At 42.1% G+C, this 72,089-nt stretch overlaps 1 protein-coding gene and 1 long non-coding RNA gene across 4 annotated transcripts; one reads left to right on the top strand and one right to left on the bottom strand.

The window, feature by feature from the left end:
* Positions 1–44,023: 44,023 nt before the first annotated feature.
* LOC311520061 lies at positions 44,024–52,012 on the bottom strand. The gene is made up of 2 exons (XR_014711467.1): positions 48,850–52,012; positions 44,024–45,483 (listed from the first exon to the last, which is right to left on the bottom strand). It is a non-coding gene; the product is annotated as an uncharacterized lncRNA (long non-coding RNA).
* Positions 52,013–59,641: 7,629 nt separating this feature from the next.
* ARGLU1 (arginine and glutamate rich 1) lies at positions 59,642–71,056 on the top strand. 3 transcript variants are annotated; one of them, XR_014711456.1, is made up of 4 exons: positions 59,642–60,184; positions 65,141–65,366; positions 67,192–67,757; positions 69,076–69,141. XR_014711456.1 is itself a non-coding variant. In XM_084627279.1 (4 exons), the coding sequence occupies exons 1-4, from the start codon at positions 59,835–59,837 to the stop codon at positions 69,238–69,240; spliced, it is 825 nt and encodes a 274-aa protein (XP_084483405.1). In that variant the 5' UTR covers positions 59,652–59,834; the 3' UTR covers positions 69,241–71,056. The 3 variants fall into 3 exon arrangements, 1 of the variants encoding a protein (XP_084483405.1); XM_084627279.1 differs by having other exon boundaries at positions 59,652–60,184; positions 67,674–67,757; positions 69,076–71,056; XR_014711457.1 differs by lacking the exon at positions 69,076–69,141 and having other exon boundaries at positions 59,643–60,184; positions 65,141–67,249; positions 67,674–67,758.
* Positions 71,057–72,089: the final 1,033 nt, after the last annotated feature.

The raw sequence follows: 72,089 nt of genomic DNA, 5'->3' as shown, positions 1-72,089 counted from the left end.
TCAAGTCATTCTCTTTAGTCCTGCAGTCAGTCCTATTGAACCATCTTATGGTGAGCAGGCAGGCAATACAGATGCTAACAGTCCTATTGCATCATCTTCTGCTGGGCAGGCAAGAGATGAGGATGGCTAGCAGTCCTATTGTACCATCTTCTGCCGAGCAGCCATGAGATGTGGATGGCATGCAGTCCTTCTGCACCCTCTGCTGCCAGCCAAAGATGTAAAAGATAGATGGAGTGGATCAAAACAAGAAATTGACCAGATTTGTTTTATACTCATTTGCAAATCCCTTCCCCCCCGCCCCCCCCCATCTAGGGGACTCATTTCTCTAGGTCACACTGCAGTCACTCACAGAGAAGGTGCAGTGTGGTAAATCTAGCCATGTATCAATCAAAGGCCAGACTAACCTCCTTGTTCCAATAAGAACAATAACTTAGGTGCACCATTTCTTATTGGAACCCTCCGTGAAGTCCTGCCTGAAATACTCCTTGATGTAAAGCCACCCCGTTTGTTGATTTTAGCTCCCTGTAAGCCAACCCTGTAAGCCGTGTCGTCAGTCGCCCCTCCCTGTGTCAGAGCAACAGCAAACAATCGTCCGTCTGAGTTGAGAGTGCTGTCCAGAGTGGTCACAATGGAGCACTCTGGGATAGCTCCCAGAGGCCAATACCATCGAATTGTGTCCACAGTACCCCAAATTCGACCCGGCAAGGCCGATTTAAGAGCTAATCCACTTGTCAGGGGTGGAGTAAGGAAATCGATTTTAAGAGCCCTTTAAGTCTAAATAAAGGGCTTCATCGTGTGGACAGGTGCAGGTTTACATCGATTTAAAGCTGCTAAATTCGACCTAAAGTCCTAGTGTAGACCAGGGCTTTGTCCAGTCTTCAATCTCTCCTCATATGGAAATCCTTCCATACTCTTAATCATTTTTGTTGCCCTTCTCAGTACCTTTTCCAAATCTAATATATCTTTTTTGAGATGAGGTGACCAGAACTGCACTCAGTATTCAAGGTGTGGGCATATCATGAATTTATATAGTGGCATTGTGATATTTTCTGTCTTATTACCTAGCCATTTTCTCATGGTTCTTAATATTCTGTTAGGTTTTTTGACTGCTGCTGTACATTGAGTAGGATGTTTTCATGCACATTGAGCAGATATTATCATATTCAGATATGACAGTGATATCTAAATATTTATCATTTGTATTTCTGTAGAACTCAGATGTTCCAGTCAGTCCCATTGTGCTGGGCATTGTAAAAACACAGAGTAGTAAAAGACAGTCCTTGTCCTAAAAAGCTTACAGTCTAACTTGATGCAACAAGTGGTGTAACAAACAAATAGAGGAATTGGGGAAGGAAGATGAGCGCAACAGTGACAGGAATGCACAGTTATATAGCCTAGCTTTATGCACAGCTAGGAGATTTCAAATATTTCTAGGGGGAATTAATATATAAACAAATGAGAGATATCATTCGAATCAGTCATGCCTACTGGCCTTTGCCTTATCCATTAGCAATTTATAAGTGGATGTTGCAGAAGAATCAAAAGGAAGATATGTCAGATAGGTGATAGAAGGGTAAACAGGTGAAATTAAATTTCTTCACTCAGCCCATAAGTCTTACAGTATCATGACTTCATTATTTACTAGGATAATTACTTTTTATTTTATTTATAATTACATTTAAGGCTTAGTGACCTATAAAAGGAAATCTTTAAATGGTCTAAAATTGCCTAATCCTATTTATCTGCAAGTTCTCTCTGTACTGTACCTTTTCCTGAAAGAAATAAAGCCTCATTTTCTACCACAAACCATTGTCCTGATTATGAATCTGATCCAAAGTCCACTGCAGTCAATAGAAAGATGATAGGTTTGAACTAATCAGGGAACAGAATCAATAGCATGTAACTTAGGCCCAATTAGAAATAACCAATACTTCTTGAAGTTTAAATGCTGAGTACTAAATATTTCAAATGGTTATCAACCCATTGAGTTAAAAAAAATCAGCTGAGTGAATTAAAAAGATAAATAAGTTTGAAAGATCTGTCATTGATATTCCACAAGCAGGAAAGTTTAATTTATAAAGTACATTTTTCAAGTAAAATTAGTCACTGCAAATTATTCTTTCAGATTTATTATTCTATCATTCATATGGTGAATGGGCTTCAGATAATATTAATGAATCATCCTAGTAAGGCAAAATTAGGTTCAGTGCTTAAATGTGATCAGTCAAGTTTTCCAAGAGATTTGCTACCATTTACTGTTTGGTGTAAAGATTTCACCTCTTTTTTTAGGGGACACGCCCATTGTGAGGTGATGAATCAACCCTGAACTAGAACCTGATTAAGCCATATGCTGTGATAAGTCATGCCTGTGTTAGGCTCCAGCCAATCATGTGCCAGGAGATGTTCAGGGCAGGTATATAAGCCTGACTGGAGAAACAGCAGCTCAAGCTGCCCGATGTCACTTTATGGCTTGGAATTCTCCCTTGCCTCATTGTGGTAACAGACTCCACAGGCCTTAGCCTGCTCCAGCCCTGCCCTTGCTCCAGCCTAGCTTCCAGCCCTAACTTCGCCTTGTGCCAACCCTGCTCTTGACTTCTGACTCTGGCTTTGACCTCTGGCTCTGGCTACCACTGCACCAACCACAAGGCCTGACCTGCCACATCTTGGTTTCTGACACCCTTGCCATCAAGCAGCAACACATAAAAGCCATAACCAAATTAGTATATCAAGATGGTTTTTAGAGCTAAGCTATGCCCAAAACCAGGACACTCAATGGCACATACTCTCAAGGTATTCCATGAACAAGGCAGCAATCCCTCAGTTGGATGCCCTGTTACAAAACATTAATGATAAAGTCACAGGGAAATATCAAAAATGTGATCCAGTAAATCTGAATGCAAACAATTTAAGAAATTAATATTTAACAATGGATGCTGAGCGGAAAAAATGGAATCAAAATCTGACAGCCTGGAAAACACTAAATCATGCAACAATAATAACTATCACACTAAAAGGGAAATGAACTATTTTGGAATTGCTTGGAGATAGCACATAAACAAACAAGGAGCCATAAACTACATATTATTGCTCAGCCCAAAGAGAAGATACAATTGTTTTAATTGAAAAATGGCTCTTGAAAACACTAGCAAAGGATGTCCCAATGTATGTAATATGGAAACAGCATGTAGTCTGCTGAGAGACTGGACCAAAGGCAACTAGTGTACAAAGCAGTCTGTGATTGTGAAAAATTAAATTGAGGAGGTAGGGAGAGAGAGAGAAGAATTTTATTAATGATATCTAGAAGGAAAGGAAAGTTCACTTCTAAAGGGGATGGAATCTACATATTCTCAAATTTGGGACACAGACTAAGAAATGTTCACTTCTTCCTGTAAAAAAGCATCACAAAAGCAGAGTCTAGAAGCAGCTTTGTTGTTTGCAGCTAAATTTTGGGTCAAGTGCAAATGAAAAATGTACTTATTTTCAGACTATGAATCTGAAGCATTGTTCTTGTACGGGATCAATAATACAATGGAAGAGAATAAATGGGGATCAGAGGATCACATTGGAACTTCACTAAGGGACTATTTGTCATCATGCCTTTTTCTCCCTATGGATTCGATAAATAGAACAATAGAACTGCACTGAGGCTTGATAGAGTTGAACGTTTAGCTATGTTTTAATTGCTGTAAGAGCCTTTTGAAGGAAAGTTTTATTTCCATTTTTTCTCTATATTTTCTTCTTTCTTAGAAGTTCATCTTTTCTTAACTATTTTGAGGGAGTCCTGGGAAGAAATTGACTAAACACAGCTGTGAAGAAATCATCATTTTTCCTATTTTGCCCATTTTGATGATACCCAAATTTTACACTTCATTTGCCTCTAGCACGCCATCTCCCGACTATTCCAAAATCCACCACTTATATGCAGGACAGTTGGCTGAAGTGGATACTGGACAAAATGATGGTGGTGTAAATGGGAAGAGAGAAAGTTTTAGGACCAAATTCCCACCATTATGTCACCTTCTATTGAGAGGGTCTGCTGTCAGATCTTCAAATCAATCAGCAGCCTTGAGGTTCATTTGGACTCCTTGTTGCTGCTGGAATCCCAAGTGGCTCCAGCCAAGAAAAACATTTTCCACTTGAAGATGTCTAGAAAACAGTTCCCTGTTCTTATTAAGTAATAGCTTGGCTACAGTAATTTGAAGCCTTCATGACCTCCAAGCCAAATTATTGCAAATCACTCTATCCAAGTATGAGCATATGGTCCTTTTAAAATGCTATTTTAGTCCATAAAATGTTATTTTAGTCCAGAATACAGCAGTTTATCTCTTCACTATCATCAGCCACTGAGTGCACATCACCCCAATGTTTTCCATAAACTATAGGGTCAAGGTCAAAATAAGGCCTTCCATGAAATTAGCCCTCAAATATAACTACCTCCTTTAGCAGCTATGTTCCTTCATGAACTATAAAGTTATCAACGTCAAGTGAAAAGCTCCGGAGAGGAGAAGATAGTGCTTTCTTGCGAAAGTCATTGCCTGAAAAGTAGGAGGACCACTAACATCATGGTCTTCAGAATGAAGGGAAACACACACTTCTTCGGCTTCGTTTAATACAACTAAAAACAGCGAAGGAAAAGAAATTGAAGAGGAGAAAGAAGATGTGGAGACATGAAGGCAAAGCAAGGAGATGGGGGAAGAGAGAAGGAAATTAAAACTAAATAACAAAATAATTCTTCTCACTGCCTGGGAAAGTAGGGAGAAAAATTAGGCCATGGATCATTTGTAGAATTGGTTTTTAACTCCTTGGGAGGTGTTCAGATATTACAATAATTGATGCCCTTATAAAAACCTCAATAGATTAGTAAGTTATAGAGTGGTAGCTAGTGTAGCTCTTAGAACAACTAACAATTTGGTTTGAATTTGTGAGAGTTCTGACTGTAACATTTGTAAATGCTTCCACATAACGATTAGATATTCATACAGCCTCTGTTCAAAAAGATAGCCATGTTGGTTTCTAGGAGATGGCAGAATTCTCTTGGAGAAAAATCAGTCCCAACTAAAAAAAAAATGATTCTACGTAAAGACCTTCTTAAATATAAATATATTTGACAGCAGCTTTTGTTATTCACTGAGTTCCTTCACATCTGAATCAATGGCAGAAAAATAGTTTTATTCAAATATCACTATATCCTAAAATGTTAAATAGATGTTCTTGCCTTTTCTTTTAATCTTTTTTGTATACAGAAGTGATATTTGCTTCGAACTGAAACTGCTGTCTTCCCTTTTCTATAGGCCACTTAGTGAAAGAAGCATTCAGAAAACGGAGATCAAAAATTGAACTCACTTTTTTTTCCACTTTTACTGTGAAATATCCTTTGTGGACATTCTTAAAACAAATTGAACAACTGGGTAAATACTTTCCTGGGGAAGCAACTTGGACCTAGCAAGAATGAAAGAAAAGTGCACCAAGACCTTCACAAATGAGCGGCTGGGAGAAGGCAGGTGGGAGACTGTGCTTCATGAAAGCAACCCACAGTCCAATTTCATTTCAATAATGTTTGTAATTTTCTTCCTATTGGGATGGCTGGAGGTACAGCTGCCCTATATTTGTGTCCATGTGCCCAGCTTTTGCTAAAAGTGACCTTGACAAATAAAACGTGAAGCAAATAATATACTTGCTGTTTTAAAATTGTATAGTCAATAAATGAAACAATAATCTTTCCTAATTTAGTGTGTGCTGGCTTGCTATTGTGGACCTGAGAATTCCACAGCTGCACAACACAAAGGCATGCTGCCTACACAATGTGTGTCTCCAGCAGCTGTGCCTTCCATGGACTGGAGCTAACAGAAATGTAGATCAAGTGCTAACAATGAGAGATCAGTGCTGTAACATTACCATGAGAATGAGCACGCCAGACTCTGAGTATATCTTTTTTATTGTTATAAAGTTTCTCAAGAATTTTTTTTTTTTTAAAGTATCTTAGAATCAGGCAGCAGCATGTTTCCTAATACAAATATTGACAGGACTCCTTCAGCTTATTTGGAATTTTCCTGTGAAAGCCTCGGCAATATGGTAATACCCCTTCACCACTTCTCACACCTTTGTTCTGACTGTTGGCACCAGGAAGTCCTTATTGTTTTAATCAATACCATTGAAGTGATGACATTTTTTTCTTGTGGTGACAGACATGGTGCATTTCCTTGCTTTAAGTTCTCATGAAAGATTTCTGTGCTGTGTTCTGTATATACAAAAGAAAATATGTTGCTCCCCCCTCACCCTGTTTTCATTTTAGTTTTTAATTGTGTTACTTTAGGGCCTAATCTTTTTACTTCTTCACACACAAATAGCGCCAAAGAAGGCAATGGAGCTACTGGCATGAGTTACAATTACTCACATGAGTAAGGTTTTCAAGATTGGGATTTACTCTTTTGGAGCAAAATTTCCCCCACCAAAATACACACACACACACACTTTAACTGTATTCTTATTCACTAGCTCACATTTTAAATAGAGAGAAAAGATGGGTGAGGTAATATCTTAAGTTAATATCTCAATAAAAGATATTACCTCACCCACCTTGTCTCTCTCATTCTGGTACCAACACAGCTACAACATCACTGCATTATAATACTTTACAGTCATTTTAATGAGCTGGTACCAAATTCATACAGTATGATTAATGTTATTACAAGCCCAGATTATGTCTGGGCCTCAAGTGGATGCACTGACCTAACTTTCAAGCTTTCTTAAGAAGCAAAAAAGGGCACATGATCAGTGCCTAAAAAATACTGTGCAGGTCACTTTAAACAGAGGTACACCCCTCTAAAGAGGCTTTAGAGTGCCTTGCAGGGAAGCAGAGGGTGTAGGACATCTTCTCCCACCTTTTGTGGCCCATGTAAGGGCTGTTCCGAACTTCAACCCCCTGTGCTATGGGGAGAGCAGGGCCTGTTCCCTCCATACTACCCAGGAGGGAGCAAGTGAGGCCACGGGTCAAGTCTACACACTCCCGTGGAATGGAGCTGGTCAGCCAGCCGTGCAGGGGGAGTAAGCTTCAATCCTTAAAGAGATGTAGGAGATTGTACACACTTCTGTGCACCTGGAAACTCTGACATATGAGTTTCATGAAGGCTGTTGTCAGTAGAGTGAGGACTCCACTTTTCTCTCTGACCTGCTTGGAATCCCATCTGTCCCAGATTTCCCCTTTTCCTCTTCAGTCTGTTCTGGGTCTCCCTAGCATGCCCACTTTCTCCCAATCTCCAGTTGCCTTCTCCCAGCATCACTACACAACACTTCCCCCTGCAGTGCTGCCCTTTATCCTGGAAGTGGTAGGCCATACTGCAAAGGGAAGATTTTCCTAGCAGTTCTGGTGGGAATAGATGGAGACAGAGTATACACAGAGTAGTTCCAGTGGACCTGGTATCAGGAGAATGATTGGCCTAGCAGCCCTCCTTTGAGAAACTGGGACAAACAGGGAAGCCCCCCAAGACAAATAGAGAAAACTCAATTTGTTTACATAGGGCAGTAGATATTCACAGCCCAGTACAATGAGTAAAGTGTGCAGGACAAACAAAGTTTCTAACTTCAAATGTTTACAATTTAAAGGCACACAAGTTTACAGAGCCTGATTATAGCAGCTGCACACACAATAGTTGATCCTCATATACATTTTAAAATCCTCTCCACCTTTGTTTCCCCCCTGCCTTGATCAAGTAAATACGTGATTTCTCATCTCCTTTGATAAGTGTCTCAAAGACAGACTTTGTAATTCCCTTGGGTTTTTCCAGCTTTTCTCCCCCTCCATGGCTCAGACTTCCCATTTGTCTATGAACTTGGCATCATTCTGTCCTCATCAAACTGTCCTTTCAACCCCATCCCCGACCCCTACGGACCATAATTGAGGTCAATAAGAGTTTTTCCATTAACTTCAATGGGAATAGGATCAGGGCATATATATGCCAGTATACCTACTACCAGAGTCTCACCAGTCTTAGCATACGTCATTGCTTAAATTATACTTTTGTTGAAATGCTCATCTCTGTTATCCTCTTCTTTGATGGTTTCCTCATTATGCCAGCACTCCAGATTTCAGCATGTGCAAAATGCTGCTACCTACCTTCTCACAAATCGCATGCTCATTGTCAAACAACTCCACTAGTTCCCCAGCTATTTTAGGATCCAGTTCCAGTTGCCCACTGTGTTTTAAAAACCCTCCATGGACTAACTCCAGCCTACTCAAAAGAACACAGACGTAAAGTATATAAGATTTTAAGAAACCAAATTTTGATTCATTAAGAAATCTAGGTCTCAGGCCTGTGAGTTGCTTAGTACCCTTGCCTCCAACTGAAATTGTTTGTCAATGTGTCTTTCAGTGAGCTTGCCCAGGTGTAATTGCCTGGAACTTGGTAAATAATTCTGTTGATAATGCACAAAAAGAGAGCTCACGCCCAGTCTTGCAAAACCAACACAGCAATAACACATATGACTAAGTACACATGAGGAGAAGATCTTCTAATACGTGCCATTTTCACTGAGTAATTTTTCCAAGACGAAACATACAAGTGAGCATCCCAAGGAGGCAACTGAACATAGGCAGGATGAAAATAGTAACTGTTGCCGTTTGGAACTTGCAAAGGCAAATGTATTAGATACATATACCTTTGGAGCATTTTAGATTTCCCTCAGAAGATTTCACAAGCAACTGGGTCATTGAACCAGGTGTTAACGGTTTTTGTTGTTGTTTTTTAAATTCATCTGCACATGATTTCCTATCGACACTACAGCAAAAACCTCAAAGATTTGGGGGGAGGGGGTACAGCCCCCAAATTAATAGTCTATCTAGGTATAAAAATATAATTAGAAATGCCATGCTTTGTGTTTCTGAACAACATTTCTATATGATATGGTTCAAATCTGTTACTTATCAACATATCTCTCCAACAGAAAGAAATATAAACATGAAGACAAAAGTTACAGGTACTTTACCAGCTAGGAGACAGAAAAATACAACCAGCAGCTACTAGGGGCAAGATGGTCACTTTAGAAATACAACTGTTTAGCTGTGCCAAATTTAAAGGGTCAGACACAAAAATGAAGTCTTATAAGAGGGCAAAGCTGCCTTGTGGAAGGTTAAAAGGGATCATTCCCTTTTTGTGGTAAGTAGTCTGAGAGTCAGGACTATTTTGGGGGTGGGCTTATTATTTTTATGTTACAGTAACAGAATTTTTTTAAGATAGATAAGATTAAAACATTTAAACATTTTTATAGCATACGGAACTTACTATAATGCTTAGATGCAACGGTAGCAAGTATATTACAAAGGCTGAGGGGAAAATAAATGTGCTAAACTTGTTTAGAGTATGTGGAGGTTTGTGGGGGAGAGAGGTTTGTTTGTTTAAACATGTGTGCTGATTGTTGTCTCACATTTGGTGGCAACTGTAGAAAATAAAACTTGCTGTAAAATGCTTTTGGAAGAGAACTTAAGGTGTCCACTTTAGGCTTGAACATAGACACCTAACACTGCTCTCTCGTCAACTATGAAGATTTCTCAAAACAAAAAAAGGCATGTAGGAAATGTCTGGTTGTTCCATGTAACTGATTGAGTAAACCTGTACAGTGAGAGACTCAGAACTTCATGTGTGTTTCAGATGGGGAAATACCATTGAGCCGCTACCCCTATGCCTAGCAAAAATTGACTGGGTTTAAATAAGAATCAGACAGTGATAGCTTAAAGTGGTCATTACAGGAGTCTTGTGTATGTGGTACTTAATGCAAGTTTTGCCAACTAATGTAACTGTCTCAGGTACTACAGCTGTTTCAGGTGTGCACTTGCTAAATGTGCAGGGTGACATTTTCCAGAGTGCTCAACATGGTAAAGGAGGACTTGTGGCACCTTAGAGACTAACCAATTCATTTGAGCTTAAGCTTTCATGAGCTACAGCTCACTTCATTGGATGCATGCAGTGGAAAATACAGTGGGGAGATTTTATATGCACAGAGAACATGAAACAATGGGTGTTACCATACACACTGTAATGAGAGTGATCAAGTAAGGTGAGCTATTACCAGCAGGAGAGAAAAAAAACTTTTTGTAGTGATAATCAAGGTGGGCCATTTCCAGCAGTTGACAAGAATGTGTGAGGAACAGTAGGGGAGGGGGGAAATAAACATGGGGAAATAGTTTTACTTTGTGTAATGACACATCCACTCCCTGTCTTTATCAAGCCTAATATAATGGTGTCCAGTTTGCAAATTAATTCCAATTCAGCAGTCTCTCATTGGAGTCTGTTTTTGAAGTTTTTTTGTTGAAGAATTGCAACTTTTAGGTCTGTAATCGAGTGACCAGAGAGATTGAAGTGTTCTCCGACTGGTTTTTGAAGGTTATAATTCTTGACATCTGATTTGTGTCCATTTATTCTTTTACGTAGGGACTGTCCAGTTTGGCCAATGTACATGGCAGAGGGGCATTGCTGGCACATGATGGCATATATCACATTGGTAGATGTGCAGGTGAACGAGCCTCTGATGATGTGGCTGATGTGATTAGGCCCTATGATGTTGTCTCCTTTATAGATATGTGGACACAGTTGGCAACGGGCTTTGTTGCAAGGATAGGTTCCTGGGTTAGTGTTTTTGTTGTGTGATGTGTGGTTGCTGGTGAGTATTTGCTTCAGGTTGGGGGGCTGCCTGTAAGCAAGGACTGGCCTGTCTCCCAAGATCTGTGAGAGTGATGGGTTGTCCTTCAGGATAGGTTGTAGATCCTTGATGATGGTCTGGAGAGGTTTTAGTTGGGGGCAGAAGGTAATGGCTAGTGGCGTTCTGTTATTTTCTTTGTTGGGCCTGTCCTGCAGTAGGTAACTTCTGGGTACTCTTCTGGATCTGTCAATCTGTTTCTTCACTTCAGCAGATGGGCATTGTAGTTGTGGAAATGCTTGATAGAGATCTTGTAGGTGTTTGTCTCTGTCTGAGGGGTTGGAGCAAATGTGGTTGTATCGTAGAGCTTGGCTGTAGACAATAGATCCTCCTTTTCTTTTTGCGGATACAGACTAACACTGCTGCTACTCTGCAACATGGTAAAAGTACCCTTGAAGTTAGTGGTAGTAGAAGTAAAAAAAACCTCATTAAAGTAATCAACTCACAATTTATTTATTTTTTAACATCCAGGCCTCTGGGTTTTTTTTAAAACTTACATTAAACTGAGTTTGCATCTAATCAGCTCTCATTTATAAAAGATCTGTACCTTCTTATTATCAACAACAAATGGCAAAAAAGAGAAGCCTGAGTTTAAATGCGAGTTTTGACCCTGGCTCCTGGTGAAAGCTAATGTACCACACAAAAAAAGAGAGCGAGAGAGAACCCAGTATATGGTTTATCAAAGGCCATTTCAAAGCTTGATATAAAGTTCAAACCTTTTGCAGCACACATTATGATTAAGATGACATATTTAGTGGCACTGCATTCATCTTTTGACAATAACCTACCATGTGTCATAGGTGATGGGTGTTGGAGATTTCAGTCAATAATTAAAGAGAAACTTCTCATTTTTGAGGAGGAAAAGTTATAATTTTTATTAGCACACCATTGATTCAATTGCACCCTCCATTTTAAAGTCCTGAACAAATTCCATAAGCATTCAAAAATTAGTTACTTTAAAAAAACCTTAATACATTGCCATTTAAGAGCCATCCCTGTCCCCTACCTAAACAAATTGCTATGACTCTTTCACCTATGGACAATAGTAAGTCACATTCTTTGGACTTGCACGTAGTGTTCTTTAGAAATCAGACTGTTACAAATGACTTCAAGCTTCTCTATAGGATAGTTGCAAGGTGAATGCAAGGTTAGAGTGGAATTAGAGGTACAGCTACTGCTATACTTTTTCAGATTAAAATCTCACTAATATTTAATGTTTGAATTTAAGCAAAATGCTAAATGTTTAAAGAGTAAAGTTCTTTTGATTATTAAACCAGCATTAAAGCAAGATGGAAATTAGATTGCAATACATTCCATTAGGCCCCATGCTGTTCCGCTCACAAGTGATGATCACTTTTCAGAAATATGTTGGCCAAGGAGGACGGCTAAGAAATGCTCATTTTAGTTTAAAGATTTATTTCCAGATATAATTCACACCTTAGGAGTGGTAAGATCACTTTGTGGAATTTCAAAATAGTGCAGCAAGCAAAAACCTAGTTCAAGATTTCCTCCACCACCATACTTCCACCTACTCCCTGTCCTTCTCTACCCCCTTTTTAATGTTGCTGCCAGAAGGGAGCAACTCAATACCAGCCCTGCAGTAAGCATCCCCATGTGTGGACAGCATTAGTAGTATAAGAATTAAGATGATCTGAGGATGAGTTTTCCCTGATAGAAATATCTATTCAAAAGTCTGAGAACCCCCCCACCAAAAAAAGATTGGCAATTGACTAGAACTCCTATGAAATAAATTGAACAATCTGACACCAGATTGTGAGATCCATTTTTTACTATCAAGCAAATTCCTGACTTCATTGGCTGCGAACCAACACAGGATAAAATGTGCAGAATAAACACTAGAGACACAAGGTGGGTGAGGTAATATTTTATTGGATCAATATTAACTCACTTGCCTTGTCTCTCTAATATCCTGGGACCAACATAGCTACAACACCACTGCATTCAGAATAAACACTTTCTACAGCAGGTGGAGATAGTGCCATAGTATATACAAATGCCAATCTGTGCTTTGTAACCTGCGGACAGTTTAGTGCTTAGAAAATCATAGTATATGCAGAAAAAAAGAGAAGCAAGGCTAACGACATTGTCTGCATTTGAAAATACCATCCTAGATTTGAAACACACGTCCTGTCATATTGTCTCCTCATTTAAAAGAGGAGGAAGGAAAGGGGATTATTATATTTAATGTAGATCCATCATATTATTTTAAAACAGATATTTTACAAATAAAATCGTATTCCTTCTTCCAAACGTTTACTTTCAAATGCTGGCATGGCAGAGCATTGATCCTTTTTGGTACCAGGGACTGCAGTCATCCAAGCACTCGCCTTCACCCACCACCCAGCTAAGGGGAAACTAATCTTCTGCAGCACTGCCTGAGGATTGAAGCAGGCAAGTCTTCTAATATTTAAAATGGTGGAGGGAGGAAGAGGGAAAAATACTATGAAACCTTTCAGACTGGTGACATTTTGGTCCAAATCTGCTAATTGTCTTGAAATTCCTACAAACCCAGTGGGGAAGAAATCATCCAGATGCCCAGATATTTTAGATTTGACAGCCATGGCATGCCTGGGAATATAGTGGAATCCAGCAGAGTTGATAATCATAGAACATCGGGGTTGGAAGGGACTTCAGATCATCTTGTCCAACCCCCTGCTCAAAGCAGACCAATCCCCAATTTTTGCCCTAGAGCCCTAAATGGCCCCCTCAGGGAATGAACTCACACCCCCTGGGTTTAACAGGCCAATGCTCAAACCACTGAGCTATCCGTCCCCCTGGCATGTCACGGATAACATCGCCAACAACTGGACCAAACTTAGTGTTTCCTCCCTCACTGAATAAAAGTAGAGACCAGATATAACCACTTTCTACTTAGCCTATCCAACTGAATAATCAGCAGCAACAGCACTTTGTCTTCTAGGTGATTTATAAGCATTGACTAATTAATTCTCACAATTGGCACAGAAAACTTGCATTGGATTTTTTTTTTTAAGTATTAACAGACATGGAAACTGAGTCATGGGTAGTAAGTGAATGGCCGAAGGCCCCAGACAGACTCAATCTAAAAACTGGATTAGGACTAAGGAATCCTGGCTTCCCGTCCTGCACTCATGTCACTAGACAACACCTCAGGTCTCAGCCCACCAATCTTCTAGAGTGCTGTCTCTGTTGCCACTAAAACTGTACTAATACTTCACAACTATCACCAGTATTCATTCAGATGTTCAGATGAGATTATTTGAACTATGTTCATTCCTCTATGTTAATTTTGTATAAATATTCTAGCAGCAATATTTTGAGAAAGTGAATTTTGAGGAAGGAATTTTCTCTCAAGTGTGGCCTATGTAAGGGCCATCCAGAATTGCCCACTCAGGGGTGTGCAGGGCTGGTATTGAGTTGCTCCTTTCCGGCAGCAACGTTAAAAAGGGGGTGGAGAAGGACAGGGAGGAGGTGGAAGTATGGTGGTGGAGGAAATCTTGAATTAGTTTTTGCTTGCGGCACTATTTCAGCTTAGAAGTATGGTGAAGGTACATGCCAATTTAAGCACCCAGAAGCAGAATACTTGCACCCAAACTGATCATTCAGTTTTGTAAACAACTCAGATATAAATCTGTTATTCCCCCCATCTTTTCTTTGTCATGTACAACGCTTTCTGACAACTTTTATTACATTTTCTTAGGGCACTTTCCAATATGTGTGTAATTCAGAAGTGCCACTACACTAGACTAATCAGAAAGAGACTTTACCACACAAAACCTAAATCTTTGCACTGACTGTCCACTTAAATCATTTGGTTGAGTACTGAGCAGCAAGTGACAATAAATTTTTTTATCTCATTCAGGATGGAACTGTGTTTAATTAGGCATTGAAAAGAGACTTAACTTCTACAGTCCTCATCACAAATGGTTTTTGAAGCAGCTCAGTGATCTGAAACACCAATTAGTTTCAATTCACACCTATTATCTGTCCCTCATTACAGTGTTCAGTTCAGAATCCAAATTTGCCTCCATGCCAAACAACAATGACTTTTTCTTTATTTTTTAAAGTGTTTCTTCTAGTTGTTTTGAAAGCCATAGTGACAAAGGTCATTACTTAGAACTTAATAAAGATCACTTTTGGTGCGTCTCCCATTTCCCTTTTTCATTTTTATGCCAGCAGGGATCCTCACAGGCATATACTTTTGCTTCTCCTCCTCTCCCCTCCCCCCGAGACCTACCGCTGTGACTCCCCTATCCAGCCCTCCTATACAAGTCACTCACTCCCCCGCCCCCCAAAAAAACTGTTGACACACCACTGCACTCTATAGTACTCCATGATTTCTCCAAAAGTTTCTCCATTAACTGTCTGTTAATTGCCAACTTTCCCATATTCACCAGTCACCAGCCCAAAGTGCGAGAGATTCTCAGTTATTCTTAATCCAACTTTTACCATATACTGCTGCTGTGCTATCAAATTGGCCATGTCCCTGCGGGTATGACTTCTTGTTAGTCCTTTATTTGGTTCAAAGGCTGATGTTGTTTAGTGGTTAATGTTAATGAGGGGAAAAATGTGTTAGGATATAAATATTCAGGCCTGTGTTAAGAATACACCTAAATTCTTAGCGTATTGGCCTTTACAGACAGGCCTGAATATCTATATCCTAACAAAATGCACTTTGTTTAAATTATATCTGCTGTTTTAGTATCTTGCCTTTTGTTAATAAGCTTTAGGACATTAATTAAAATATACTCATCTGAACACTCAGAAAAACAGTAGAACAAGTAGCATCACAGTTACTTATAGGATAAAAATATCTTTCAGTGGCTGGTGTATCCCCTTATCATTTTTCCTTTGAATACCTCCATCATTACATTATGACATCTATTTATCTTAGTTGTCCCCTGAATATATCAAGCAGAAAAACAAACCACTTAAGAGCTCTGTACTCAGATAGCGTTTGGGGAGCCTGATCAGAGGACTGACCTGGCTCTTACTTGCAATGCCAGACACATATCACAGGCATCTATTTCAAAGAGAGTGCCTGTATCAAAGAGGATAAGGCAAAGAGTTGCCACTATTGGGCCCTGAACATGCTGACCCTACTCAACAATCTCCAATACAGGATTCATGCACTGCCTTTTTCTAATCAGGTAGGCATTACAACATGTAGAAAATGGAATTCGATCTTATTGCAATATCTGGCTACAGGTGCTGGTACTTGGGTTTGCTAGATCTCTGCTTCAAATATTGTAATAATAATAATTAATAATAATAAATCAAGCTTTGATAGCTTTGCCTGAAGCTTTGACTCTTCCCTTGTCAGATCTTGGTATTTGTTGGGAATCAAGGAAATTGAGCCACTGGGTTCAACCAATGGACTAACTATCATACATGGGTAATACTTTCATCCTTTATAGCATTAGTCCAAGAATCAGAAATAATTCCAGCTTTCAGCCCCTTTGAGACTAGCCAGAGAGATGAGTTTTCTAAGTTTATGTAGCCAACGTTCAGCATAGTGGCACTTTCTTTGAAAATGATTCAAGGGCAGAGACCATTAGACCTTAAACCAAAATAATGATATTTTATTGATTTGGAGCTGATTTCTGCCACATCCAAAGAGAGTATAGTCCTTAGATGGGGAACTATTTCTCTGGCTGTAAATACGTGTAATGGGTGAAAAATACTTATCATAACCTGGCTGTAATTTTTAACAGCATCATTTAAAATGAGTAAGTGGTTATTTCATGCTTGGCATTAGCTATTACGGCTTGTGAGAATTAAGGAAATGTCTCCCCAGAATGTTTTGTTCAGCTCTTTTCTGTTAGTTTTAACTGTTTAATATTCCATAATTGAGGGAGCTTTTAGGTCAAATTCTACAAATTTGTTGAATTTTGTAATCAACTGCAGAATTCAAAGTTCTCCACGGTTGCCCACCCCTATATTATATGTACGTGTAACATAACGCTTTCAGAGAAAACAAATCAATAGGTCATTATTTCTGTGAACTAGGCTCACAGTATAGTCTGGGATGTTTTCATCCCTGTTTTCAAAAGCATTACATGGTGCCAATGAGAATAGAGTCTATGCTAATCTTAATCTTAATGTGGCCAGAAATTCCATGGGAAAGAAACAGCAGCAGGCATACAACCAGAACTGTTTACAAGATAAACAAAAAGTTTACTGCTTCCCATATACTAGGGAAACAGTTGGATTACACATCAGTGTCTGGTTGCTTTAGACAATACTACCAGGAAGTTAATGGAATTGGAACAAGGAAATTACTAGGACTCTGCACTCCATAAAAAAGTGTAATTAATCATTAGTAAAAAAAAAACAATGGACGCTCTGCTGATAAATTAACAAAGGAAAACGTAAATAATTTTCTGTAAAGGCTACATTGCTGTAAAAAGTTAAATTAGCTTTGTGTTCCTAAAGCTAAGACATCAAAAATTAGGGGGAGCGGAATGGTAATCTCATTATGCATTTCTGCTTGGAACACAACCAATGATGTGAGGCAGGTGCTTTAGTGTGGTCTTGCAAAGCAAGCATGACATCATAAAGTGACTGCTTTATTAATTTCACCCAAGAGTGGTAGTGCTTCCACAAAGCATAAAACCCCACAGCCCTCCTTCAAGCACGCAGGAAAGTCACTTCTTTCAATAAATGTTTCCCTTTAATGGAGTCAGTCCCCATTACGAACACCTGGACTTGCACTCTGGTGTCAGTTGGCAAGCAGGCGAACCACCCCGATGCTTTGGAATCTTAGTGCCACAGTTTCTCCTCTGGAACAGTCTTCTTTCACACCATAAGGGTGGCCAGGCACTGTTTGTGGCAAGGCAAATGTCTCACACACAGGCTTCTAGGAGAAAGGGGTATAGATTGTAAGAGCTTTGGAATTTTGTCCTTTTGTTCTGTGTTTATACAGTTCCTAGTATAATAAGGTCTTGGCCCATGATTGTGGCTAATGGATGCTATGGCACTGATCATGACTGCGGACATTGTAACAGTGGCAGAGTTCTTCTGCCTTGCCTGAACATGTCTCTTAGCTGCTAGTTCCCCAGTTTCGTTTCTCTCTCCCCTGTACAAGGCATCTTAGCAGAGCTAAGCAAAAATCCAAGATGCAAACGAAATGAAATAACATCCTTATGCTGCACAGCAAAAACAGAGCCTTCCTCTTTCTGGAGAAAAATCTTTAAAAAAAAAAAAGGCTAAAGACTAGCATTATTAAAATACTTGATGACACCTTGACTCTAATAGGAGAATGCTAATTTCTCTCTCCCTAGGTCCTAGATCTTCTTCTGACAGTTCCAAAGAAGACTGTGATATAGTCTTCTCCTTAGAAAAATTAGTTCCAGGAATTCCTGAAGACAGTCTTGAGGATGGAAATGTAGTCTTTCTTAACAGATGAATGTCAAAAACCACTTGATTTTTCCCTTTTCCAAATGCAAGAATTCTTCTAAATCCTTGTTTCCCACATAAGGAAAAAATGGTTTCTGTACTTCCTATCTATTAAAGTTTCCAAAAATCTGTGATACTGCCTGGTCTTCAAGCATGTTTTACCCATGCTTTATAGAATGTCTAGTAGCAGCATACTGGCTAGGGTAAAATTTTGTAAAATGACCCTGTTGTACAGGTTTTACAGAACCAAAAGTCTGTTCTACTTGATCTTAAAGATTCTCCTGCTGCAAAAAATAGAGGTTACCCTGAAAAAGAATTTGAAGTGTGGTGAATAGCTAGCAGCCAACAGCGGATTTTTCTGTGTGAGTTTCGCCTGAGAGGAGAGTGGCAATTTTGTGTTCTTGAGGTGCAGTTTTGATTTTGGGGTGATTTTTTCAAGGTGTGTGGCTTGATCCAGTCCTTGCTGACAGCCCTTAGTGAGGGGGTGGTGCTGACTCAGTTTAAAACTCAGTCACTAGTGAACACTGAAGCTGTGTATAGAAATGGAAATTACCGCATCCGAGGTGGAAGAAAAACTCAGCTTAACATGCTCAAATCAAGAAGACCAGATAATCTCCATCTCAGAACATTGAAAGAAGTGGCACATGAGATCGTTTGTCCAATAACAAGGATTTGTAATAAATCTATTAGCAGGTACTACCATATGACTGGAGAATACCTAATATCATGCCTATATTTAAGAAAGGGAAAAACAGTGATCGGCCCAATTACAGACCTGTTAGTCTAACCTCAGTATATGCAAGACTTTGGAACAAACTGTGAAGGAAAGAATGATTAAATGCATAGAGATAAAACAGAAAAGGGGATATAATGCTATGTGGGTTTACCAAAAGTAGATCATGCCAGGCTAACCTGATTTCCTTCTCTGATAAAATAACTGATTCTTTTTTTTTAGATAAGAGAAATGCAGTAGATATAATGTACTTGGACTTCAGTAGAGCTTTTGATATTGACCACACTGAAAATTATTAGTTAAATTAGAGAAGATCAGTTTAGTACAAGAATTGTATGGTGGATAAGGAACTGACTAAATGGGAGAAGGCAGCAGGTTGTGCTGAAAGGTGAACTATCAGACTGGAAGGAGGAGTTCCTCAAGGTTTTAGAATCAATCTTATTCAATATTTCCATTTATGACTTTGGCACAAAAAGTAGAACTGTGCTAATGAAATTTCCTGACAATATAGTGTTGGGAGGCGTCATCAATACAGAGGAGGATCAGACTATTATATAGGAAGATCTGGATAACCTTGAAGTCTGGGGTGACAACATGGGTAGTACATGAACCACCCATGGGGGAGGCTTGCCCCTGGCCCTGCCCCTTATGCCCGAGGCCCTGCCCAGAACTTCCCACCATGGCCACCAGCCCTGTACTGCCCGAGCACCCCCATCCTCAGAATGCCAGGCAGGCAGCACAGCCTCAGCACCCCCAGCCCCAGAGCATGGCCCCGGTGCCCCCAGCCACAGTGCCGGAGCACCAGGTGTCCAGCGCAGCCCTGGCGCCCTCAGCCACAATACCGACACTCTAGGTGGGCAGTGCAGCCCTGGCATCCTCAGCCCCAGAGATCCAGGCAGGCGGAGTGACGACAAGTCCCAGCCACAGGCCACCTTAGCCACAGGTCGTGGCGGGCGGGGGGAGAAAGAAGAGTGGAAAGCCGAAGGGCGCCTGGGAGCAGAGCATGGGCAGGGGCAAGCCAGGCTGTTTGGGGAGACTTAAGCTCCCCCGGCCTGTGATACCTGCCACCCATGTGTGACAGAAATGGGATGAAAATCAATAGTACAACGTGTAAGGTCATGCACTTAGGATCTAATCATAAGAATTTCTGCTACAAGCTGGGGGCTCATCAGTTTACAGTGATAAAGGAGGAGAGAGACATGGGTGTGCTGGTTGATCACAGGATGACTATGAGCCACCAATATGATACAGTTGCGAAAAAGGCAAATGTGATATAGGACACATCACACAAGGCATTTCCAGTAGAGATAGAGAAGTATTAATGCTACTGTACTGGTAAGACCTAAAGTGGAATACTGTGTATAGTTCTGGTTATCCATGTTCAAGAGATTAATTCAGACTGGAAGGGTGAAGAAAAGAACTACTAGGATGATGAGGGGAATGGAGGGCCTCTTTTATGAGAGGAGACTGGAAAAACTTGGCTTGTTTAGTCTAGCAAAAAGAGGGTCGAGAGGGGACGTGATTACTCTTTATAAATACATTGGGGATAAACACCAAAGAAAGCCAAGAGCTATTTGAGCTAAACTGAAATTTTGGGTCAAGAACAAATGTATATACACTGGCCATGAGCAAATGCAGGTTAGAAATTAGTAGAAGGTTTCTAACCATCAGAGGAGTGAGGTTCTGGAACAGTCTCCCAACGTTAGTTGTGGGAGCAAACTCCTTTAGTTTTAAGACAGAGCTGGATAAATTTATGAGTGGGACTGTATGATGGGGTTGCTTGTGATGCTTGTTGGGGAGTAGGGCTCAGCAGCCCTGGAGGTCCCTCCTGGTTTCAGTCTTGTGCTCCTAAAACTCATGCTTCAGGGCTTCAGCTGGTCACCTGCTGGGGTCAGGAAGAGATTCCTTTCCCCAGTGTGTTCTTGGGCAGGGTTAAGGGGAAGAGTTGCGTCTCCTTCCTCTGAAGTGTCAGAGATGTCCATGGCTGGACATGGGGCATTAGATGGGGAGAGCCAGGGCTCTGAGGTAGCTGAGAGAGAGAATACTTGGTGCCAACTATTCTCTCTCAAGTGCATGGCTGGCTGCTTCTTGCTTGCATACTCAGTATGTAACTGGTGTTCATATGAGGGGATGGGGGAAAAAATTTCCCCAGGTCAGATTGGCAGTGACCTGCGGGATGGTGCAGTGACCTCTGCAGCATGGAGTGCAGGTCATTTGCCAGGATAATCTAGGTATATCTCACTTAATCAATTCCCTGCCATTGCAGTGGCCTCAGGTTGTGATATACCCGAAGTCAGACTAGATGATCTGGGGGACAGAAAATACCATGTTTCCTCTATATAAATCCATGGTACGCCCACATCTTGAATACTGTGTGCAGATGTGGTTGCCCCATCTCAAAAAAGATATATTGGAATTGAAAAAGGTTCAGAAAAGGGCAACAAAAAATATCAGGGGTATGGAACGGCTTCCGCATGAGGAGAGATTAATAAGACTGGGACTTTTCAGCTTGGAAAAGAGACAGTGAAGGGGAGATATGATTGAGGTCTATAAAATCATGATTGGTGTAGAGAAAGTAGATAAGGAAGTGTTAATTACTACCTCTCATAACACAAGAACTAGGGGTCACCAAATGAAGTGAATAGGTTTAAAACAAATAAAAGGAAGTATTTCTTCACACAGCGCACAGTCAACCTGTGAAACTCCTTGTCGGAGGATGTTGTGAAGGCCAAGACCATAACAGGGTTCAAAAAAGAACCAGATAAATTCATGTAGGATAGGTCTATCAATGGCTATTAGCCAGGATGGGCAGGAATGGTATCCCCAGCCTCTGTTTGCCAGAAGCTGGGAATGAGCGACAGGGGATGGATCACTTGATGATTACCTGTTCTGTTCATTCCCTCTGAGGCACCTGGCACTGGCCACTGCCGGAAGACAGGATACTGGGGTAGATGGACCTTTGGTCTGACCCAGTAGGGCCATTCTTATGTTCTTAAGGTCCCTTCTTGCCTTAAACTCTGACTCATGTCCACCTGTGATGCTATGAAAGCTTGAGAGCCATGATAACGTGACTGAAAGCACTTGTGCAAAGTTAGTTTAGTATCTGAAAGTGAAAGAAAGACAGCTACAAAGTTTCGTTGATTTTATTGACCTGCCTGCCTATAGATTACTCGCATGATGCGCCACAGATTTCCTCTGTCTTATCTCAGAACATTGTTTATAACATTCTGCCTTGATATGACCTGTAATCCTAAGAATATGATGGGGATACAAGTGTAAGGAGAACCTCCAGAACATATGGTCAACAGCTTCACAGTGGTGCAGTGTCTAATAGAAGAAACTTCTGATGGAATGCAATAGCAAACTTGAGCCCTAGTCCTACTTAGGAACTCACTCATGTGTCCAACTTTACACACAGTGAGTAGTTCCACTGAAATCATGGGGCCACTCACAGCTATTCAGAGTGCATAAATTTAAGCACATGTGTAAGTCTTTGCATGATCAGCGCCTTAGATACTGAACTCTCCCACTTGGAAAATAAGATCAGTAGCTTTGTAACAAAAGTAGAAGCAACTCAGGAACTGTACAAGAAAGTTAAACAATGACAATCAGCTACTGAGGATAAGAACAGATAATAAGCCCAAAGAACTACACAGCTGTTGAAACCAGGAAGGAACCATAATAGTGTTTTGAGGACTTTTAAAAAACTAGGGAGAAAAGGAAGAAATCTGCATTATTGGATTACTGGAGGAAATGGAGAACAATTATCCAGTTTCTTTATTTGAGATGTGGATCCACATAATCTAATAATAATTTGCTTTCTAATAATAACAAAGTTAAAATTGAATGCAAGCACTGGGCTGCAGGCCTCCAGCTGCAAAATGCAGAAAAACCAATGATAATGCACTTTCATAACCCTAGGGACAGAAAATTAGTGTCACAAGCTGCATGTAATTCAACAAAATAGTTGTACCATTCCAAGACTAAAAGAAATGTATCTAGTAGAAGGACCATGACCTTCCAAAGAAGGAATATCAGTTCTACCTTGAACGATCTAGTGATCACTTAAGCACAAACGTTCCTGACCTTTGCACACACACAATAATGAAAAACCAGGAATGTCTGTGTTCAAGTGGTCAACAGATTATTCAAGGTAGAGCTGATATTTGTCTTTCTCTGGAACATCATAGTCTTTCAATCTGATATGTGTTTTAATCCTGGAATAATAAAACTATTTATCTGGTCACAATTTACATTTTTAGTGAAGACTGAAGTAAAATAGGCATTAAACATCTCAGCCTTCTTGCTGTTATCTTTATTAGCTCTCCTTCCCCACTAAGTAGAGGACTTACATTTTCCTTCATCTTTCTCTTGCGCCAAATGTATTTATAAAACTTTTTCTTTTTGCCTTTTATGTCTTTTACTAGGTATAACTCATTTTGTGCCTTAGCCTTTCTGATTTTGTCCCTACATGCTTGTGCTATTTTTTTTTTGTACATATCCTTAGCAATTCATCCACTTTTCCACTTTTTGTAGGATTCCTTTTTTTATTATTATTTTCAGGCCATTAAAGAGCTCCTGATGGAGCCATATTGGCCTCTTACTATTCTTCCTATCTTTCCTTCACATCAAGATTGTTCTTGCACCTCTAATATTGTCTCTTTGAAAAACTACCCGTTCTCCTGAACTCCTTTTTCCCTAAGATTTTCATCCCATGAAACCTTACCTAGCAGTTGTCTAAGTTTGTTAAGGTCTGCTTTGTGGAACTCCACTGTCCTTTTTCTACTGCTCTTACTCCTTCCTTTTCTAAGAATTATGAAGCCAGTAATTCCATGATCATTTTCACTCCAGGTGCCTTCCACCACCTTCAGATTCACAGTTAATTCCTCCCATCTAATCGGAATCAAGTCTAAAATAGCTGCCCCCTTAGTTACTTCCTTCACCTTCTGAAACACGAAGTTCTCCCCAACACATTCCAAGAACTTATCGGACACTTTGCGTTTTGCCATGTTAATTTTCCAACAGATGTCTGGGTAGTTAAAGTCTCCCATTGCTACCAGGTCTTTTGCTTTACATATTTCCGTTACTTGTTCTAGATATGCCTCACCAACCTCTTTCTCCTGAATTGGTAGTGTATTGTAGATACCTACTATGACATCGGCCCTGTTTTTTCCCTTTTTATCTTCACCTTATCTTTCAACTCATCTGCGCTCACCTCTACTGACCTCAGAATAAGGGTATATATTTTTGATATGCAATGCAATATCTCCTCCCTTTTTTCCCTGCCTGACCTACCTGAACCAACTATACCAATATTCCAGTTGTGAGATTTTCTATGATGCCAGTTACAGTATAATTAAGCTTGTGTAATAAGGCTTCCAGTTCTTCCTGTTTATTCCCCATATTCCTTGCATTTGTGTACAGACGTCTGAGACATTGAGCAGTTTCTCCACTGTTTTCTCTCTTGTTCCTGTGACCCTATTGTAATATTCCATTCCACTCTCATTCCCTTCCTTCCCACCCCCCAACTTTTAGCACTTTGTTGAGAATGCCTTTTTTATACCTCCCTGTGGGCTTTTGTCACCTGCCTCCTTTGAACCAAGTTTAAAGCCCTCCTCACTAGTTTGGTGTGTTGCTATGTGAAGATATTCTTTCCCTTCTTGGTTAGGTGGACCCATCCCTTCCCAGCTGTCCTTTCCCCAGAACAGCATCCCACGGTCAAGGAAGTCAAAGCCCTCCCATACACATCTGCACAGCCATGCATTCATCTCTTGGATGTGAGTGTGTCCTTGTCTTAAGCCCTTACGCTCAACCAGGAGGATGGATAAAATCACCGCCATAAGGATGAAGCAGGGATGTCCCATGCTATTTAAGCTAGCTATTGAGCCCTTAGCTTTATTAAACAGATGTTTTACTGCTAGGGAAGTTATAACGATATCAGAACAGGAATGAACGGTTTCCCTCCCAGCTGCTGATCCATGTTCTTTGTAAAGGATTTATGAAAGGACTGGACTTACAAAGGCTTACTGATCGATTTGGGATAGTGACAGCATAAAATGAATTACACCAAATCTGAAATAATAAAAATAAGACCGAAAGCTGCCATGGAATTTGACCAATGCGTTTTGACAATAATAGAGAAATTTAAATATTTAGGATTTTGATTTCTCACTTCATTGAACCTCTGATGTAGATAATACTTACTGACCCAACAAGTGATACAAGCTATCCTTTACTATTATAGGTAAAATTAATTTGGTAAAAATGAAAATATTACATAGAAAGTTATATCCCAAATACTATTCCCACTGTGAGTGTTTGTGTGTGTTCATATGCAGAAGAACTGCCAGTAGAATTTGCAAAAATGTATATCTAGAAAATATCTTGCATAACTGTGGAAGGAGGAGGATGGTGCAGGGTTTCAATATCACTTAATCCAAGGCAAATTGAGAAAGGAAGAAAAGCGGAAACATAATTGTTTTAGAGCCCAGATCAGTGTTTCATATCTAGCCCTGAAGCCATATGTAAAACACAGAGCAGCTTTTGCGACATACCGTGTCAGAACCTAGTTGTCTCAGGCTATAGCTACACTACAGCTTAAGTCAAAATAAGTTATGTCCCTCAAGAGTGTGAATTAGCCACCCCCCTGAGCGACATAAATTACACTGACCTAAACGCTGGTGTGGACAGTGCTACGTCAGCAGGAGAGCTTCTCCCGCCGACACAGCTGCTGACGCTCATTGAGAATGGATTAATTAAGTCAATGGGAGAACTCTCTCCCATCGGTTTAGGGCATGGCTACACTTGCAGATGTAGAGGACTTTGAGTTAAACCTGCATTTAGAGAGCGCAGTAGGGAAAACACTGCAGTCTGTCCACACTGACAGCTGCAAGCGCAGTGGTGTGGCCACATTTGCGGCACTTGCAGTGGCATTGGGAGCGGTGCATTATGGGCAGCTATCCCACAGAGCACCTCTTCCCATTCTGGCACTGTGGCTTGTGGGAAGGGGGCGGGGGCTGTGAGGCATTCTGGGTCCTGTCCCAACACCCCATGATGCATCAGTTCACATTCCAGCAATCCCTTTGCTTCCGTCCACATTTGGCGCCATCTTTCAATGTTTCTTGTACTGCGCACTCTGTCTTCCCTTTCGGTCTGCGGGAATGGAGCCCGAACTGCTGAGGAGTATGCTGACGAGTCTTGCCAGCATGTCACATTTCGCAGTCAAGATATTCCTTATGATCCAAAGTGTCAGTGAGAGCTCCGACAATGATATCGACTCGAGTAACGCATATGACACAAGTTTGTGGCATTCGCGGACATGCTCACCACCGTGGAACACCGCTTTGGGGCTCGGGAAACAAGCACTGAGTGGTGGGATCACATCATCATGCAAATCTGGGATGACGAGCAGTGGCTGCAGAACTTTTGGATGAGAAAAGCCACTTTCATGGGACTGTGTACGGAGCCCTCCCCCACCCTATGGCGCAAGGACACTCAGGCATGGAACTCGGAGGTTCAACACCCGGAGGCTGAATTTGAACAGCCAGGGAACACGGTTATTAGAGGGGCCCAGTGTGGGGCTGCAAGGATTAGGGATGCCTTGAGGGAGCAATTTGAGGCTGAAAGCCACCAGTAATGTGTGGTGCCCTGCACGGGAGTGAAGTGCAGTGGTTCCAATGTTAGTAGGAATCTGTGTTTACTACGCTGACTTGCAGTGCCTGTTTCTTTCCTGGGCTAAGGTATCTTTTACTTTATGCAACAATAAAGAATGTTTTCAAGGCCAAAAAATTCATTTATTGAAAAGAAACACAACTGCTTGGGAAACAGAAAGGGCAAGGGGGGCGGTGGGGAACAGTACAGTCACAGATTTGCGTATGTCCTGTTATCATACTCAGCCTTCCTGTCTGGAGTGCTGTGCAATGAGTGCTGCACTTCAGGATGGCTATGCTGTATGGTGATGGGGGTTGAGTGCAGAGGGAAAGGGTCGTAGTTTTCAGGGCTGGGTGGTGAAGCTACAGGTGTTGGAGGCAGCTGGTGGCGGTAAGAACCCGGATGTTGGGGAAAGTGGGTTGGAGGTGACATGGGGGCACAAGGGAAAGAATTTTGGGACAAAGATTGCAGGGGGGGACAGGCATGGTAGTGCCTGCATGGCTACGAGCGCGTGGATCCGCTTGGCGCTCCATTATGCTTATCAGCCGATCTGTGCTTTGCTGCTGGAGCACCGCGCTTTTGTGCTGGCGCTCCTCATTCTGCTGGCGGCTCCTTCTTTCACTGTCCCGCCACTCCTGCACTTTTCGATTTTCATGACTTGAATGCTGCATTACTTCAAGCAACTTGTCTTCCTTGCTTCTACGTGGACTCTTTCTGATTCTTTGGAGTCTTTCGGCCAGTGATAATATGGACGGCTGAAATCTCTAGGTTGCATCTGTAAAGGCAAAATACATCACTTAACAGAGGCAGCATTGTTCACAGCAGACAGAGCAATGATTCCCCCATACTTAAGGGCAAGCACAGTCTACACAATAGCATAATTTGCCCATCCCAAAGTGAGCGCACATAACCGACGGGAGCCCCAAAATGGTGAGTAAGCACAGGGTCAAGTGTGACTGATTGTTTCACGGTGTACTGTCCTCTGGGTTTCTGTGCCTTGGGGAGAGCCAACAGCGGCAGGGGGCCCCTATACTGAACACTATCCCCACATTTTCCACAGGAGTTCGCCCTGGAAGATATCTCGCTGGTAAGGAAGCAAGGGAGGGTCTTCTACCGCAATGCGGCTTCTGCCCTGGCCCATATGAAGCTTGCCTGTGTGCAGCAATGGCCCTCCGGCCCCTCACGGCACAGTGGCGTGGGCAAGTTAGCCTTACTGGGACAAGGAACACAGTGGCTTTCCTTAGGAACCTGCGCAAGCTCATTGCCCAAATTCTGGATGAGACTTTTGAAGAGATCACTGAGGCCAATTACTGCAATGTGAGAGAGCACATCAACGCCCTAGTCCGCATCTAGGCATGCATGCAGCCCTAACCCTTCTCGCCCCAAGAGCCTGCACCAAATAACTTCCTTCCCAAAATAAAAGCTGCTTACCGGGAACCTCATCTGTTGTTTGTCCTTCCCCAAGCACCGGCCACCGCAACTGGCTACCTTCCTCCTGGCATGAGAACAGCTCCTGGCTGCATGCATCTAGGGATTCTGGGATGTCTTCCTCCGCCTCAGCACCCTTGCTCCCACTTTGCTCCTCCTGCCTTGTTGAACTGGGCTCTGAAGTGTCCATGGCGGTACTCGGAGTGGAGGTGGGGTCGCTCCCAAGTATCACGTCCAGCTCTTTGTAGAAACGGCAGGTCACAGAGGCAGCACTGGAGTGGCTGTCTGCCTCTCAGACTTTGCGGTGGGCATTCCACAGCTCCTTCACTTTAACCCTGCACTGCAGTGCGTCCCTGTCATGGCCCCTTTCCATCATGTCCCTTGATATCTGCCCGAAGGTATCGTAATTCCTACAGCAGGAGCACAGCTGGGACTGGACAGCTTTCTCCCCCCAAACACTGATGAGGTCCAGCATCTCGCCATTGCTCCATACTGGGGATCTCCTGGCGTGTGGAGGCATGGTCACCTGGAAAGATTCGCTGAGAGCATTCCATGCCTGTCTGAGCAAATAGGAAGGGGATTTTCAAAATTCTTAGAGAATTTAAAGGGCGGGTCTGACAGTTGGTCACCTGAGGTCCAGGCAGTAGAGTTCAAAGTGATGACCAGAGTGGCTAGCACAGGCTTTGTGGGACACTTCCGGAGGCCGATCAGAGCGCACTAACAGACCAGGGCATCCACACTGGCGCCACGGCGCTCCCGTGGGGGCCCACCAAACATTATTCCACTCGCCGAGGTGGAGTACCAGCAGCGCTGTAGCCGCAGAGTCAGAGCGCTCTACGTGCCTTGCCAGTGTGGACGGGTAGTGAGCTAGTGCGCCCGGGGCTCCTTTAATGCGCGCTAACTCGCAAGTGTAGCCAAGCCCTTAGAGTGGCTGCACAGAGCTCTCTAGTGAAGTCATAGCCTCAGAAACTGACTCTTTCCATGATCCACTGCAACAGCTGCACTAAAGATGGATGTTGTAATTGATGAAGCAGGGTTTTTCTTAGTAGATGCTGTGAAAATCCCTGCTACTAGAGATCAGGGTAAGCCTAAGCAGTGCCATATTTAGGACCCAATGCAAGAAAGATCTCTTTGCATAAGTCTTCCCTCAACAACAGTGCTGAAAAATTTCCCAGCACCCTTTTTCCAAACAAGGGTGTAACCAAAATATAGTTAGAGCAAAATATTATCATTATATACATCCTGTAATGCATTGTTTTGTCACAAATATTTTATCTACATATGGGTGTGGTATGAGAAGACTTCAGGAAGCCTAATGATGGTGCTGTATCTCCTGTGAATATGCCACTGTGACCAGATTCTGTAGAAAAAGGTATGCAATAAGATTACAAGGGCCCACAAATGCTATGTGAATAATCGTGCTAAATATAAATGATGACATATCATTAATTCTACCTGTTTACGCAGATCATTTTCAGAACTCAGTGAATTCATCAGTATAACATATCTTGAAAGTCCTATACATTAAATGTTTTTATGTACAATAAGAAGTATGAGATACTTAAATGACAACCTAAAATGCTGCTTTAGTACCAGGGATAATTTAGTGGCCTTCCCCCAATTTCAATTGTTGTTGATGTAAGCAAGGTCTGAAGGAGCTTTCCCCCTGTCAGCTAGTGATGAGCTGGGCGTCAGGACTAGACTGTATTTACATGAACACACATACTGTGCCTGGGTATCCAACAGAGTTGTGTTGCCTAAGTGATCAATTTTGGCTGGTGTTGGGTTACAAATCACTTTAGTATTGAATGCAGGGATAATGAAATGTTGTTATCCTTATTGTATGAGTAAAGGGCAGCAGAAATGTATTTAGTCTGTCCTGATTGAGGGGATCACCCTCAACTGAACTGAACTCACTAAGCGGGGGGTTCAGATGCCACATGATAGATCCCAGTGGAGAGTGAGAGTGGGTGGGGTAGGTGTTCCTGCCTGGAGGTGTCAGGTCTGCCTAAGAATCCTAGGCGCCATTTAACTTGTCCCCTCCCTGTTTAAAGATAGAGCTAATTATGCTCCATTGAGAGGCTTTTGTTTGGTTAAATGATCACTAGAGCTGAAATCACCAATAATCAGGTCTAAGTGCTGCTTAGATCTGCTGTGGGGCAGTGCTTCTGTGGAAGAGACTGACTGGCCTGCATTAAAAGTGAGTTTCCCCCACTGAAAGCGGAAATCACTGACAGCCGGGTGGAACCTCAAGAGACCGACTTGCAGATGTAACAATATAGAGGTTGGTGGCAGCAGAAGGTGATGGTACAGGCCCATCGGCGACAGAGCAGACAATGTCATGTTGGAGTGAACAGTGGCACGATCAGGGCCATCCTTACCCATACCAAACTATGCAGCTGCGTAGGGCACCAGGAATTTTAGAGCACCAAATTGTCCCAAATTTCCTGGTGCCCTACACAGCTGCATGCTGCTCCAGTGGCCAGCCCAATCCCTCGGCCAGCTGAGCCGGCCAGGAAAGCTGCCCCCACCCCTGCTCTGCCTCCGCTCCACCCTCTTCCCACCCCTGCTCCGCTCCAGCCCTGCCCCCACTCCACCACTTCCCCTGAACTACATCCCGGAGGACTGCAGCAGGGGTCAGGCATGCTCTGCACTCACCAGGCGGCGGGAAGTGGAGCGACCCGGCCCCAGCCCACTCCCAGCCACGCTGCCGGTAAGTGCTGGGGGGCAGTTCTCCCCTGCCCCCCAAGTCCCAAGGCTGGGAGCCAGGGGAGCAGAGCGCAGCAGGCTGGGGCTCGGTCACTCCACTTCCCGCCACCCCATGAGTGCGGGGTCGGGCCCACCCTGGAATCACCAGGCAGCAGGAAGTAGAGCAACCCAACCCCAACCCGCTGCGCTCCACTGGCTTGTGCTGGGGGGTGGTTTCCCCCCAGCCCCCCAGGCCTGCTCCTGCCCCCCACAGACCTATGGCACGCCCCCCCCTTCTGCAGAGGCCTGGGGATGGCCCCCCCATGGAGGCCTGGGGCCAGCCCCTTCCCCCCGCCCCCCACAGAGGGGCTGTGTAGAGCACCACAATGTCTATGGATGGCCCTGGGCACGATGAATGAATGCAACAAAGTGAACGATGGTGCAGCAGCAGGCAGCGATGCAGAGTGAATGGTGGTAACGGTGAGGCCAGTTACAGCAGCAGCAGTGAAGGCATTGCTTAATGTTTCTTCCCCTACCTACCTCCCGGAGGGAGGTGAACTCACATGAATGCACCTCTCAACTGTGGGTCTTCGCAGACCAAGGACAGTAGCTGTGAGTGGGATGTGGCAGAGGGAGAGGGGAGTGGCATGTTAAAGGGACAGTTGTCCGTTGGACAAGGTGAGAAATGGAGGCAAAGGACACTGCCCAATGTACTCTGGGGCGGGAGTTTTGCTGATGATCCGATTTGTTCGAATAATGGTTGTGATGTTTTCTCAAACCAATGTGCTTTTGTATTAAAAGTTTTATCTGCTATACGCAGATTCAGTGTTTGTGAGAGGGGATGTATTGTCTGTTAGAGACACCCAGGGGTGGTGTTTAATTTTCCCAGATTATTGGGTTGGGACTCAAGCCAGTTCTCTATTGTATAGTTAAGAGGGACCTCTCAATATTGAACCCGGCGCTTGCTGCTGCTGACTCCACCTGGCAGAAGGGCTACATTTTGATCAGCCTAAAGTTGTGAATCTTTACGAAGAAAAATGTGGTCCGACAAAATATAATTCTCTAACAAATGTAAGTTGTTGCAAATCTACTACCGTTTATACTAAATCAGCCTATCATTTAGAACTCAGCTCTCTGAACAATAAAAAGTTTTTCTGGGTACAGTCCTTCCAGCTGCTAAGATGATTCTTCTCCCACTGTACATCTTTCTCCTTTGTAACTGTGCTAAATAAAAAAGAAATGCAAACAAACAGGATTTTTGCTTTCATTTCTCTGAGAGACAGTCTGTATTTTCTCTTTTGTCCCTAAATAAGATTTCGTTTGATACACATTTTAAAAGTTCCTTTTAAGTTTTCACTTCCTAAAGAATACTTGTGTTGCCATAGCTTTTTTTTATCTTGCTCAACAGCACTCACTACAATTTGAAGCTTTTGATCTCTTTTATCACCTGCTTGCTCATACTCTTTGAATTGCACACATGGCAAATGCTGTCCTCTTAAGTGTCCATTGACTTATTGGAAGAAAAGCAAGGAAATATCTTTCTTTTTATTAAAAAGAAAAGGAGTACTTGTGGCACGAAAGCGTATGCTCAAATAAATTGGTTAGTCTCTAAGGTGCCACAAGTACTCCTTTTCTTTTTGCGAATACAGACTAACACGGCTGTTACTCTGAAACCTTTCTTTTTATTCTGAGGCCCAGGTTAGACAATACATTCGGAAGAGACAGTCTGCGTGGGCTAATCAGACCTATTGTTCACTGTTTGCAATGTATATCAGAAATACAGAGGGGGAGGGGACGATGTGAGGGAGATGGGGAGGCTTCCATGAAAGACAAATATACTTGCAACCATCCCACCTTACGGCATGCTGTTGTCAAATATCCCAAGATGAGTAGCACCAGACTTGCTCATCACTTGGATGGGAATGCTGTCTAAGTGCTGCTAAAAGGGTGCTGGTGGCTCTCATCCTTCTGAGCCAATACTGAACCAATAGCCCAGCAGGGTGCTAGGTGATGGTGTGATACTTCAAGGCCCATATTCTAAATGAGATATAACACTGAGGTCCTGACCATGTGTGACCATTAAAAATCTTATTGCATCTTTCACAAAAGTAGCAGTTTAGCCCTTATGTACGGCCCACATTCCAGTTTGGATAATCACAGTGTGCTGATCCCAGTTGCCTACTTCAATGGCAAAACTCCCACTGGCTTCAATTAGATATGGCATTCTTCACTTCCTGTCCTCAACTGCTTTGCAGTGTTGCGGTGCACTGTTAAACAGCTGCAGTGTCAGGCACGAGTAACGGGTGAAGTGATTTCTGTAGGTGTAAGGGTGTCTGTCTGTGATAAGAAACCTGTGGCACCGAGTCGCAGAGCCTGGATCAGCTGACTCCGGCTCACAGGACTTGGGCGGTGGGGCTAAAAATAGTAGTGTAGTTGTTTGGGCTCAGGGAAGAGCCTGAATGTCTACACTGTCACAGCTTTATAGCCCATAACCCAAGCTCCAGGAGCCTGAATCAGCAGTCCCAAGCCAGCTGTGGCCGTGCTGCAGGTCTTCTATTGCAGTGTAGACATACCCTAAGAGGCCAGACTCTCTTGCAATAAGCTGATAGAAAGCAGCCCTTAAGATGGTTTATCTGGCTATTGGATGATTTCTCCCTGCATAGGGGCCTCTTGGGAGGGTAAAGTGACTGTGCTCCTATGCTGACAATTCCATCCCACAGCAACCAGTGAAGGGCTCATGGGCAGGCATGCCTCCACTCCAGCATGCTGTTTGAGACCGCAAGCAGGCAGTGCAAATTACAGAAGCTTAAAGGCTGCACTAACTTCCACCAGGGAACTGACTTGACCCAGAACAGCCCCAATATTAGGAGAGTGCAGAGGTAGCTTAAAGCCATATTTACACTCCCTTTCTCAGTTGCAATGAATGCTTTTTGGCCATAGCCTGAGCTTTGACTCAGTGTTTGCAAAGCAAGTTGAGATCCTTTGGGGAGAAAGGTACTATATTAATGTAGAGCATTATTACTATTTATCATAATGTTCTCCTTCATTTTGCTGTCTTTTCACGTGTTTACAATGCTGCAGAGCCACTGTACAAATGAAAAGAAATTACAAAATACCTAATGGGCAGACGTGATTTATATTTAATAACCAATTTTTAATTAACTCCATTAGCACATGGAAGAGGCCATGCACTTATATCTTAAAGTTAATAAATAAGGGTATAATTTATGTGTGTGCATATCTAACAGTCTCTTGTAACTTGTTTACTGCAAGCACAATAGATGAAGACCAGAAGATTTTAGTTTTCATTCAAGAGGACAGAAAAATTCAGGAGGGGGAGAAGAAATACATTGTGCAATTTTCAGGTAAATTAATTATACAAGAAAGAGACAAACACTATATCTTTTATTTACATATGGGCTAGATGTTGAAAAAAGGATGTGGGAGAGCAAAATGAATGCATCTATTCACTTTGTAGTGCACAAGGGAACAAAAATTTAACGGTTAGAGCAGGGGAGAAAGACAGAAACAGCAGCAGTAAAGAAAACAGCAACCTCACCTCTAGAAATAAACAAAAATGAGTATAGCAGAAACACAACATAACGAGCCCTTTGCACCTTCCCATAAAGAACTGTAAACTGAATAACAAAAGAGCCTTCCTGGCTTTCTTTTGTCCCTTCCCACCTATTGAATAATTCTTGGCAAAAGCTACATTTTTGTGAGCAACTGTAGCAAAACTATACAAATGGGGAATCATGTTTCCCCCTACACTTTTTACAGAACCATTATGCTGTTTTATTTTAGTTTGTTTGCCAACTTTTTTTACACAGTCCCAAAGATCCAGTGGCCAGTGTAATTTGTGAGGAATGGTGGGAGATGTCAGTTTTGGACCTGGATTGTCCCTTTCCATGATAAACACCACAGGAGGGGACTTTTTATAAGTCCTCTGTGAGGATTTCATTGCAGAGATACGCCCACACTGTCCAGCTGGGGATGGCAAGGCACTGTTTCTTCCCCACTCCTAGCCCCATGGAAAATCTACCTCCAAGCGTGGCAGCTTCTCTGGGAACCACAGGAAGTCAGGGCCATCCATGTAGAGGCCTGCCTAGGGTTGCCAGCATTTTCTTTAAAAAATATGGGACTGACCTCCGATGTCCCCAATCTTGACTTGAACCTCTGGGGGCAAGTCCCTTTCCCCCTCCCCAGCCCCATGCTCCCCAGGGTTTCACTCTCTCCAGCTCTGGATGCTGCAGAGAACCCAAGCCCTCAGGTGCTGCGCCAGCAGCCACTGTGACTCCTATTCAGGTTCTGCACGAGTGAGCTGGAGGCTGCAGTTGCTGGTCTTTGCCTGGTGCAGCGCTGTACACCCTGCTGGGGACCTTGGCAGAGACTCTGCGAGTGGAGAGGCTACACCCAGGTTACTGACCCCCATGCCAAGCAGAGCCACTTCCAGACCCTAGCCCTTCAGCACAGCTTCAGTGCACACAGCCCTGTCCACTTGCCCTGCCAGACAGAGCCTGCACAGGGAAAGTAGATAGCTCATGGGCTGGAGTTACCAGGGGGTCCTGTCCAGAAGGGGGGTACTTCTTTCCTCCTTATGTACACTCCCCTCCTGATCCTGGCCCTTGAGCACAGCCCTGTCTGCTTCCCATGCACAGCACTGAAAGGCCAGGATCGGGAGAGTAGTGGAAAGATGCACCCTTGAGTACTGGCCCCTGCTATTGAAATATGAGATAAAAGGTGTCAGAACAGACAATTTTCTATTTAAATAAGGGATGTTCCTTGTAATACAGGACTGTTAGCAACCCTACCTGCCCCCCACAACAACTCTGACAAAGGTGGCTTCCTGGTAGTGCAGCTGTATTGGAACCATGAGGGCAGGGTCTCCCATTCTGGATATGGTGGCTCCTGGGTGTTCCAGCAGTCTGGGGAAGAGATCAGCAGTAAAGTGAACACAGTCTGTGGTTGTGTAAATTGTATGGGTTCAGAGGGAGTGCAATGGGCAATTCCCAGGCTGAAGAGGAGCCAAAGAGGCACCTGATAGTGCCACAGAAGCATCAGAGCCTCCTTTCAACAAGAAGAGGCTATCTGCATAAAGAAGACCACTCCTTATGTAGTTCTAAAGGGGCATGACCTAACCTTTGGTGGGCAACACCAGAAACATTTATTTGGTGGACTGGGTTTTTTAAGAGGATTCTGCTGTTGTTGTTAACTAGAAGGATTTGAATCTACTCAGAAATTTAAAGTATTAGAAGTAGTCCCTGTAAAGCTAAATCAGTGGACAGAGTTCAGATGAGGTGGTCAAATGTGTATTGATAAATGCATTTTATCACATGGCTATCACCATGACATGTGGTATCTGTGTCTCTGTTCCCCTGTTTCTAAACAGGCAAACAAGAAGACAGACAACGTGTGTGTGCTTACTGAATCTTACCATTCACTGAAATCTGCTTTGCAAGATTTTTTCCTATTGAACATCTCTCTTTCAAAAACGTGGATTTAAAAAAAAACATATTTCATAAAAAAATATAACCTATGTATGGGCAATGGGTAGGACAGAGAGATTAATGTAATTTCTCTACAATAATACTACATATCTACTTAGAATATTATTTTTAATTATGTTTAAAAATACCGTCAGTGATGTTCTACTGATTTCTTCGGCCAGGCTTTCTATTCGCAGATCACTTGGGTTAACTACTTTGTGTACCATATTGAAAAATGCATAACATTTAGTGCATTCATTTATTACCCACATCTCTGTTGGTGAATTAAACATTATTGGGTTCTGTTGTGAGTGGACAAGAGGTCACTGCAAACAACATTTTTCATACACAGAGTTTGACCACAGAGTTCACTTTGACTCATTTCATAACTCTATGGAGATTTTAAAGCTGACTAATTAGAAAATGGATATCTTATGGGGATAAGGGTAGGATTGCCAGGAAAACAAGGGTTCCAATCATGTAAAAGGCTGAGCACCTCCTAAGCAGCCTCAACATACAGGGGCTCTGTACCTTTCAGGATCAGTCCCAAAAGGACTAGTCAAGTGCCTTGGGATTAATAACACTCATTGCAGTCCTGTAGGGAAGTCAAATATGAGGGTTCCAATGGAGGTAAATAAATACATCACATTTATATGGTCAAAGCAAAATAGACAATAACTACCAGTGTTTCCATGATTTTATCATAAGTCCTATGACATTTGGTGCTTTTCTTAAAGCCCCAGCCCCTGGAGTCATGGGATTACATGAGACTCTCAGCCTTCAGCAAATAAAAAAGTCTGTAGTCTTTATGACTGCAGCGAACAGCTTGAACACATGATATCTATAATCTCAAAAACCAGAAAGCAAGTAAAAACACTACCTTTATTATTTTTTAAAATCTCATGATTTTTAAACCAGTCTCATGATTTCTGAGATTACGTGATTACTTGGTGTTGGTGATATTGGTGTTGGTGATATTGCTAATTAGATATTGCTAATCAGAGCAGAGCAGTTTTTAAACTAAGAGATGGGGGAAAGCCGATTGCTGCAGAGGCGCACATGGATTGGACAGAGACTTCTCTTAGAGGAGAGTCTATTGATAGAGGTTCTCTAGGTTTTAGTCAGGAGAAGGGGATGGAAGAGGATAAAGTATGGGCCAGATCAGATGAGAAACATTCACATAAAGAATCGGACACACCAGGAAAGGGCAGATAAATAAACAGTGACAAGTTTTTAAAGTGCTTGTACACAAATGCTAGAAGTCTAAATACTAAGATGGGTGAATTAGAGTGCCTCGTGTTAAAGGAGGATATTGATACAATAGGCATCACAGAAACCTGGTGGAGGGAGAACAATCAATGGGACACAATCATTCTGGTGTACAAAATATATTGGAAGGACAGAACAGGTTGTGCTGGGGGTGGAGAGAGTGGCACTATATGTGAAAGAAAATGTAGAATCAAATGAAATAATCTTTAATGAATCCACATGTTGCATAGAATCTCTATGAATAGTAATTCCATACTCTAATAAGAATATAACAGTAGGGATCTATTATCGACCACCTGACCAGGACAGTGATAGTGACGATGAAATGCTAAGGGAGATTAGAGAGACTATCAAATAAAAAACTCAAATTCATGGAGGTTAAGTCCATTAATGGCTATTAGCCTGGATGGGTAAGGAATGGTGTCCCTAGCCTCTGTTTGTCAGAGGGTGGAGATGGATGGCAGGAGAGCGATCACTAGATCATTACCAATTAGGTTCACTCCCTCTGGGGCACCTGGCATTGGCCACTGTCGGTAGACAGGATACTGGGCTGGATGGACCTTTGGTCTGACCCAGTATGGCCATTCTTATGTTCTAACCCTCACAACATCCCTGAGTGAGTACAATTACCCTCATTTTACAGACAGAAAAATTAAGTGACTCCCCAAAAAACACACATCAAGTAAAATAATGTACAGAGAACTTTCGCTCCAGCAGCAAAAGCTTTCAGCAAGAATTTCAGTGGGCTTCTCAACACTTTCATACTATACTATTCAGGTAGGATCCTTGTGTAAGAAAAAAATGTATTGAGCCCTGACTTTTGTTGTGGCCAAATATAATTCCAACCTGAAGCAGGAATATAGCAATATAAGAATTAATATATTACTCACTAACTCAAAATGGCTTAAGAAGGAACTTGCAAGCCTTTACAATGCCTACAGCCTATTGGCATCTGCAATAGACAAGTTCTCAAACATTCTGCAGATTGCTCTATTGTACTAAATGCCTCTAAAATGGCACACTGAAAAAACACCACACTGGCTGAGGGGATTGCCAGGATCCAAATTCTGTATAATGAATTTCAGTCATTCTAAATAACACGAAGGCATGAATTGGTGTCATTCATAAGGCAAAAATCCTGTGATCCTTCATGTCTTCATGCTTTCTTATAGCTGCTAAAAGAAACAATATGACTTTAATATAGATTTTTCAATCATTTAGTGCTTTAGATTATGACAATTATTAAAACAATTAATAAAAGTACTGAATATCTCTTCCTTCACAATGTACTCTTATGAGACTCTCACCGATTGGGACAATTACTTAACTGGCATAATTCTATATCCAATGGGGTGTGTTAATTCAGAGAAGTCTATGGTAATGTCTCATAAATTCCTATACATCTGAAATTCCTGTATATAACAAGCCAATCTGAAGGCTTTACAGCAACACAACACAATTGTCAGAAGTCCCTTTCTTCATTACTTTGTGTATTTGTACTCCAGGTAAGGAAGATAATGTCTAATCACTCTACAATTGATTCCTGCTGGTATTGATGCTTGCCAGAGTCAGTCTCAGTGATGACTCATCCTTACATTCGGAGAAGAGCAAATGCCTGGCTATTAAATGGAGGATTCTGAAAGTATAACAGTCATGAAACCAGAAGGATCCTGCCTGGATAGGTCTTCTGTGATGGGTTCCCCACAGTGCAACCTGGAACTGGGGTACCAGTGAGCCCTCTGGCTTACCAATCTGGGCTCCCTCTTACACTCTGATGTTGTGAAAAGCTGCAACCCTCTCTAGGTACTGCACTTACATAGACATCTAGAGGCAGGGACACATCCAGCTGAGTTACATGAATGCTTCTCCCAGCCACTCATGAACCAACAACAGAGAGGCTCCAGCCAGTTCCCCCCAGCTCCCCAGCCTAGGACCCCAGAGTTGTACTGTCTTGCCCTGGTCAGAAACCTGACCAGTGTAAGTTTATTACACAGTCCACCCCTCCCTCAATGTGGAGAGGAAATGCACCAGCTTTTGTACACTGAGCAGAGGTTTCCCCAGTGCCAAATACACTGATTAGGGAAAACATAGAAGAGGTTTATTAACTACAGAAAGATAGATTAGAACTGATTATAAGTGATGGGCATAAAGGATAGAGATGCTTACCAAAGAAAATAAAAACAAGCTAACAATCTAAGTTCTTTAATCAAGCAGTGTCTCACCCTGATAGATAATACAAGCTGATTACAGATCTTCAATACACAGGCTGGAAATTTCCTTCAGCCTGGGACCACCTCTCCAGTTCCAATTTTATTATACATTATTACCGACAAGAGCCAGTTCAAAGTCTTTCTCCTCCGGACCTGTTTCCAGGTGTTGAGTTGTGGGGGGAGTGAGGATCAGTGATGATGTCACTTCCCCTCTTTTATACCTTCTTTCAGCTTCCTGAAAAGATCCTTTATGCTGATGTGGGTATACAGCTCCTGGGATAGTCCTAGGGAGTGTGGATTCCCTTTAATGGACTATCACCGCATCTGGCTGTTCCTTTGTTGTACCTGAAAGACTGGTTGTGGGTGTTGCAAGCCACACAACACATTTGAGTAACACACACATAGCAAAACTTCATAACTTCACATACAATGATAGCACACACAATCCAACAGGGTATTGATGTTCAACAGATCAAGGCTTTTAAAATGATACCTCACAAGGCATACTTTGTACAAAACATATCATAATTACTGTATATGACAGTGGTAAATATGGGGGTTCCAGGTTGTTGCTTTGAGGCACAGAATGCCATATCTTCATTTAGAGCTCAGAATGGTGATGAATGGTCCATACAAACATGCTATCAAAGGATGTGCTACAAATGACAAGAAAGACTTCACTTTTCAGGAATGTTTACTGAAAACTATCAAGAAGAACCTGCTAGGATTTTAGTGATATGCCTCTTCGTCAATACACACAATAAATTCTAAGGACCCTATCCATCTGAAAACAGCCTCCATATTTAATGGCTGCTAAAAGGTTCCAGTGGCCAAATGTAAGGGGGGAAATCACTGTCTTCACAAGCTGCGGAATGATGAATAAAGCATCTGTGTCAGCCCTTCTTCAGAACAGACTCTGGATTTGCATAGTCTGATGGCTATACTTGTGCTTATTATTAATAATAATAATTTTTAAAATTGCATTTCTACAGCATCTTTCAATCTAAGATCTCAAAGAACGATATTGGAGACATAATCCAAATGTTTCCCAGACATTACATGAGAGCAGATAATCCAAAATTGACTGGAAATATTAGTCATTTGGGGAAAACAGTTAAAGGGGACACACCAAATGTCATCCCTGTCCTCGTCCACAGTGACTAGGTCAGACAGAAGGAGAGACAGGTTATGCCTCCAGAGGGTATTAAACACACATACCAGATTTATTAAAACACATACAATAGGTCCCAGAGCATCAGAGCACTGTTCTCTGGACAGGCTTGTTTCCAGATCTTTGGCTGAAAGATGCCATAGAAATTATGTATTATTATTGTATATGTTATACAATAAGATTATGGCATAATTATAAATAATGATAAGTTATTATTTTATTATACATTATTACCGACAAGAGCCTAAGTACAGCAATCAGACTGGGCAAAGCCAACAAGGTTTCAGTGTGTTCTGGAAAATCTATGTATCAATCATCTCTCATTTATCAATCAAGGCTGTCCATTTTCTCCCAAAATGATCTTACAGTACATTTACCCCAGCCTAATGATGAAGTAATTCCTGCTTGCTAAGCAGCCACAAGAAGGTTGGTAGTGGCTTTTAAAGGAATAAGGTTGGATTAGGATTTGTGGACCATGAATGGAGAGATGCTTATTTCTATGAGCTGCTCACTTCCTTAATGGCTCCACTCCACAACTTGGAGATATGGAGATTGTTGTTTGGGGGTATTTTGTAACCATACAAAGAGTTCTTGATGACAAATGGTTAAGGATAGTTCAGAATACAGCCAACACTTCAGATAATCTCAACCTTCTTCCTAGTGCAGATGCAAGTTAATACTTTTTACTTCAACTTAACTAGTCAAGGTTCACTTTGGTCGGAGTGGAGGGTGCCCCTCAACCAGCTAAATCAAGCTTATAAGTGTTACCCTGTGTCTACTCTTGATCTAACTTCAACTTTTTCCTAGACTAGGGCCAGGTCTACACTATCATGGCATAGCTACGGTGCCTCAGCTATGCTGCTGTAACCTGTAGCGTAGACACAACTGCAGCAACAGAAGGGGTTTTTGCATTGCTGGAGGAACTCCACCTCCTTGAGCAACAGTAGTTAAGTTGAAAGAAAAATTATTTCATTGCCCTAGCTGCATCTACACTGCAACTAGCTGCAACTACACCTGGGATTAGGATGACATAGCAACAATGCTCAGAGGTGTGGATTTTTCACACCCGGGTGCCATTGCTATAGCCTTATCTACACTACACAGTTTTGTCAACAAAAGTCAGGTTTTGCCGACAAACCAGTGGAGGTGTATACACAACAATGCTCCTCCCCCGATTTAACTCTCTTGCTATGCTGACATAATAAAACCACCTTGATGAGCAGCATAGAGCTTCTTGCAAAAAGTTAGAGCAACGCAGTGTGAGTGTAAACACTGCACTTGTTTATGTCACCATAAGTGGCCTCCAGGAGGTGTCCCACAATGCCCATCATGACCACTCTGGTCAGCAGTTTCTACTCCGCTGCCAGGTACACAGGCATGCACCCCTCCCCCTTTAAAGCTCCAGAAATTTTTGAAATTTCACTTCCTGTTTGTTCAGCATGGACAGCTCACATAGCATCTTCCCAGCTGACCACGCTGGCTTTCCACAGCAAACATGCTCCCGCCTGGAGTACACCGGAGTTGCTAGATCTGTTGGGACTGTGGGGAGAGGAGGCTGTGCAGTCATACTTCTGATCCAGCCACAGGAACTTTGACACTTACGAGCAAATTGCTCATGGCATAGATGAGGAGCATGAAAGGGACACACAGCAGTGCCATGCTCAAGTCAAGGAGCTGAAGCAGGCGTACCAGAAGGCAAGGGAGTCAAGGAGCTGAAGCAGGCGTACCAGAAGGCAAGGGAGACTAACTGTTGCTCAAGTGGAGCACTGAAAAACACAGCTTCTACAAGGAGCTGCATGCCATCCTCAGCGGTGACCCCACCTCCACCTCCAAGAGCCCTGTGGATACATGGAGGGAACTGGAGGCAGCAGCCAGCAGAGTCAACCCCAAGGATGAAGTGGTGGACAAGGAGGTCGAGTTGGAGGAGGATGTGAAACAGGCAACAGGCTCGTCCAGTGGCTTGTTGAGCCAGGACCGCTTTTTGACTCTGAAGGGGTCTAGTCAGTCCCAGCAATCCAGCTCTGGCATGTCTGAAGCAGGAAAAGGGAATTTCCGGTAAGTACACATTTTGCTTTGATAGTGCACTATTACATGAGGTAGAGGTGTCCTTTATTTTGTTACATGGTGCAATTGGGAGAAGGGATCAAAATTAGCAACACTAGGTACTGTTTGCATCTGCTTCGCATTCCCCTATGCACTTATGCAATGGGAGTCCTGCAGAAAAGTTTCTTAATGCACACCAAGGTCTCCCAGGAAACCTCCACAGAGATCTCTAAGAAACTTTCCTGCAGAAACTCTGCAATCCTTTGCCAAAGGTTGCTTGGCAGAGCTGCTTTGTTTCTTCTCCTGTTGTGGGAAACTTTGCTGCACCAATCGGCAATTACTTCTGAAGGAACCAAAGCAGCATACAGGTGAGCAGCATACAGACCTAGTCGGAAGCTGCACGCATGCAGGAAATGCACCTGTGCATCTACGGCTACCCTCAGTAGTGTGATTTCAGCTTTGATCACCCTGCCTGTGGAAAGCAGTGCCAGTATTCAGAATAGTGTCCTTAGGTGTCTGTTCTGATCCCCTTCTAAAACCACTCAGACCCTTTGTCCCATCTTGCACCCCCCGTGCCGAACTCACCATGTTTCGTGCTCTGGCTGTGCTGCATGCTTGCCAAGAGAAAGTGAGACAGAGGTGTATGTAACTTCTATGATTCAAGACTGTAAGTGCACACAGAATACTGACTGTGTATTTTTTTCTTTTGTTTCTGCAGATATGCCCTTGAGGGCCAGCTCCTACACACCGGTGGAACACCTCAGTCAGATAAGGAGGCAAACGTGGAAGAGTAAGGATAACATGTTTCACAAAGTGCTGCAATCGTCAGATCAGGCCTATAGTGAGCACAGAGCATGGAGAGAGACAATAAATGAAAAAACTATAAATAGATAGCCAGCAGAGGAGACAGGGCCAGGAGCAGATTATACAGGGTCAGGAGTGGATAATAAACTCATGGAGGCCCAAACAGAGATGCTGTGGTCCCCGATTGATCTGCAGGCAGAACACATGCGTGCTCAACTCCCCCTGCAGCCCATACAGAACTGCCTTCCTTGCCCTTTCCAAACTCTCCACACATTTCTCTCACATTCCCAGCCCGTCGTAGTACAACTTGCACTTCACCCCTAGGGACATTTTCCATAACAACAGATGGACATTACACACAGCTGTGAGTCCTTACTTCAGAGAGTGCTGCTCACAGTCACGCCCCTTGTAAGAAATGTTAATGTGTGTATTGCTGTTTAATAAAAATGTAGTCTTACAAAGACAGTGGTTCTTTATTTGTGACCTACACAGGGTGGTTGCAATAGAAATTCATACACGGCAGCAACTGGCACATTTGCAGAATACAATTAACGCTCAGGCAGGAATCATTACAGGGGTCATTCAATGTGGTAAGTAAACAATGTCTGGCGGAATGAATTACAGACAGACACATTACTAGGGCTCATTGTCAAAATGCTGCTTAAAAGCCTCCCTGATTCAAATAGCCCCCTGTTGAGCCCCTCTAATAGCCCTGGTGTCTGGTTGCTCAAAATCAGTCACCAGGTGATCCACCTCAGCCTTCCACCTCTTGGGAAATGTTTCCCCCTTGGTTTCACAAACGTTATGCAGAGCACAGCAGGCTGCTATGACCGTGGGAATATTTTCCTCATTAAGGTCTAACCTGCCAGAAAGGCAGTGCCAGCTACAATGTAGTCTACCAAATGCACATTCAACGGTCATTCTGCATCTGCTGAGCCTGTTGTTGAAGCACTCCTTGCTGCTGTCAAGGTTTCTAGTGTAAGGCTTCATGAGCCATGGAAGTAAGGGGTAGGCTGGGTCTCCCAGAATCACTATGGGCATTTCCACATCCCCTGTTGAAATCTTCTGGTCTTCAAACACAGTCCCTGCATGCAGCTTTCTATATAAGCCAGTGTTCCTGAAGATATATGCACCATGCACCTTCCCTAACCACCCTGCACTGATGTCAGTGAAACAACCCTGGAGATCCACCAGCACCTGCAATACCATAGAGAAGCAGCCCCTTCTATTGATGTACTCCGTTGCAAAATGGTCTGGGGCCAAAATTGGGATATGTGTACCATCTATCGCCCTGTCGCAGTAAGGAAATTCCATTGCCGCACAGCCATCCACTATTTCCCACAAATTGCCCAGAGTCACAGTCCTTCGTAGCAGGAGATTGAAAATGGCCCTACACACTTGCATGACTGCACCCCCATGATGGAATTCCCAAGTCCAAACTGATTCGTGACTGACCGGTAGCAGTCTGGAGCTGCCAGATTCCACACAGCGATTGCCACTCAATTTTCCACCATTAGGGCAGCTCTCATTTTCGTGTCCTTGTGCCACAGGGCAGGGACGAGCTCCTTGCAGGGTTCAAGGAAGGTGGCTTCGTGCATATGAAAGTTCTGCAGCCACTACTCACGATCTCGTACCTGCGTCAAAATCTGATCCGACCACTCAGTGCTAGTTTCCCAAGCCCAATAGCGATGGTCCACTATGTGCAGCTGCTCCATGAATGCCAACATCAGTCTTGAATTTTCTTTCCATGGCACAAAGCAGGGCAGGCAGCATGGATTCCTTTTCAGATTCACAGCTCATGAAATACTAGAGAATCAGCTGTGTTGTGTTCATAACACTTATCACATGACTGGTGAGTAGTGCAGGATTCATGCTTTCAGGCAGAGATGGCAGACGCAAAGTTTACAGGGGCAGCTGAAAAACAGTGTAAAACGCAGTCAGAAGCCAGAAAACTGCATCATGGGGCAATGATCGCGCCCCCATTATGAACTGCGATCCATTCCCAGAACTCCTAGTGGGAGACGGTGGCAATTTGCACAGTGGGATAGCTACCCACAGTGCACTGCTCTCACTGTCGATGCTAGACCATCAACTGTGGATACACAAGGAGCATTGTGTGAACATGCACAAGCAATGTAATTACAGTGGTTTATGACAGTTGATGTAACATAAGTCAGCTTAACTATGTAATGTAGACATGGCCTATGTCAACCTAGGTTTTAAGTGTAGACCAGGCCTAGACCTATCTCAAGAGTGTTATTCTCGAAATTTGAACATAACTTTCACAGCATCCTTAATTTACAGATCTTTGACAATACACTTTGTTAAGTGTATTGTATCAATACACATGTAGGGAGTATTTAATCAGCAGATCTGTCCATGTGGAGAAACTTTAATGCTAAAAAGAAATCCTTGAAATAATAATACATGTATTACAGTAGCTGCTTTTCTAATTTTAAAAAAAGACATAGCCTTTTTTTAAAAAACTGCACAAATAGTCCACATTAGGAGTTGCAAACCTTTTTTAATGAAGCTGTAACTATATTACAGGAATGTACTAAAATATCGGAAAGCAGAAAAAAAATTTTATTACCTCCTGTAAAACATAAAAATGGCCAAACTGATTTGCTTCAAAATTTATATAAAAATAATTGCACTGAGAATTTACATCCCAAGTTTCTGCTTTGAAAATTTTTTTAGAGGCTGTTACTGTACAAGCCACTGAAAATGAGGGTTCATAATGGAAACGCTCACAGACTGTTAACTATAACAGTGCTAGCCAGACACACACACGCATGCAATTTATAAGCATCTGAGGCTTCCTTTGATATACTGTGTTTCATGTCACAGCTTTGCAGTTCAGTGCAGATACCTCCCTTACAGCATCGGCACACAAATCACTATCTTGCAAATTTCCTGACTTCCCAGAATAGCTTTGAAGAGGGAATTGTTGTAAGCTGAGAGTGAAGATGTATTATAAGATGTGTTAACGAGGCATGAATTACATAGCAAGCACTTCACTTTACTTTTTGCATTACAGATAATACTTTGAGGAAATGGCTGAAATGTCATTGCCAATTTATTTTTTTCTTTTCAGAACAAATGTAAGATAACCCATTTGTTTCATGGGTCCAATAATATGATACCCAGAAAATCTCTATCTGATACGGGTACAGGAAACAGCAACCTAACAATCACATGTCAGTTCCTTTATGATTTATGATTATGGCATAATCTATTGTCTTATATTATCAAAAATTCATGAGATGCCTGAGTATATAAGCATATATACAGGAGCAGACCAGATCCAGAACTGAAAGGAAATTCATGGTTACAAATATATGTTTTCAGTCCACACTCTGCTTAAGCCTCCTTCACTAGATCCATTCCACAGGGAACCAATTCTGCTTGTTTCTAAAACACATTTTCCTTCTCTGGGAGTGGTTCCCAAAGCATTTATCTCTGCCCCCTGTGACCAAATCGTGTTCCTTTTAGGAATTGTTTCCAGAATCAAGTACAGTCATTCAAGCTGCCATCTGGCTTTGAAGGAAAAAACCTTCTGTTTGTGGAAATACGAAATTGATGTGTCTCCAGTCTAGACGAATAATTATGTTAACGATAGAGCCAGTTCCCTTTCCCACATGGAATGGGTGGAGGCTTTGATAAACCAGTAATGGTAGGTGTTAGTCTAGTGCTCACTGAAGAATTTTTTTTACGTGTGGTTTTTTATAAAAAGGAACTTTAGTCTCAATCAAGAATCCCACGTCCATTGGGGAAAGACAAAGAGTTAGCTCATTTATCAATCAAAGGCAAAGGAGCAAACTTGTGTAGTTCCACAAAACAGGAAACAAACTTGTGTAGTTCCACAAAACAGGAAACATAGTGTTGTTCACCAAAGGTTGACCAACTTGTAGATTTTTTCTCTAAATTGCCTTTGTTTTGAATGGGAAGCAGAGTTCCTCTAACTGTGCAAGTCTAATTCTTCTAATTGCAGGCTTTTTATGTATTGAAATGGACAAATTCATTTCAAATTGTTACACTATTTAAAAGAAAAAGAGTGAATGAACAAAACAAAGATTGAGAAGACTGAGTGAGGCTGTTAACCTTCATTAGAAGAAATGTGCAGCTTGCATTGATAGGGGCCAATTTTCAAATGTGGGTGCCTTAGGCCACATTTTAGTAAAGCATTTAAGCACAGGCTTAACTTTTGTTCAGAGCTCCATGCAATGAGCTATATACAAGAAGCCATTTCCTGTGTTCAACAACAATATTAGTCCTGCAAAATCTAGGAACTATGGGATGTATTCATGACTGCCATCTACTGGCACCTAATCTATTAACTAACCAATTTTAGACATCTCTCATTTATAGAGCACTTCTGTAAGAACTTTAAGCAAATGCTCAACTCCACTCCTGTTCAGTGCAGCATTAAAGCATATGCTCAAATCCCATTTGCTCAAGCGTTGTACTGAATAGGGATGGACTTAAGCAAACGCTTAAACACATGCTTACATGCCTTACTGAACTGAGTTTTTAATAGGGCATCAAAATGCTACATTTGTACATTCAAACTGAAACTAGTCTCAAATGTACCCACTGGAATCCTTCCACTGACTTCCATGAGTATTGGCCTGGGTCCTAACAATGGTCCTTTCAGCACACAAGTGATGATTTGAGTGTTCAAATGCAAAAGCATTGTTATTCTCATTTTTTATGTGGGGATTGTCATAGGATTCCCGGGGTATAGCTTGGAACTGGGGTACCGCTGTGCCCCCTTACTTCTCCAGCCTGGGCTGTCTCACAGTGCTTTGCTAGTGACAAGCAGCAAACCCCTTCAGGTGCTGCTATCACTCAGCACAACAGCATGTGGAGCCCCACACCCAGCTAGATTGCATGAATGCTCCCAAAGCCACTGATGGATCACAAAGAGAAAGGCACCAGCCATTTCCCCCCAGCACCCTAGCCTTTCACCCCAGAACTGTACCATTTTGCCCTGGTCAAAAGCCTGATCAGTGTAAGTTTATTACCCAGTCCACCCCTCCCTCAATGTGGAGAGATCATGCACCAGCCTTTGTAAACTGAACTGTTTCGCAAGCACTTCAACCAAATACACTGTTTTAGGTAAAGTATAAAACAAATTTATTAACTACCGGAAGATAGATTTTAAGTGGTAGGCAAAAAAGGTCAGAGATGGTTATCAAAGAAAATAAAAGATAAAAGCACAATCTAAATCGTAAACCTTATTACACTAGGCAGTATTTAAATCAGCAATGTTCTCACCCCACTGGATGTTACAGTTCTTAACGCACAGGCTTCTCCTTAAACCTGGGCCGGTCTCCTCAGATGACCTTCATTTTCTCGGCATTCCTGTCGCTTCCAGCATAGATGGGGGAAGAAAAAGGCAAAAACATGATGCCACAGTCTTCTATTTTATATCCTTAGTCCATGTGCCTAGACAACACTTACCCAGAAATGTCCTGGCGGGCTTTGCTGAGTCACAGCGTTGAGCAATCCCACTGGTGGTCTTGTGCAACTGAGTCATAGATCTGACCAGTCCCCATTGTGTGGTGCTTGGGCAGTCCTCATTGAATTGTAGATCCTTTGATTACAACTTCCCTTCTGATTAATGGTCTTTGAGCACCCTCCTGAGAGTGGTTTGCTGCCTTTGTATATCACTAACAAACTTACAGCATATTTCAGTAACAACCATACAGCAAACCAACCCCCACCCCCCCACACACCCCATCAATGATACACATACCCAGTCAGATCAATGGGCTTCTGGAGATCATGACCTTTCACATGTCATCCCCCTGACATGCTCTATATGAAATATGTCATAACCATATGACGGTGTGGATACAGGGGTTCCAGGGCACTGCCCTGAGGTACAGAGTGTCATGAGGATAATATGGAGAAATGCAGGCAGGGAATTTAAATGGTGTTCCCATGAACACAGAGTAAGTCAGAGGAAGGGGAAGGAGAATAACCTAGAACTTCTGACTCAGACCACTGAATTACAGCTGTCCTTTCCTTTAAAAAAAGGAAAGAATCTTTGAACTGACATTTTTTTTAAATGGCTGCATATAGTGGCTAATAAAAGATACATCTCTACCTCACTGCAAAATATTCATACAGTCACTGATTTTAAGGCCAGAAGGGACTATTGTGATCACAGTATGACCTATTGTATACCATAGGCCATAGAACTTCCCCAAAAGAATTCCTAGACCATATTTTTTGAAAAAAGTCTGATCTTGATTTAAAAATTGTTCTCAGTGATGGAAAATCCATCATGACCTTCGGTAAATTGTTCCAAAGGCACTACCTTTGTTTCCGGAGCTAAGACGAATCTTATTTGTATCAATATTTCAGTTTTACTATCTGTGCTTGTGACAGAGGTGCTCAAAATACGGAACATGCTTTTCTCCCTACCCTTTTCTAAAGCATCTAAACTAATGACAAGAGACAATCATAGGAGCTTGTAAACTCATTTAGGGGGCTAGATTATGCCTAGCGCTTATGCAGGTGCACAGGATATGGAGAGAGAGGACCAGAAGTAAGGAGCTTCCCCCTCCTTTGTGTGGCACATATAAGAGACAGGCATAACTGCAGTCCAGAGAGATTGCTTCCATCCACATCCATTGGGGCACATAGGCATAACCAATGGCTTTGCCTCTCTGCAAATGCAAGAGAGTAGAGTATGCTGCCTGAAGCCCTTAAAGTGAAGCAGTAGATCTTGTACTGGTAAGGAGGAATTCAGCCTCATTGAGTTTGTCCAGTTCTGCACCACTCCTAACAGATGGCTGTGCCTAAACTGCACAATCTAGCTAGCCCTTAGGGGTATGTCTTCATTGCAGAGTTAGCTCTTAGTCAGATATTGCGCCAGCCCTGCTTCCATCCACACACAAAATCCTTTCACCCAAATTTGGTGGTGCTTTTAACCCCAGCTAGCAGGCCCTGCTGACTGTATGGGCTGGAATCACCCTTCTGCTTTCATTCAGGCAGGTAAACCACCCACTTTGCAGCAAGGACATAGGCTAAATCACTTTGAGTGCTGTTATTCCTCCAATGCCCTCCCACAATTCCCCCAGTGGGGATCAGGACAGATACATTCTTCCACAATTCACTGGGAATGACTCATAGAGCAGCTTATTGCAGCACAAAGAACCCTGGGATGAACCCTCAGAAATCCTAACAACACAAGTGGCAGTACAGCTTTGCAGTGTGGCTGCTTGCACCCTGCTTAGGCAAACCTGGGTGCTGACCATCTGAGTTAATGCTGCAGTGAAGACATACCCATAGACTTATCAGGGCACGGCAGGAATGGTCTTTATTTGTGTCCTATGCACCCAGCATCTCCAATTTACTTGCATGCGAGCTCCTGGGCATTCTGCACTTTTGGAATTCAGGCAGGTTTTTAATTGCTAATTTAGAAGCCTAACTTTTTATTCCTGTTTTTAAACTCTTGGCTGAAATCTAGCTGTATATTCTCTTTGTGAAAGAGAAACACACTTTTAATCTGGCACTGAATATCTATAGAGATGTATTATACAGCCATTCACTTAAGGATGTTCCAAAGCAAAATATCATGGGGAAAGCTCAGCTATTTTTGTATTTTTCTTTCTTCTATTTAGCTGTTTTAAATTCTGTCCAAAGCCAATACAGCCTGAGGTCCTGGTAATCCTAGAGGCGAGATTTGCACCTTTGTTCCTATGCCAATTCTGGCTGGAATTCCAATTGAAGGGTTCAACATTTTTATACAGATCAACTAGCAGAATTTATTAGCAGGAAGTCAGAGTAGATCCAACTTGTATCTTCTTTTGCCACCACTAAAATTGAAAATTTGGGTTTTCTAGTTTTTAAGCTAATATAGATGGTAATTTGGAAACTGTGTGCCAGACTCCAGAGACCAGACCTCATAGGTGTAGGATGATATAATTGTATCAATGCCATTTCTGCTTTAAGCGCCATATTTTATGTGAGTACAACTCAAAAGAAGTTTCTTTTTTACCTTATTTCCCCAGTTATCTCCACCCTCCATGCCTTTCTCACTTCCATTTTGGAAGTGTTACGGGGAATGTTAAGAAGTATGGTGGCTAGAGGCATGATTAACAGTTACTGCGTACCCATATTCTCCCCCCCACCCTCTGTTCATGGAGAATTCTGTGGTGGAATTTCAGGGACAGGAGGGAGTTAGTGGAGTATCTTTATGCCCCGGCAATGCTGCACCACCACCTATCAGCCATTGTCAGAAGGATACACATTAGGGTACATGGCAGTCCCAAGGTTTCTCACAACAAAAGTTTTGGTGGCCTCAGAGTGTTACCTACTGTACTTGCCTCTGAGCTGGCACATCAGGGGTTTGGTTTACTCCAGCCCTGAACAGCTTCAATATTTACAAAATTAAACACTAATACATCCATCCTTTGAAATTTGTATTTTGTTGTTGTATCTAAAATCATTTTTAATTACCTTATTGGTCACGCTCTCAGTAAATTAGTTAATTTTTATGAAACTAAATCTGTTTGGGAATAAAATTAGATCCAATTTTAAATTAACCATATTCTCTTATACACATAATTCTGATGAAATAAGCTTTGCCTTTTCTGTATCAGAGTTATGAAATGTATTATATACTGCATTATAATGTGTTGTCTATGTTCAAAAATATCCCTGTTTTCTACACACAATTATTAACTGTCTTTTACTTCTCCCTACAGGGTTAAGATAGTGATTCTATTTATGTATTCAGCTGTCAAGGTTCCTTCCCCACTCTGAACTCTAGGGTACAGATGTGGGGACCTGCATGAATACCTCCTAAGCTTACTTTTACCAGCTTAGGTTAAAACTTCCCCAAGGTACAAACTATTTTACCCTTTGCCCTTGGACTTCCACTGCCACCACCAAACGTCTGACCAGGTTTATTTTTATTTGGAAACGTCTTTCCCCCCAAAAGCCTCCCAACCCTTGCACCCCACTTCCTGGGGAAGGTTTGGTAAAAATCCTCACCAATTTGCATAGGTGACCACAGACCCAAACCCTTGGATCTTAAGAACAATGAAAAAACCATTCAGTTCTTGAAAAGAAGAATTTTAATAGAAGAAACAGTAAAAAAGAATCACCTCTGTAAAATCAGGATGGTAAATACCTTACAGGGTAATTAGATTCAAAACATAGAGAATCCCTCTAGGCAAAATCTTAAATTACAAAAAGACACACAGACAGGAATATCCATTCTATTCAGCACAGCTTATTTTCTCAGCCATTTAAAGAAATCATAATTTAACACATATCTAGCTAGATTACTTACTAAATTCTAAAACTCCATTCCTGTTCTGTCCCCAGCAAAAGCATCACACAGAGAGAGAGACAGAGAGAGAGAGAGATTTGTTTTCTCCCTCCCCCCAGCTTTTGAAAGTATCTTGTCTCCTTATTGGCCATTTTGGTCAGGTGCCTTCGAGGTTATCCTAGCTTCTTAACCCTTTACAGGTGAGAGGATTTTTCCTCTGGCCAGGAGGGATTTTAAAGATGTTTACCCTCCCCTTTATATTTATGACAACAGCCTATCCAGCTCCTTTGGTATCAGTACACTGTGAAAACCCCTTTGTATTGGTGTGACTCGAAATTTTACATGATTTGCCCCTCATCTTCCAATTAAACAATTTTCCCTTTCCAAAGTAGTTCCTCTTCAACAATTCTAAGGACTCAGTTTGTTCTCACAAGTTTCAAAAGAAACAAGCTTTAAAAGAAAAAAGTTGCTTTCCTCTTTGCCACCTGCTCTGTGCTTCTGCCATGCTTCCACCCAGCTGTTCTGCTGATCTCCCAGATGCTTGGCCTCTCCTGTATCTGTAGTAGAACTGGGAAGAAATCTGTGGAGCTGCTAACAGAGAAGCAAAGTAGCTGACAGAAAATGCACACCCAAAACCAGCAGCTTTGGCAGTATGTGTGAAAGAAGTTATTAGGCAATACAATTTATGCACCTGCTTAGCCTTAGCAATTCAAAATGTGACACAAAATCACAGTCAAGTCACACTTTTTTTTTTAAACTCTGCATAATGTAACAGTTCCTGATCTTGCAATAAACAGCTGATAACTGAAAACAGCTAGTTTGAAATAATGGATAAATATTTGAACCTCTTTGCTGTTAAAGGTTCTTGCTCTTCTGACCTTCTTTTTCCTCTTACTATTATGGACAAGATTATTTCAGATCACCATCAAATACTTATCAAGTGGTTTATGCTCTGCTGCTCTTTCCCTGCTTGCACAGCTGAATCTTTCCACTTCAAACTCCTGGGGCTGGATCCTCAGGACCAACTGAGCTAAATTCTATGCAGGACCCTCAAATGGAGGAGAAAAGGTAGCTCCCCTGATCCTTTCAGCTCTTCTGATAGCTGGCCTCACTGAAGGCCAAACCAGACTGTGGCATATCCTAGTTACACAGGCTATGGAGGTAGAGATTGCCAGAGCACAGTGCCTGGCCAGGGATACCCCCGTACATCTAGGTTGTGCAGGATGGGAAATATAGCATCCTCTCCCGTGCTGCTGCCCATGATATGAGTAGCCAGGGCAAGGGAGTAAGGGGGCAGATGTTGCTTTAGCCAGACCAGGATTTGGCCCTCAAATACAATGTTTTTGAAGTGTACAAAAGCTGTTTAAGAGGCAAATGGGACATGTAATGCGTTACAAAAACAGAGGAAAAACAATGCAAAAAGTATATACAAATGCACATTACTGAAGTACCATGTGCAGATTTGGTTACCTAACCCTAAGGAGAAAAACATGAAATTATGACTGCAAAGACTAAGATTATTTAACTGAGAAAAAAGAAAATTAGATGAGACTTCATTACAATTACAAAATTACAAAAGGAAACTGTCAAGGTTCCTTCCCCACTCTGAACTCTAGGGTACAGATATGGGGACCTGCATGAAAGACCCCCTAAGCTTATTCTTACCAGTTTAGGTTAAAAACTTCCACAAGGTACAAACTTTGCCTTGTCCTTGAACCCTATGCTGCCACAACCAAGCGTGTTAAACAAAGAACAGGGAAAGAGCCCACTTGGAGACGTCTTCCCACAATATACCCCCAAGCCCTACACCCCCTTTCCTGGGGAAGGCTTGATAAAAATCCTCACCAATTTGTATTGCTGAACACAGACCCAAACCCTTGGATCTTAAGAACAATGAAAAAGCAATCAGGTTCTTAAAAGAAGAATTTTAATTAAAGAAAAGGTAAAAGAATCACCCCTGTAAAATCAGGATGGTAAATACCTTTCAGGGTAATCAGATTCAAAACATAGAGAATCCCTCTAGGCAAAAGCTTAAGTTACAAAAAGACATAAAAACAGGAATATACATTCCATTCCGCACAGCGTATTTTACCAGCCATTAAACTAAAGGAAATCTAACTCATTTCTAGCTAGAGTACTTACTAATTTACTTAACAGAGTTTCTGAGACTGCATTCCTGATCTGTTCCTGGCAAAAAGCATCACACAGACAGACAGACCCTTTGTTCCCACCCCCCCTCTAGATTTGAAAGTATCTTGTCTCCTCATTGGTCATTTTGGACAGGTGCCAGTGAGGTTATTTTAGCTTCTTAATGTAAGGCGACTGTTGCCCCCTTACTAACATTCAGTGGGGGTGTTTTGGTTGGCTAGCTCCCAGTACTAAAAGGGGAAGGATCTATGGGAAATCAGGACCTGAGACTGATAGTTCCCAGGAGGCCAATGCTCCAGGTCAGCCTGAATGACAGGCGGGCAGGCTAATCAGGAGGCCAGGGAGGTCCCGTCCTCTGGGTGAGCTGGATTTGCCTGGGTCAGACAGAGTGGGGCCAAGCTATGGAGAAAGCAGGAGTCCAAGCTGAGCTGGGGAACAGAGCCACGTCAGATCCAGAGAGAGCAGACCCTGTCCTGGGAGCAGAGCTGCAGCCCCAAAGCTAGAGGCACAGCCCAGAGAGAGCAAACTTGCCCTGGGAAGAAAGCTGCAGCAACCAGAGCCAGAGGGGCCAGAGAAGCAGCCCAGGAAGCAGGTCAGTGCTGGGAGCAGAGTCAATGAGGCAGCCTGCAGAGCAGACCTGTCCTGAGAGCAGAGCTGTAGCAACCAGAGCCAGAGGGCCTAGAAAAGCAGCCCAGGGAGCTGGAGGCAGAGCAGCAGAGACAGAGGGGTGGAGCTGGGGCTGGAGCAGTCCAGGGCTGGGTGCGGTGAGCAGCTGGGGAGACCGAGGGGGACCCTGGGCAGCGGGACCAGCACAGGGAGACGCCTCAGCCAAGAGGCTCTGCAGGCCAGGCTTGGATCGTAACCCCGACAGGGCGGGGCCGACACTGGAAAAAAGGGTCCTACCACTTAGAGCCTGAGAGCATGTGGCCACCACCAGAGCAAGTATCCAACCCACAGCATCCCTGCTGCACAGCCAGGGCCTGAGAAGAAGGCTGGGACTTACAAGGAACAGACTCTGAACTGCCCTGACATTCCAGAGATGCTGTTTGTGATGTTCCCTGCCACAGAGTGGGGTGATGTGTTTCCTTTAACCTTTCCCATTTTTCCTTATTCTTTTTAAAATTAATTGTTGATTAAATAACTTGCATTTGCTTTAAACTGTATGTAATGGTCAGTGGCCCAGTGCAAGGAGAATACCCTGGAGTGGGGACACCCTAGCCCCTGTCCTAGGTGACCACAGCAGGGTTGGGGGTCGAGCCCCCCCACGAATCCTGGGCCTAGCCTTGTGGGGGTTAGGAGGATGCTGCCAGACAGGAGAGTGGAAGGGGAGCCCTCAAGGGCAGGGAGACCACTGGGTAAAGGAAGTGGGAGCGAGGACTCAGATCCTTTCGCTAGCCTACTTCACCGGGGTAGTGCAGAAGCCAGGAAAGTTCCCCATAATAGCAGGACTATTCCCCCTTTACAGGTGAAAGGGTTCTGCCTCTGGCCAGGAGGGATTTTATAGCACTGTATACAGAAAGGTGGTTAACCTTCTCTTTATTTTTATGACAGAAACTGATTAGGGAAATGACCAGTCCCTCCTTTTATTCATTTACCTAATACAAGAACTTGTGGACTCTCAATTAAGGATGGTAAAATTAAAACCTGTAAAAGGAAATATTTATTTTCACAGTGTATAATCAACCTATGGAATTCACTGCTATAGATCATCCGATGAAGTGAGCTGTAGCTCACGAAAGCTTATGCTCAAATAAATTGGTTAGTTTCTAAGATGCCTCTAGTACTCTTTTTCTTTCTGCGAATACAGACTAACACGGCTGCTACTCTGAAACCTGAGAAATATACTGCAGCTGTATTTGTAAAAAACACTGGATATTAATTTATTATACATTATTATTATTGTGGTAGGCAAACTTAGACTGATGAGAAAAACAAATCTCATACTTCAGGGTATGTGAAAGACTGAAAGAGTCAGAAAATATTCTCCATTCTGTAACATTGCATAGTTTGATAGGTGCATTATTTAGGATAAAGGGACCTTTTTTTCTGAAACGTCAGGTTTTGGCCATAACCAAAATCTAAATGTCAGTCTGATCCTGTGTATTGGAAACCCTGTGTTCCTATCATGTTGTTGTGAATAAAACCGGAATAACAATTAAACAATCCTGAATTTCTAGTAAAAGGAGTCCTGTTATGAATAATGTACTTTTGTAATTGTTTTATTGCACCACCAAACATGATCAAACAATTTGTTTATTAAATCACATAAAGAACTACGATAATACACTGTTCACGAAGCCTACAGTCTCGGATGCATTAATAGTACTGTTTAGAATGAGGAAGAGTTCTAGAACACAGAGGACTGGAGAAGTCACATATAGATGCTGCTAAAGGTCACCTGCAGAGGGGAAAACATATGCTTGTGTCCTTTTTTCCTTGTTTAGGATTTATAAAGGAGGCATGAAAGATCTTATAATTTTCTGCTTGATTTTTACATTACAGTTCAGGTCCTATGCATGCTTTAGTGACCGGAGTACTAGTAAAATTAAGGCTAAAACTGGTCAGAAAAATCTCCTGCAGATTTCTTTGCTTCCCTTTCAAAAGTGATCGAGAAGTAAAGGGAGCAGGGTGGCAGCTGAGAACACCCATGGACTTAGTTTGGGAGACAGTGCCCCCAAACTGAGGCAAGGCGTGGGGGCACACAGAGTCACATGCCACTGCCTCCCCCCCCTTTCTGCAAGTGCAGAGCTGCCCGGCTGAAATAAAGAGGGTGCTGCTCAGAAGATGCCACTTTCTGGGTCCTAGTGTTGGTTGAGCTCCCCTTCTGTGTGCTGGGAGCCATCCTGTTTTCTGTACAACAGTTAGTGCCTATGATAGGGAAGGGCAGGGGCAGTCTGGGGCTAGGGGGAAAGAGGCAGTAGGGAAGGAAGAGGGTAGGATGGGGAGGAAATGGAGCAGTGGGGAAGGAGCATGGGATGGGGAAAAGAAGGGAGCAGGGGAAGTGGGGGCTGGGGGAAAGAGGCAGTTGGGAGGAAGCGGGTGGAGTGGGGAGGAGATGGAGCGATGGGGAAGGGTCATGGGATGGGAGAAGCGAGGGCAGAGGGAAAGCTGGAGCCCAGCCTGCAACAACCTGACCTCTGTGCATACAGGTCTCCCACTGAGCCGCCCGCATCCAGGCTGCCCCACAGAGAACTCTCTTATCCCCACCTGGATCCCCCCACACTAAGTCCCTCTGCACTTGGATCCTGCTGCTGGGCTGAACCTGCCCACCCACACCTGGTGTATCTGGCATAGGGATCAGGGCCCCAGGGTGCTTCTGGGGCAGGGCTGGCCTTGCACTGTGTCAGGGTTGGGTGCAGCCTCGCTGCCGAGTCCCTGTCGTGTCGTGTGGTGGGGTGGGGGGAGGCTGCATGCAACCAGTGGCTGTGTTCCCCACCTCCATGCAAGCAGTGGCTGTGCTCCCCACTGCCATGATGGAGCCTCCACATTTATTTATTGACAAATAAAATTTACAGAATTTTTAAATAGTGTGTGCAGAATTTTGATTTTCTTGGTGCAGAATCCCCTCAGGAATATGGGCTGCTGTGCAGCTGTGATGGTGGGACTGTGAGGTGCAGATTTGAAAAGAGGTTTGTGTAGGCAGCAGGGAGCTCTATGGGCGGGGGGTGCTGGGCAAGCAGTGTGGTGTGCAGGGTGCTGTGCAGTTGTGGTGGGAGGCCAGCGGCGGAGGTCTCCGGCAGGGGCAGGGCCTGGGCATAGAGATCTATGGTGGAGGTCTCTGGGCGAGGGGATGCTGGGCATAAGGGTGGGGCGGGATGGTGGGGGCCCGCCCTCAAGGGGAAGGGGCCTGCTGGCAGCACAGGGCTGGGCAGGCCAGTGTGCGTCTGGCAGCTGCAGGCTGGTAACCAGCGCCCTCCTGCTGGGCGGCGCAGAGCGGGGCCGCTCCCACCGCACTGTGCCTCATTTGCCCCCAGCCCGCCCTTCACTCTGGAGGCCGACCATCCCGCCCTTGCCCTATGGGGGCCCACAAAAAGTTAAGCCGGCCCTGCCTAAGGGGTCAGCAAGGGGTGCCGCTGAACCTGGTGTCGCGGCAAGCATACACAACGCCAAATTGTGGCTCCAGTCTTGTAATCAGACGCAAGACGGCACACCCCCACCCCCGGGGGCCCCACGGAGGTCGGTGGGGCTGTGCACGGGCGGCCTGGGGCCCGGGATCCAAGGGCAGGATCGAGGCCCCGACTCAGCCCCGCGCCAGGGAGGAGAGAAGCGCGGAGGGAACTGGACGCAGCGGGGCACCCCTGGCACGTGCTAGTCACACTTCTAGCCACTGCCCCGCCCCTGAGACGGTCCCCAGCCGCTGCCCCCCCCCCGCGGCATCACGACTCTGGGCCCTTCACGGCTCAGCGCCGCGGAAGACTCGGCCACAGGGGGGCGGGGCAAACCGGGCCCAGGCGCCGCCTTCCACCCAATGGCACCAGGGCAGGCTGTGCACATGCGCAGGGGGCTCTACCTCGTCCCACCCCTTCCCGAGCTCACCCCGAACCTCTCCGAGCGCCTTCGGGTATCTCCGGCAGACAAAACGGGGGAGCCGAGGGTGCCCGCGCGGTGCATTGTGGGGCGGCAAGGAGCCGAGTCACCGCTGGGTTGGGGCCGCCATCTTGTCTCCGTCCGGATTCGCTGCCGCCTCCGGGGCCTGCTCCTTCTCCTCAGTGAGCCGGGCGGGGGAGAGGCCCAGCCAGGCTGATGCGCGCGTCCCCTCGCGCCTCTCTCAGGTGCCGCTAGCGTCCAGGCTCGGGCGGGGCGGCCGCGGCCGGGGGGCTCCGCTATGGGTCGGTCCCGCAGCCGGAGCTCGTCCCGCTCCAAGCACACCAAAAGCTCCAAGCACACCAAGAAGAACCGGAGCCGCTCGCGGTCCCGCTCCCGGGAGAAGGAGCGGGCGCGCAAGCGCTCCAAGTCCCGGGAGACCAAGCGGAACCGGCGCCGCGAGTCCCGCTCCCGCTCCCGCTCCAACACGGCCCCCTCGTCCCGCCGGGAGCGCGAGCGGGAGCGCGCCTCGTCCCCCCCGGACCGCATCGACATCTTCGGGCGCACGGTGAGCAAGCGCAGCAGCCTGGACGAGAAGCAGAAGCGGGAGGAGGAGGAGAAAAAAGCGGAGTTCGAGCGGCAGCGGAAAATGTGAGTGTCCACCCCGGGGAGTCCCGCCTGGGGCCTCGTCGCTCCGAGCCCGGCTCGCAGCGGCTCCCTCCTCTCGCTTCGATCCAGGGGGAATCTCGCCCTGCCCATCCTCCCCCCCTCCCCTCCCCCATCCTCCCCGGTAGAAAACACCCAGCCCGGAGCTGCTGCTTCCCTCCTTGCCCATCCATCTCGCTTCCTCTTCTAACATGCTTTGGTACGGTCTCCTCCTCTGTCCGAGGCCTCGCCGCCTCTGGGGCTGTGGGTGCAGCGCCCAGTGCCAGACTTTTGTCCCTCCCCTTTTCTGCAAGCGTGTAGCTTATTCTTTAGGCTGAGGCTCTCCTAGTTGGCCCGAAGGCTGTGTTGTGCCTTGTGAAAAGAATGCGCTCAAAAAGTATACTAACTCGGGGTCTCTGCATTAGTGCTGAAACAGAGAGGAGTCCTATCGTGAACCACTCGCCCCGTTGAACAAAACTAGCATGTTCGTGTGGGTAGCTCTTGTTATATTTCATGAAGCCATGAGGCATTCCTTTCATTTTGTTATGGATTTGGAATTAGGTTCCCGAATAGTTCACCTTGCAGCCTTATCTAAGTTATTAGAAATATTTTTATTCTCCCTTGTGATTTCTTTCTTTATCACAGACAACAACAAAACTCCTTGTAACAAGTTGTCGTAAATCCATCCTTATTTTTGAATGTCCAATAAACCTGGCACCTTGATATATGAACCTGTGATGCAGAAATATTGACTTGGGAAAACAAAAAATGCTGTCTGATTCAGTTTGTAAGTGAATGTTTAGGTAGACTCAAACAATGACAACCAGTCTGATTAATTTTACACCAACTCATTTTCTTTTGGCTTTGTTCTAGTTATATAATAATGAATGAAATAATTACAAATTATGCATATGTTAGAAATTCTGATTTCTACATATTGCTTCTTTTATTTCTATTGTAAAGTATTCTGCTGTTGAGATTCCTTTTGACCTATGCTAATTGCAGTTTGATAGCGATATCATCAAATATTATAGGGTTACAGAACACTCATTTGAAAAATTTCAAAATAATTTGTCTTAGAGACACTCAGCTCTGATTCTCCTCTTAGACCTGGGCCAATCAGGTTTAATTCTATTGAAATCAGTGAAGTTACTCTAGCCTTTAGTGAAGAGTGAGAAGAGATTCAGGCTCTGTTTATTTTTAAACATTCAGTCCCTTCTCAATTTGGAATCTTAATGTTTTTGTTCCAGATTATTTTCATTCACAGGTAACACTTTAAATGAGCTCTAAGGCAAACACTTAAATATTTTATTTGAGAACGTATATGTGACTTGTGAAATATTGGCAATTTTAAAATAATTGGACATCTACTTTTTATAACAAAGGCCTGATCTCTTATCAAACCAGAAATGGCTCTTTAGGAGAGGGAAGAAACTGTTCTAGTACTGAAGGAAAACAAAAGGTTTAAGATCTTTATATCAAATACCTAAGCAGTTGATCATTATGTTGCCATTAAAACTTTGATTTGCAACAAATCTAGTTCTGTTTACCTGAATAGTAGGCCGGAGCTCATTAAGAAAAAAATCTTTTGGCATTCTTACCTGCCCTTTAATGTTTTTCTAGAACAACTTTGTTATACTACACAAATCAGCTTATTATGAACAATGGTGGAATACTTGTACTTATGATCTAGGTGGGCAATATGGGATTTGATCGAAGTAGCAACAGTGCAGTAAAGTGCAGTCTTTCTCTCACAGGAGTTTGTTAGGCAAACAAAATTCTGCTGTTTGTCAAAATACTATTTAAGAGGTGCACAAGAGTCTTTAGTTGTCCAGGTTATTTAAGTGTTGTGAACTTAAAAAAAATAAATAAAAAAAGTAAAAACTTCCATGTTTTTGGTAGGGTATGTTTTTTGAGGGGAGGGAGTTAAGGGGTTTTTGCTGGGGGGAAGACGGTATAGTATTCCATTTGGGCTTTGTTAATGTGGCAAACTATATTAAATTTAAATTTTGTGCTCCACTAGTTGAATCAATTACTTCATATTTCATACTGGCTTATATGTCACTTACCAAATTGCCTAGTGATAGCTATTTTCAATGTATGTAGATGTCTGTCTTCTGAATCTGTACAGAACGTCTGTCCTGAGATGTAAGAGACCTCTGTGCTTTACCCTGTTTTCTGTTCTTTGCAGTGATGCTTAATTTCAAGGTCTACAAATAAATTAATACGAAAATTTTTATGTAGCAAAGCCACTGAATCATAAGCGCTTTCCTTCTTGCAGCTCTCATAAAACTCCTACCATACTCTATATGCATCTCATAACTTATCCTGAAAAATCTGACACAAACATGCTTTGACTTTCTGGTGTTTATGAAAATGTTGCGTGTTAGAGGAAGACGCTAATTTTGCCTCTGTATAGGAAGTCTTGTATACATGTGTTACAGAAAATACCTTCTTATAGATAGAAACTACACCACCATATTTAAGCCTGATCCTGCATTTATTGAGAATCTACAGCATTGACTTGTAGAGTTAAATTTTCAACTGTAGATGTTAGGGTGGTGGTCTAATACAGAACTTAAAACTTTTGAGAATAAATTCCCGTGTAGTCATGTTTTTTTAACACAGCTTTTTTAGTGTAGTTTTTGATCACATTTCCTGGAACACTAACTTTTGGTGTGTGTGTAATGTAATAATTGTCCGTAAGTATGGAAAGATATGCAAGTGCTGCTCCTAATTTTATGAATCCTGAATTTTTTTTCCAGGAGTAGAAGTAGGTGAGAGCTGCACAGTGCAATGCTAATTTGAGAACAATATAATTTACTTACTTTATTTTTTAAAGTGAGCAGTGCACATGTGTTCATTTGCCTGAAATATTTGCTTTAATTCAAAAATAATTCTTTTCATATGGATTTAACTTCTCGTGTTCAAATATTTGATTAAGAGGGCAACAATAAATACAAATTTGTATAGATCGGTACCTGATATATACCAAGGCTTAACTTGAAGCAAATTTTACAGCACAATTACAGCCTACTGAGTAATATAATATTGTTTTAGATTCTATCCTTATTCTGAAGGTTTTGAAAACACTTTAGCAAATATGCCTACAAGAACCTTGTAGTTATTTCTGGAATGAAAGTTCAGTGGGTGACAAATACAGTGCACAACAGTGGGGTGAGAAAATGGGCCATGGAATATTTTATATCCACTTAAAGCAGAGAACTTTGGTTTAAGGTTTCATTAGAAAGAGCCCACATCTACATCAGTAGAATGAAAGACTAAATTTACTCTATGGGGGGTTAGATCTGTGGGTTAAAGGAGACCCTAGGTGTTTCAAATATGTTATTTAGACAGTCAGTCCATTCCCTTTAGGATCTGTGTTGTCTTACTATTTTGTAAAATCCCCATTAGGAAATCCAAAATTTGTCAAATTATATCATTTTTCTGAAAATGTGTCCATATTAAAAATATACTTATAATTGGGTGAACATCGTCTGAAACTCTTACTTTAACAAGAAAGTGACCGGAAACTGTTCTAGTTTAGGTCTTATATTGTAAACCATAGATTATTGGTCCTAACTGACAAATTAAGATGTATCTCTTCTAAACATATTGTAGTCAGTATTTCACTAATTTGTTTACATTTCAATTCAAACAAAAGTCCAGTGTGAATGTAAAAAATAATACAGAACAGTAATCCTGAAAAGTGAATACCATTTAAGAAATAGCTGTAGGATATTATTTTTTATAAAATGAACATCCTGTTACTATTTGAATATTTAATTCACGTATGGGCCCGATCCTGCAAATGCTCAGTAGTGTGCATAGTGTTTGCTATCATGAGGAGCTTTTTCATCTTCATGGTAGCAAGCACTACAGCAGGGATTAAGCGTTTATAGGATCTAACCCAATATTTTACTGTTGAGTGAAAAATGTGAGGGGGGTTAAAGTTAAGTGAATATAACATTTTGCATCCTATCATATTTGGTGTTAGCCTTTAAAAAAAATTAGCATCTTACTAAAAAACAAACCAAAAAACCCACTCTTTAGAAAAAAAAAAAATCCTTTATAAAAATGCAGAAAACAAAAGCTATGCTTTTTTTTGGACTCCGAATTGATATTCTTGGCTCTTGTACAATTATGCTTGACACTCAATACCATCATAAAAAAATTAAGTAGATTTGCAATATTTGATATGTGATAAGGTAAATTATTGGCGATCTAGATTACGACAACACCTGGAGCTTTTGTTAGGAATATTCAAATTACAAATTTTATTGTCTCTGCTTTCTATTTTAGTTAGAGACCAGTTTGGTGCCTTTGAGGTAGAGGTCTTAGGGCAGTGTTTTATTACCTCATGTAACACAGAACCTAAAATGTTCTGAATTTTGAAAGGGGGATGGGTACTTTAGCTGATAGGTACGTTTCAACATTACTGTGTTTTAAGTAACGTTCAGAGTCAAAATAGTCTATTTGTTGTATCACAACCTACTCAAAATGCTATTTTGTTGTTAAATATGGTATGTTGCTATGGCTTTTGTAGTCACTTTCTCCTAAATGACAGGTTTCAGAGTAACAGCCGTGTTAGTCTGTATTCGCAAAAAGAAAAGGAGTACTTGTGGCACCTTAGAGACTAACCAATTTATTAGAGCATGAGCTTTCGTGAGCTACAGCTCACTTCATCAGATGCACCTGATGAAGTGAGCTGTAGCTCACGAAAGCTTATGCTCTAATAAATTGGTTAGTCTCTAAGGTGCCACAAGTACTCCTTTTCTTTTTTCTCCTAAATGTAAAGCAAATTTTTTTTATGGGTGTTGTGTGAACGAAGAATAAAGGAAAACATTTAAATATATAATACCAACCATAATCATCTACATCAATCTGTGAATTCAAAGTTTTATTTAAATTTCATTTTTGAAATAACTAATTAAATTATTATTTTCATGTCTCTTTTTCTAGACGCCAACAAGAAATTGAAGAGAAACTCATAGAGGAAGAGACAGCCCGAAGAGTGGAAGAGCTTGTGGCTAAGCGCGTAGAGGAAGAGCTGGAGAAACGGAAGGATGAGATTGAGCGAGAGGTTCTCCGCAGGGTGGAGGAGGCTAAGCGCATCATGGAAAAACAGTTGCTCGAAGAACTCGAGCGACAGCGACAAGCTGAACTTGCGGCACAAAAAGCCAGAGAGGTAACGCTCGGTCGTTTGGAAAGTAGAGACAGTCCATGGCAAAACTTTCAGTGTCTGGTTGTGCCTCCTGTTCGGTTCAGAAAGAGATGGAATACAGCAAATCTAATTCCCTTCTCGTGTAAACTTGCATTGCTGCGAAACTTAATTTCTAGCCTATTCAGAGGAGCTCACTGATACTTAAAACAGTTATTCTCCTAAAACCTGTACAAGGATACTTGAATTTTAATGGAACTGACCTACATATTTGAGAATTGTTTGAAACTTTTGCCATGGCTGCAGGATTTATCCACAATCCTTTCTTATTTGGGGGGAAAGGGTTAAAATTTATAAAGTGTATCCTTCATTTGTTTCATTTTATTTACCTAGACTGTAAGAGGCTTTTTGCCTTCAGTCAGGAAAAGAGCAGGGTCCAGCACTGAGCTGCAGTACCTGTCTTTAACTAGGTTTTCTTACTGTTCTCCCTTTAAAACAAACATTCTCTTTGAGCATACATTGGACTAATTCCTGTACTTTTAACATAAGCCCAGCCACCGTCTTCACCAAGGACTTATGTCCAAATCATTATATCCATTTTTCAATAACTACTAACTCCTTTTTTTCCCTCTAGAATTTATTAAGGAGCAGGTTGTCCTTGTCTGAAGTCAAGCTAAACATGTGACTTGTTTTAGCTGCAGCTGGAGGAAAAGCTGAAAAACATCTTTCTGTGAGGCAGTAATTTGCTACTAAGGCTTTGATGCTTGTCTGCACTAATCACTCCAGGATCCAAACATTTAAAGTCAAACTTTTAAACCCTTAAAGAAAATTCAGCTAAATAGCACTGAGTGTCCAGTAACTCTCTCACTCCGTACTTCTTTTACTTGTTGATCTAAATGAATAACTTGATTATTTTACAACGGGAAAGCCATTAATAATGATGCTTTCCCCTTCAGGCTAAACATCAACTGTTTGTCTGCCAATATAATATCTTTGAAATAAAAGCTCTTTTGTTGAGACTTAAGTTATGCAGAATTTCACATGTGTGCAATTCAAAGTTCAGCTTTAAGAGAAATGCATTTTGACTTTAGATACATACAAGTTTGCTGAAATTTGTATATAGTGGATTTCAGTTAACTAAATGGATGCATTATTCACAAAAAGGTTTTTAAAAACCATAAATTAAGTTCGATGCGGAGTAGTTTCATCAGTGCTTTTCTATGTAAAATATATTTCAATTCCTGGAGAAAGCGTGCTAGATAGTAGCTGATTACTAGTCATCGTAAGAAGTTTTCTCTTCATATGCTTGTTTTTGTTTCATATTAACTTTTTTTTTTACACAGACACAAACCTCTGGCTGATTTAAAATCTTCCAAATATTAAAATAATTTGCATATTTATTATGTGAACTGAAGCACCTCAAAAACCTTCCCGCACTCTTCATATTTATGTTTTGCATAACAAAGTTTTATTAAATTCACCAAGGAAACAGCAATTTATAAGGCTCTATTTGCTCATCATGCCTTTCCTGGACTCCTGAATTCCAGTTCAAACTGTAGATGACAGTTTAAGCTGTCTTAAAATTGTCAAAATATTGAATGTTAAGTCCATTTTCCCCACGAAAGAAGCCCTTAGTTCCATGAAGTATGGATTACCATTTGTATTTTTCACTAACAGTAAATGTATTTTTCTTATTAATTGTTTGCCTTAGGAATGATTTACATATTTTTGTTCCTTCTTATCATAAACATCTGCATTCCTCAGCTCAGCCTTCCTTGTATGTTGTTTCTTTATAAATGGTTGAGCTGCTGATGCAGGTATTGCCAAGCTAACAGTACAAATCATTTTAAAGAGGAAGCTGGCGCGTATGGCAGCCGAGGAGCACACTCTGCAGGACACTGGACAAGACAGTAAATATTCAACTTTTAATGCTGATTAAAGGAGTATAGGTAAAGAATACGTAGGTATACTTAATTGGTGAGACAAACTATTCACTTTATTTATATTTTATATATTACTTTTTTAATTTGGTAAATACTATCCAGTTTTTGTAGTTGTCCTTGTTCATTTGTGTGGTATTAAAATATTAGTAATAAATTGTCAGGAATCTATGATTAGGGAGGGTTTAGTTTGTTGCTGTTTGGACTGGGAGGGATGATTTAAATTTAGTACTAGAGACCAATATTAGTGGCTGCACAATTTACTGTTGAGACAAAATAGGTGGCTGTAAAGCTGCCCCGTAAGTCAGTTCACAAAAGAATTCTGAGGAAGATTAGTGAAGACACATAATGAGTATTTTACTTTTCTAACATCTTACCCTGTCCTCCCCTTTAGGAGGAAGAGCGTGCAAAACGTGAGGAACTAGAGCGAATATTAGAAGAGAATAATCGAAAAATTGCAGAAGCACAAGCTAAACTGGTAGGTAGAAATGAAGTTTACATTAGTGTGGACATGTTCAAATCCTGTTGCCTGATGTGCTAGATAAATTTTTTTTTGTTAACATCTAATCCTACTCCCCATTGACTTTGATGGCAAACAGTCTCTTTCCAGCTCCCAGTGTATCCTTTCAGGTTTTGACTGTTGACCAGGCTTTGACTAGTGTTCCTAGTGTAACAGAACAGGTATAAACATGTTTGACACAAGCGAAATTCCAGTGTGCAGTGGGTGGTGAAGACTTTGTCAGCACATACACTTCTGACTTCTGTATATGATAGCTGCACTCGTTTAAAGTAAATCAATAGGTTTTAAAACAGTTTAGTTAAATCAGTGCAAAAACATTGCATCCCTGTGTGGATGCTGTTATTTTGGTTTGAGTGGTTTATTTTGGTTGATCAGTTTAAAATAATGTAAAATAAGCTTGGTCACAAAGGGGTTTGCACCAGTTTAAGTAAATTGTTTAAAATCACATGTTTATTTAAACCAAGGCAGCTTTCTTGTGTAGATAAGGCCTTTGTTAAAATTGGTTTCTGGATTTACACCTGCTTTAAAATCTCACGGTCAGTTTTTGTGGTTTTACAACCACATTTTTATTCCTATCACTTTATGGAAAAACAACTATACAAACAGAAGAAATTATTTAAACTAACTATATGCTAAATACTATTAAATTAACAAAATAAAAACTTGAAAATACAGAAGTTCTTCCGCTAATCTTTCCTTCTTTAGTAATTATGTCCTGATAGTGCAGATAGACACAAGTCACTTTATGCCTGAGTCATTCCATTAAGCTTACTGCATAAGTGCTTGCACTATTTGAGCCTAAATGGTAATTTGTAATAGGTTGAGAGAGAAATCGGATGAAAACTTGTCAGTGTTTTGCTCCATGTTGATAATGCCCCTTTAAGTTATAAAACACAAACAAGAAGTAGTGGAGAATATTCCTTTTTATAAATTGATTTCCCCAAGAATGAAAACAGGAACAATGTTATATTTAAAATTTTAATGCATATAAATATATACAGATAGTATTTGTAAAGTGTGTTGAAAATGGAAAGAACTATATTGGTGTATGAGATTTTGATATGCATTTAAGAGCCTGATCCCTAAAATGTTGATGCATGTGCAAAACTTTACTTCTGTGAAGCCAATGGAACTTGTAACATGAGTAGTTACGTGTCTGAATTTTCAGAATTGGGCCCTGTGTTTGCTGAATAGATGTAAAATAGAGATTAAGAAATCACTACTATGGGGGCTGCAAAATATTATGTATTCTAAATTCTACTGGTTTTGTATACAGGCCGAAGAACAATTGAAAATTGTTGAAGAACAAAGAAAGATTCATGAGGAGAGGATGAAACTAGAACAAGAGAGGCAACGTCAGCAAAAGGAAGAGCAAAAAATGATCCTGGGCAAGGGAAAGTCTAGGCCAAAACTGTCCTTCTCACTAAAGAGCCAGGATTAAATTGGAACTCTGAACTCTTAAAAAGAAAAATGAAACAGAAAAACTTTGTATGGTAGCTTCATGTTGAAGTGTTTTTTTTCACTTTTCTCTTTTTTTTTTCTTTTTTTTTTTTTTTTCGGGGGGGAAGTCTGGAAAGTTAGCTTGTTCTAATAGGGGCTGTGCTCTGCAATTCTTAATATTTTTTTTTTAACTTCCATTAAGTTAAATCCTTATCAGATCACTGTTGCCTTTTAGAGAGTAATCTGTTCTCATCCATTTTGTTTCTGTAATAGTGGTTTGAAGCAGATCAGGTCACTTTATAAATTCTGTATGATCTGATAAGGTTTTTACTGACCCGCTGATCTCAGAGTTATACTCTGATATTAGACCAAATTTCATGCTGGTTTTGCTGACTTTTAATAACAAAAAAAGTTAGTACATGCATCAGTAAATTCCCAAAGTAGTACTGGACCTCTGTGGTTTATTGTTAAATCAGTGTCCTATGATACTGTCCCACTGTTGCACTTGATGTTCCCGATACAGGTAAGGAAACGGTCAATTCTGCTATGAATATATAGAAAGATTGAGAGTTCAGTATTGTCTCTTAGATTGTTTTTATTACATTGACAAAATTCAACCAGCATTCCCCATTGTGTAAATAAACCAATTTGCTGAATAAAGTAAAGTCTTAAATTCATATGTTTAAGTAAATTTTTTTAGTACACTTGTATAACTACAGTAAGAGTGACAGTTCACTTTCCTAAATTCAAAAATACAGTGGTATTTTTTAAGTTCACTTCAAAAAAATTATTGTTTTTCCTACCTCTAATGCAAGGATTACACAGACAGTTAAAAAACCCACAGTTTTTAATATTTCTTTTTAATGGCTATTGCTATTCTCATGAAATGTTGGTTTTATTCTGACAGAGACTTATTTTGGCTTGTTTAGCTTACTGAACCCAGAAAAGTATTTCAGTAGCTAATCCCCTTGAGTTTGCCTCATTATATAGTATGTTGTATAATTTAGAGTCATCATCATACATATTGGATCTGATAGATTTAGGAAGGGGAAAATAAACCCTATATATATTTATTTTTAAATTGAAGGGCAAGCACACTTGCGAGGTAATGGAAAGCAAAAAGTGAAGTTCTGTTTAAATACATTGTTTTAGGCACAAAGCGACTGTTGTTCATGTGCAGCGTCCTGAATGTTATCCATTTATATACGGGTTTTATTCTGACAAATGAAAACACAGATTGAAAACTATATATAAAATCCCCTTTTGTATGTAACTCTTCTGCTGAAACTTCAGCTACTGTAGTGTCCAGTTCTAAAATTTCATTTTCCTATTGGTATGACAACATCTATAGTGAATACTTCAAAATGAAAGATCGTAATTGTTGACAAAACATTTGAAGATTTTCCAGAATAAGAGGGAAAGAATTCCTGATACTTCACCAGATCTGTTTCTGTGGGTTTGATAAATAAAATGTAGCAGGTTGAATGTGTCACTGTAACAGTATGCAGAAGTCTTTGTCTGGAACTTGGAGTTGGGCGCAGATTGACACTTTCTGCTTTGTCCTGAGTGTTACAATAAGCATGAAGATATAAAATACCTACAACAGTACTTGTACTTAAATTTGTCTTTATAAATTGTTACAGAAAGTGTTGCTTGATGAGTAAACACACAAACTGAAGCCAAACAATGTACATGACCTGTAGCAAGCATCAGGCTTTATTTAAAAACTCAACTGATACCTGTATTTCTAAAATATAAAACCTCCCCTTGTTCCCTATATGAGAAACAAGCTATTAAAAAATCAATACTTAAACAGACCTATGTATTTTGTTTCCTGTCCTGTTCTGAATGCAAGAAACTAAATCTGCCCTAATGCAGATTTGCAGTTGTAATATTTTTTGTCTAGAAATGATAGCAACTGTGAGTCATTTCACACTTCATTAATTATTTTATTTTGTTAAATAATGGCACCAATACAATGCATCAAATCTTGGTTGTCTTAGGTGTGCAGTATAAGTGGCTTTCTCAGATCGTAATTTTTAAGTCATCCTTCCTCCGATAGTTATTCCAGTCCAAAAAAAAAAGAAAAAAGGTTTCACATCCTACTGTATGTTACACTTGTGTATTTGTATTCTTCCTAGAAGCAGATCCTCAGCTGGTGTGTAATTGTCATAACTCCATTAACTTCAAATATTTCTGCTTACCAGCTAGCATTTTATAAGTTTTGTATAGGGAGAGATTCATGTGTGCTTAATTCCCCCTGCCTCCCAAAAAAACTTCTGTCAGTTGTTTGTGATGACTTGGAGTTGTGAAGGGGAGAGTGGGAATAATCTTTTTATATTATATATATATATTTTTTTTCTCTTGCCACTAAAAGAATTGCAACCCTGAGGGCAATAGTGAAGACTTAAAGTTCTTCCACTGCTATTTGATGTTTGACATCCTGTCACAAGAAATGACCGAAGACTCCACCCCACTCCCTGATATTTGTACCTGTCGACAGTTACAAGTATTTGTTACATATACAAATTCCTTAACGCTTCAGGCAACGATTAAACTGATCAGATAGATAGTCTGTCAGTTTTCCCCCAAAGGATGGGTCATGGGAAGGTTGTAGATAGGTTGCCAGCATGGTTCAGAAGGGAGGCCGGGAAGGGGCTGGAGAGTGAACCAGCCCCATAACCCTCCTAGTGATAGTTTCTGTCCTTGTTTCCCCACTCTGCATTGCACCCGGGCATGTGGGGTTGCAGCACCACTCAGGTTTGGCCCACTCTGGCATGAGGGATGGGTGGCGAGGCCAAACCTGAGCAGTGCTGTAACCCCACACTCCAGGTTGCAATGAACTGGAGC

This window comes from Lepidochelys olivacea (assembly GCF_965140295.1).
Source record: "Lepidochelys olivacea isolate rLepOli2 genome assembly, chromosome: 1".
NCBI lineage: Eukaryota > Metazoa > Chordata > Testudines > Cheloniidae > Lepidochelys > Lepidochelys olivacea.
Note: the sequence above shows the minus strand (reverse complement) of the source record. Positions and strands in the feature narration are given on the sequence as shown.

What these genes read in the sequence shown, in the direction of transcription:
- ARGLU1 (XM_084627279.1), top strand. Translation starts at nt 59,835, where the DNA reads ATGGGTCGGTCCCGCAGCCGGAGCTCGTCCCGCTCCAAGCACACCAAA. An exon ending in TTCGAGCGGCAGCGGAAAAT is followed by an intron (nt 60,185 to 65,140) that starts GTGAGTGTCCAC and finishes CTCTTTTTCTAG; the next exon opens with ACGCCAACAAGAAATTGAAG. An exon ending in CGGCACAAAAAGCCAGAGAG is followed by an intron (nt 65,367 to 67,673) that starts GTAACGCTCGGT and finishes CCTCCCCTTTAG; the next exon opens with GAGGAAGAGCGTGCAAAACG.